Genomic DNA, 69,159 nt, shown 5'->3' with positions numbered 1-69,159 from the left:
AAATCCCCAGGACCAGATGGTTTCCATCCCAGGGTTTTAAAGGAAGTAGGTGAGCACATTGCAGATGCCCTAACTATAATCTTTCAAAGTTCTCTAGATTCAGGAACTGTCCCTCTAGATTGGAAAATTGCACATGTCACTCCACTTTTTAAGAAAGGAGAGAGAGGGAAACCAGGGATTTATAGACCAGTTAGCCTAACATCTGTTGTGGGGAAATTGCTGGAGTCTATAATTAAGGATAGGGTGACTGAACACCTCGAGAATTTTCAGATAACCAGGGAGAGCCAGCATGGATTTGTGAAAGGTAGGTCGTGCCTGACAAACCTGATTGAATTTTTTGAAGAGGTGACTAAAGTAGTGGTCAGTGGAATGTCAATGGATGTTATTTATATGGACTTCCAGAAGGCATTTGATAAGGTCCTACATAAGAGACTGTTAGCTAAGTTAGAAGCCCATGGAATTGAGGGAAAAGTACGGACTTGGTTAGGAAATTGGCTGAGCGAAAGGCGACAGAGAGTAGGGATAATGGGTAGGTACTCACATTGGCAGGATGTGACTAGTGGAGTCCCGCAGGGATCTGTCTTGAGGCCTCAATTATTCACAATATTTAGTAACGACTTAGGTGAAGTCATAGAAAGTCTCATATTTAAGTTTGCCGATGACACAAAGATTGGTGGCATTGTAAGCAGTGTAGATGAAAACATAAATTTACAAAGCGATATTGATAGATTAGGTGAATGGGCAAAACTGTGGCAAATGGAATTCAATGTAGGCAAATGTGAGGTCATCCACTTTGGATCAAAAAAGGATAGAACAGGGTACTTTCTAAATGGTAAAAAGTTAAAAACTGTGGATGTCCAAAGGGACTTAGGGGTTCAGGTACATAGATCATTGAAGTGTCATGAACAGGCGCAGAAAATGATCAAGAAGGCTAATGGAATGCTGACCTTTATATCCAGAGGACTAGAGTACAAGGGGGCAGAAATTATCCTGCAGCGATACAAAACCCTGGTTAGACCTCACCTGGAGTACTGTGAGCAGTTCTGGGCACCGCACATTCGGAAGGACATATTGGCCTTGGAGGGAGTGCAGCGTAGGTTTACTAGAATGATACCCGGATTTCAAAGGTTAAGTTACGAGGAGAGATTACACAAATTGGGGTTGTATTCTCTGGAGTTTCGAAGGTTAAGGGGTGATCTGATCGAAGTTTATAAGATATTAAGGGGAACAGGTAGGGTGGATAGAGAAACTATTTCCGCTGGTTGGGGATTCTAGGAGTAGGGGGCACAGTTTAAATATTAGAGCCAGACCTTTCAGGAGCGAGATTAGAAAACCTTTCTACACACAAAGGGTGGTAGTAGTTTGGAACTCTCTTCCGCAAACGGCAATTGATACTAGCTCAATTGCTAAATTTAAATGTGAGATAGATAGCTTTTTGGCAACCAAAGGTATTAAGGGATATGGGCCAAAGGCAGGTATAAGAACATAAGAACACAAGAAATAGGAGCAGGAGTAGGCCAATTGGCCCCTCAAGCCTGCTCCGCCATTCAATAAGATCATGGCTGATCTGATCCTAACCTCAAATCTAAATTCATGTCCAATTTTCTGCCCGCTCCCCGTAACCCCTAATTCCCTTTACTTCTAGGAAACTGTCTATTTCTGTTTTAAATTTATTTAATGATGTAGCTTCCACAGCTTCCTGGGGCAGCAAATTCCACAGACCTACTACCCTCTGAGTGAAGAAGTTTCTCCTCATCTCAGTTTTGAAAGAGCAGCCCCTTATTCTAAGATTATGCCCCCTAGTTCTAGTTTCACCCATCCTTGGGAACATCCTTACCGCATCCACCCGATCAAGCCCCTTCACAATCTTATATGTTTCAATAAGATCGCCTCTCATTCTTATAAACTCCAATGAGTAGAGTCCCAATTTACTCAACCTCTCCTCTTATGTCCACCCCCTCATCCCCGGGATTAACCGAGTGAAACTTCTTTGTACTGCCTCGAGAGCAAGTATGTCTTTTCTTAAGTATGGAGACCAAAACTGTATGCAGTATTCCAGGTGCGGTCTCACCAATACCCTATATAACTGCAGCAATACCTCCCTGTTTTTATATTCTATCCCCCGAGCAATAAAAGCCAATATTCCGTTGGCCTTCTTGATCACCTGCTGCACCTGCATACTAACTTTTTGATTTTCTTGCACTAGGGCCCCCAGATCCCTTTGTACTGCAGTACTTTCCAGTTTCTTGCCATTAAGATGATAACTTGCTCTCTGATTTTTCCTGCCAAAGTGTATAACCTCACATTTTCCAATATTGTATTGCATCTGCCAAATCTCCGCCTACTCACCCAGCCTGTCTATATCCCCTTGTAGGTTTTTTATGTCCTCCTCACTCTCTACTTTCCCTCCCATCTTTGTATCATCTGCAAACTTTGATATGTTACACTCAGTCACCTCCTCCAAATCGTTAATATAGATTGTAAAGTGTTGGGGACCCAGCACCGACCCCTGCGGAACACCACTGGCTACAGGTTGCCAGTCCGAGAATGAACCATTTATCCCAACTCTCTGCTTCCTGTTCGATAACCAATCCTCCACCCATGCCAGAATATTACCCCCAATCCAGTGATTCTTTATCTTGAGCAATAATCTATTATGTGGCACCTTGTCGAATGCCTTCTGGAAGTCTAAATACACTACGTCCACTGGTTCCCCTTTATCCACCCTGTACGTTATGTCCTCAAAGAACTCAAGCAAATTTGTCAGACATGACTTCCCCTTCATAAAGCCATGCTGACTTTGTCCTATTAAATTATGTTTATCCAAATGTTCCGCTACTGTCTCCTTAATAATAGACTTCAAAATTTTACCCACCACAGATGTTAGGCTAACTGGTCTATAATTTCCAGCCTTCTGCCTACTTCCCTTTTTAAATAAGGGTGTTACATTGGCAGTCTTCCAATCTGCCGGGACCTTTGCCGAGTCCAGAGAATTTTGGAAAATTATTACCAAAGCATCCACAATCCCTACTGCCACTTCCCTCAAGACCCTAGGATGTAAGCCATCAGGTCCAGGGGATTTATCCGCCTTGAGTCCCATTAATTGACTGAGTACCAATTCCTTAGTGATTTTAATCGTATTTAGCTCCTCCCCCCGTAGAGCCCCCTGTTTGTCCAGTGTTGGGATATTCTTAGTGTCCTCTACTGTAAAGACTGAAACAAAATATTTGTTCAGCATTTTTGCCATCTCCATGTTTCCCACCATTAATTTCCCGGTCTCATCCTCGAAGGGACCTACGTTTGCCTTAGCCACCCTTTTTCTTTTTATATAACTGTAGAAACTCTTGCTATCTGTTTTTATATTTTTTGCTAATTTATTTTCATAATCTATCTTCCCTTTCTTAATCAATCCTTTAGTTACTTTTTGCTGTCTTTTGAAGACTTCCCAATCTTCTAGCCTCCCACTAAGTTTGGCTACCTTATATATCCTTGTTTTTAGTCGGATATTATCCTTAATTTCTTTACTTAGCCACGGATGGCTGTCATTTCTTTTACACCCTTTTTTCCTCAGTGGAATATATTTTTTTGGAGAGTTGTAAAATAACTCCTTAAATGAACACCACTGCTCATGTACCGTCTTACCCTTTAATCTATTTTCCCAGTCCACTTTAATCAATTCCGCTCTCATACCATCATAGTCTCCTTTATTCAAGCTCAGTACGCTTGTTTGAGAACCAACCTTCTCACCCTCTGATTGGATATGGAATGTAACCATGTTGTGGTCGCTCGTTCCAAGGGGATCCTTAACTAGGACATTATTAATTAATCCTGGCTCATTACACAGGACCAGGTCCAAGGTTGCTTGCCCCCTTGTAGGATCAGTTACATACTGCTCAAGAAATCCATCCCTAATACACTCAGTAAACTCTTCCTCAAGGCTGCCCTGCCCAATTTGATTTGTCCAGTTAATATGATAGTTAAAATCCCCCATAATTATAGCTGTTCCCTTATTACATGCCCCGACTATTTCCTGATTAATACTTCTTCCAGCAGAGTTGCAACTATTAGGAGGCCTATATACTACGCCCACTAATGTTTTTTGCCCCTTATTATTCCTATCTCTACCCAAACTGTTTCATTATCCTGATCCTTTGTCCCAATATCATTTCTCTGTATTACAGGGATTCCTTCCCTTATTAACATAGCCACCCCACCTCCCCTTCCTTCCTGCCTGTCCTTCCTGATTGTTAAATACCCTGGCATATTTAATTCCCAGTCGTTTTCACCCTGCAGCCATGTTTCTGTAATGGCCACAAGATCATACCCATACGTAGTTATTTGTGCCGTTAACTCGTCCATTTTGTTACGAATGCTACGTGCATTCAGATAAAGAACTTTCAAATATGTTTTGTGACACTTAGTTCCTGCTTTTTCCTTTTTTAACACTTTACCTTTTACTCCATACCTTCTGTCCCTTCCTGACACGCTTTCCTCTGTCTCCCAGCTCAGGTTCCCAACCCCCTGCCACAGCTTTGATGCTGGGTTAATCGCCTTACGCCTTCTAGTTTTTATTTTATCTGTCGTGCCTAAAGTACACTTTCTTTCCGCTGCTCTACGCTTTTCCCTCTCACTTGTTCTTGAACAACTGTTTGTACTATTTGTATTGTAGATTTCCCCTGGGTCTTCCCCTCTCTTGCTGCTCTCAACTTTACTCCCTTCTGACTCCCCGCTCAGGTTCCCATCCCCCTGCCACTCTAGTTTAAACCTTCCCCAACAGCACTAGCAAACACCCCCGCGAGGACATTGGTCCCGGTCCTGCTCGGGTGTAACCCGTCACGCTTGTACAGGTCCCACCTTCCCCAGAACCAGTCCCAATATCCCAGGAATCTAAATCCCTCCCTCCTACACCATCCCTGCAGCCACGCATTCATCCTGTCTATTCTCCTGTTCCTATACTCACTAGCATGTGGCACTGGTAGTAATCCTGAGATCACTACCTTTGAAGTCCTGCTTTTTAATTTATCTCCTCACTCCTTAAATTCACCTTGCAGGACCTCATCCCTTTTTTTACCTGTGTCGTTGGTTCCAATATGGACCACGACTACTGGCTGTTCACCCTCCCTCTCCAGAATGCCCTGCAGCCGCTCCGTGACATCCTTGACCCGAGCACCAGGGAGGCAACATACCATCCTGGAGTCACGTTTGCGGCCGCAGAAACGCCTATCTGTTCCCCTTACAATTGAATCCCCTATCACTATAGCCCGGCCACTCTTCTTCCTCCCCTCCTGTGCAGCAGAGCCACCCGTGGTGCCCCGAACCTGGCTCTTGCTGCTTTCCCCTGATAAGCCATCTCCCCCAACAGTATCTGAAGCAGAATATCTGTTTGAGAGGGAGATGGCCCCAGGGGACTCCTGCTCTACCTGCCTGGTCCTTTTACTCTGCCTGGCGGTCACCCATTTCCTTTCTGCCTGCGTAATCTTTACCTGCGGTGTGACCACCTCACTGAACGTGCTATCCACGATAGTCTCAGCATCGCGGATGCTCCACAGTGAATCCACCCGCAGCTCCAGCTCCGAAAGACGGTTAGCCAGTAGCTGCATCTGGACACACTTCCTGCACACATGGTCACCAGGGACACTGGTCGTGTCCATGACTTCCCACATAGTGCAGGAGGAGCATATCACGGGTGCGAGCTGTGCTGCCATGACTTGCCTTAGACTCTCAGACTCTCCTCCCGCTCTCGGTCTCTCCTTTTATACTGTGCTCACCTCTCGGACTCTCCTGCCTCACCTGTGACGTCGCAAGTAGTTGTCTCTTGTTGCAGGTCTGCTGCTGCTTTTATTCCCCAATCTCAGTCTTCTACACTCAGGCCCACTGCCGCTCTGGGGAAAAAGTTAGGAAAAGCAAGGCAAAGCAGCACCTCCTTCCCCCACTTCACCAAACTCCCACACTTCCCAAACTCTCAGTTCACACTATGTTGTCCGCACACTGTGCTGTCGCACTGACAGGCCCCTGTATTTCTACAGTTTGTGACTCAGATGAGTCAGGCCTGCCCCACCTTCAGGTACCAGTTTAATCTTGCTAACCAATTAACTTACTACAGCAGCTCTCTCTGCTGATGCCTGACAGAAACTTAAAAATTTAAACTTTAAAATATGGAGTTGGATCACAGATCAGCCATGATCTTATCAAATGGCGGAGCAGGCATGAGGGGCTGAATGGCCTACTCCTATTCCTATGTTCCTGGTTACATCCTCAAAAAACTCTAATAAATTTGTCAAACACAATTTCACTTTCATAAAACTATGTTGACTCTGCCTAATCATATTATGATTTTCTAAGTGCCCTGTTACCACTTCCTTAATAATGGATTCCAGCATTTTCCCGACGACTGATGTCAGGCTAACCGGCCTGTAGTTCCCTGTTTTCTCTCTCCCTCCTTTCTTGAATAGCGGGGTTACATTTGCTACCTTCCAATCCACTGGGATCGTTCTAGAATCCAGGGAATTCTGGAAGATCACAACCAATGCATCCACTGTCTCTGCAGCCACCTCTTTTCGAACCCTCGGATGTCGGCCATCAGGTCCAGGGGATTTGTCGGCTTTTAGTCCCATTAATTTTTCCAGTATTATTTCTCTACTGGTATGAATCACTTTAAGTTCCTCACTCTCATTAGCCCCTTGGTTCCCCACTATTTCTGGTATGTTTTTTGTATCTTTGACTGTGAAGACAGATTCAAAGGGCTGAATTTTAACTGTGAAAAATGGGTGGTTTGGGGGTGATGGGGGCATTGAAAATTGTCACCATTTCAGACCCATTTCCGGTTTTCACTGGGGCAGGACGAGGGGCGGACGGCCAATCTGCTCCCAGGAGGCAGGTCGGGCCTTCAAACCTTTCCAGGAGGCTTCAGGCCTCCATTTTTATGGACTTCCCGATTTCAACCCGGGGTGGGGGGGCCGGGATTCCCGGGCCTTCTGTTTTACGCCTCGTGAAAGGAGGTGAGAAGGCCCGAGACTAACAGGTCGGTGCCTAGAAAGGCACAGCTTGTGGGCCCGGAGGAGCAGCAGTGCCTACGGCAGGCCCAACAAGCCGAGCTGCACCGACCCCCTGACAACAGCGGACCCCTGACCCCCGATCACGGACCCCCCTCCCAATCACTGAACCCCGATGCTTCCCCTGAACCCCGATCCTGATCCTCCCCCCCCCACTCCGATCCTCCGACCCCCGACCCCCGATCCTCCCCCTCAATGATCGCGGACCCATGCGATGATCCCCGATCCCGACACCCCTCCCACCGTAACTGATCCCCGATTCCTCCCCCATGACTCACAACCCACGTGCCAACCTATGCCCACCCCTGCCCTGTGCCCACCCATGCTCCCCGTGCCCACCCATGCTCCCCTGTACCCCCCCTCCCCCCAATCCATACGAACAAAGACTTACCTGCAGACATCCTCTCCCTGGCTGGTCTCCCGTCCGACTGAAACCAGTCTGTCGATAAGCCGGTCAGTCAGATGGGAAACAGATAAAAAAAAGACGTCCTTATGTCAAAATCATGAGGACGTCCGGGTAACCTGTCCTCAATTTGACCCCCCGCCCCCTTCCCGGCTCGGTTTTAAAATCAAGCCCAAAATATTTGTTTAATGCATCTGCCATTTCCTGATTCCCCATTATAATTTCTCCTGTCTCAGCCTCTAAGGGACCAATGTTTACTTTTGCTACTCTCTTCCTTTTTACATACTTGTAGAAGTTCTTACAATCTGTTTTTATATTTCTTGCTAGTTTACTATCATATTCTATTTTTGCTCTTTTTATCAATTTTTTGGCCATCCTTTGCTGGTTTTTAAAACTCTCCCAATCCTCAGGCTTATTACTCTTCTTGGCAACATTATAGGCCTCTTCTTTTAATCTAATACTCTCCTTAACTTCTTTAGTTAGCCACGGGTGGATCACATTTCCCGTGGAGTTTTTATTTCTCAATGGAATGTATATTTGTTGAGAATATTGAAATATTTCTTTAAATATTTGCCATTGCTTTTCCACTGTCAAACCCTTTAATTTAATTTCCCAATCTATCTTTGACAACTTGCCCCTCATACCTACGTAATTGGCTTTATTTAAGTTTAAGACTCTAGTTTCTGATTTAAGTACCTCACCCTCAAACTCAATGAGAAATTCTATCATATTATGATCACTCTTCCCCAGGGGATCGCTTACCGTGAGATTATTAATTAATCCTATCTCATTACATAATACAAGATCTAAAATAGTCTGTTCCCTGGTTGGTTCCATGATGTCGTGTTCTAGGAAACCGTCTCGAATACATTCCATGAACTCATCCTCCAAACTACCTTTGCCAATTTGATTTGCCCAGTCTATATGCAGATTAAAGTCCCCCATGATCACTGCATTTCATTTGTTAAAAGCTCCTATTATTTCATGGTTAATACTCTATCCAATGGTACAGCTACTATTAGGGGACCTATAAACTACTCCCACCAGTGTTTTCTGCCCCTTGTTATTTCTAATTTCCACAAGTCTCCTCCCTCCCTACTTCATCTAACTCTATCAGCAAATTTTTAAAAATTCGTTCATGGGATGTGGGTGTCACTGGCGAGGCCGGCATTTATTGCCCATCCCTAATTGCCCTTGAGAAGGTGGTGGTGAGCCGCCTTCTTGAACCGCTGCAGTCCGTGTGGTGAAGGTTCGCCCACAGTGCTGTTAGGAAGGGAGTTCCAGGATTTTGACCCAGCGACGATGAAGGAACGGCGATATATTTCCAAGTCGGGATGGTGTGTGACTTGGAGGGGAACGTGCAGGTGGTGTTGTTCCCATGTGCCTGCTGCCCTTGTTCTTCTAGGTGGTAGAGGTCGCGGGTTTGGGAGGTGCTGTAGAAGAAGCCTTGGCGAGTTGCTGCAGTGCATCCTGTGGATGGTACACACTGCAGCCACAGTGCGCCGGTGGTGAAGGGAGTGAATGTTTAGGGTGGTGGATGGGGTGCCAATCAAGCGGGCTGCTTTATCGTGGATGGTGTCGAGCTTCTTGAGTGCTGTTGGAGCTGCACTCATCCAGGCAAGTGGAGAGTATTCCATCACACTCCTGACTTGTGCCTTGTAGATGGTGGAAAGACTTTGGGGAGTCAGGAGGTGAGTCACTCGCCGCAGAATACCCAGCCTCTGACCTGCTCTTGTAGCCACAGTATTTATATGGCTGGTCCAGTTAAGTTTCTGGTCAATGGTGACCCCCAGGATGTTGATGGTGGGGGATTCGGCGATGGTAATGCCGTTGAATGTCAAGGGGAGGTGGTTAGACTCTCTCTTGTTGGAGATGGTCATTGCCTGGCACTTATCTGGCGCGAATGTTACTTGCCACTTATGAGCCCAAGCCTGGATGTTGTCCAGGTCTTGCTGCATGCGGGCTCGGACTGCTTCATTGTTTGAGGGGTTGCGAATGGAACTGAACACTGTGCAATCATCAGCGAACAGCCCCATTTCTGACCTTATAATGGAGGGAAGGTCATTGATGAAGCAGCTGAAGATGGTTGGGCCTAGGACACTGCCCTGAGGAACTCCTGCAGCAATGTCCTGGGGCTGAGATGATTGGCCTCCAACAACCACTACCATCTTCCTTTGTGCTTGGTATGATTCCAGCCACTGGAGAGTTTTCCCCCTGATTCCCATTGACTTCAATTTTACTCGGGCTCCTTGGTGCCACACTCGGTCAAATGCTGTCTTGATGTCAAGGGCAGTTACTCTCACCTCACCTCTGGAATTCAGCTCTTTTGTCCATGTTTGGACCAAGGCTGTAATGAGGTCTGGAGCCGAGTGGTCCTGGCGGAACCCAAACTGAGCATCGGTGAGCAGGTTATTGGTGAGTAAGTGCTGCTTGATAGCACTGTCGGCGACACCTTCCATCACTTTGCTGATGATTGAGAGTAGACTGATGGGGTGGTAATTGGCCGGATTGGATTTGTCCTGCTTTTTGTGGACAGGACATACCTGGGCAATTTTCCACATTGTCGGGTAGATGCCAGTGTTGTAGCTGTACGAGAACAGTTTGGCTAGAGGCGCAGCTAGTTCTGGAGCACAAGTCTTCAGTACTACAGCCAGGATGTTGTCGGGGCCCATAGCCTTTGCTGTATCCAGTGCACTCAGCCGTTTCTTGATATCATGTGGGGTGAATCGAATTGGCTGAATACTGGCTTCTGTGATGGTGGGGATATCGGGAGGAGGCCGAGATGGATCATCCACTCGGCACTTCTGGCTGAAGATGGTTGCAAACGCTTCAGCCTTGTCTTTTGTACTCACGTGCTGGACTCCGCCATCATTGAGGATGGGGATGTTTGCAGAGCCTCCTCCTCCCGTTAGTTGTTTAATTGTCCACCACCATTCACAACTGGATGTGGCAGGACTGCAAAGCTTTGATCTGATCCGTTGGTTGTGGAATCGCTTAGCTCTGTCTATAGCATGTTGCTTCCGCTGTTTAGCATGCATGTAGTCCTGAGTTGTAGCTTCACCAGGTTGGCACCTCATTTTTAGGTACACCTGGTGCTGCTCCTGGCATGCTCTTCTACACTCCTCATTGAACCAGGGTTGATCCCCTGGCTTGTTGGTAATGGTAGAGTGAGGAATATGCCGGGCCATGAGGTTACAGATTGTGCTGGAATACAATTCTGCTGCTGCTGATGGCCCACAGTGCCTCATGGATGCCCAGTTTTGAGCTGCTGGATCTGTTCTGAATCTATCCCATTTAGCACGGTGGTAGTGCCACACAACACGTTGGATGGTGTCCTCAGTGCGAAGACGGGACTTCATCTCCACGAGGACTGTGCGGTGGTCACTCCTACCAATACTGTCATGGACAGATGCATTTGCGACAGGTAGATTGGTGAGGATGAGGTCAAGTAAGTTTTTCCCTCGTTTTGGTTCGCTCACCACCTGCCGCAGGCCCAGTCTAACTACTATATCCTTCAGGACTCGGCCAGCTCGGTCAGTAGTGGTGCTGCCGAGCCACTCTTGGTGATGGACATTGAAGTCCCCCACCCCAGAGTACATTTTGTGCCCTTGCTACCCTCAGTGCTTCCTCCAAGTGGTGCTCAACATCTATCCTTCTATTCATTTCTCCCTCATAAGTTTACCTACCTTTCCCTTAAATGCATCTATATTATTTGCCTCAACTACTCCATGTGATAGCGAGTTCCACATTCTCACCACTCTCTGGGTAAAGAAGTTTCTCCTGAATTCCCTATTGGATTTATTAGCGACTATCTTATATTTATGACCTCTAGTTCTGGTCTCCCCCACAAGTGGAAACATTTTCTCTGCGTCTACCCTATCAAACCCTTTCATAATCTTAAAGGCCTCTATCAGGTCACCCCTCAGCCTTCTCTTTTCTAGAGAAAAGAGCCCTGGCCTGTTCAGTCTTTCCTGATGAGGATATCCTCTCAGTTCAGGTATCATCCTTGTGAATCTTTTTTGCACCGTCTCCAGTGCTTCTGTATCCTTTCTATAATCTGGAGACCAGAACTGTGCACAGTGCTCCAAGTGTGGTCTAACCAAGGTTCGATACATCTTTACTTGTTTTTTCTCTGTCTTTACTGGAGGGCTGTGCAGTTCTGGCACTCTGTTAGTGACACCGGGAGAACTCCCCTGCTTTTCTTTGATTGGTCCATGGGATCTTTTACTTGCACCTTTTCTTTTCATTGATGGGATGTGGGCGTCGCTGGCGAGGCCGGCATTTATTGCCCATCCCTAATTGCCCTTGAGAAGGTGGTGGTGAGCCGCCTTCTTGAACCGCTGGCAGTGGTTTGATACAACCGAGGGGTCACTTCAGAGGGGCAGTTAAGAGTCAACATGTTGGTGTGGGGACTGGAGTCACATATAGGCCCAGACCGGGTAAGGACGGCAGGTTTCCTTCCCTAAAGGACATCAGTGAACCAGATGGGTTTTTAATGACAATCCGACAGCTTCACGGTCACTTTTACTGGTTAAAAATTATTTTAAACAAATTCAAATTTTCAAACTGCTGTTGGGGGATTCAAACTCACTTATTACTAGTCCAGTCACACGACCACTACATTACCGTACCCCCACCTGACCACACAACGGAAAGCTCGCTTTATCGTCTTATCTTAAGGGCAGCCTCCCTCAGTACTGCACGGAGTGCATGGGCTCAGGTCTCTGGAGTGGGTCACGACCCTTGTCCCTCTGACGCAGAAGAGAGAGAGTGCAGCTCACTGAGCCACTGCTCACACTGATTCACAACTGTTTATGTTTATATATATAAGCAGATATGCATTATTATATATAAATTTATATATACACATGGGTTATTTTATATGCGTGTGTGAGTGTGAGTGTATATGTGTATGTGTATATGTATTTGTGTGTGTCTATGTGTATGTGTCTATGTGTGTGCTTCTATGTGTGTATTTGTGTGTATGCCTGTGTGTGTGTATTTGTGTGTATGTGTGCCTGTATGCGTGTGTGTCTTTGTCTGTGTGTGTGTATCTGTCTGTGTGTGTATCTGTGTGTGTGTGTATGTGTGCCTGTGTGTGTGTCTGTGTGTGTGTGCGTGTGTGTGTGTCTGTGTGTGTATCTGTGTGTGTGCGCCGGTCTGTCTCTGCGTGTGTCTGTGTGTGTGTGTGTCTGTGTATCTGTGTCTGTGTGTGTGTGTGCCTGTGCATGTGTGTGTGTCTGTGTGTGTGTGCCTGTGTGTGTGTCTGTGTCTGTGTGTGTGCGTGCCTGTGTATCTGTGTCTGTGTGTGTGTGTGCCTGTGCATGTGTGTGTGTGTGCCTGTGTGTGTGTCTGTGTGTGTATCTGTGTCTGTGTGTCTGTGTGTGTCTGTGTGTGTGTGTGTGTGTGTGTGCGCCTGTGTGTGTGTGTGTGTGTGTGTGTATGTGTGCCTGTGTGTGTGTCTGTGTGTGTGTGCGTGCCTGTGTGTGTGTGTGTGTGTGTGCCTGTGTGTATGTGTGCCTGTGCGTGTGCTTGTGTGTGTGTCTGTGTGTGTGTGTGTGTGTATGTGTGCCTGTGTGTGTGTCTGTGTGTGTGTGCGTGCCTGTGTGCGTGTGTGTGTGTGTGTGTGCCTGTGTGTGTGTCTGTGTAAGCTGCTAGGTATGACTGATTGATGATAGCAGTGGACACACTCAGTGTACGATGTGGGCTGTTTTTGTTTTATGAACCTCTGATTCAGATGTGAGACAGACAGCGACAAGCATCAAACCAGAGCTACACTTCCAGTTGCTGGACCACATTCTACAATTGTTTTTAAAATAACCACACAAAGTAATCAGAGAACATAAATCTTGTATCAGCAACTTTTGACTGATGTGCAGCTTTCTAAAGGCCACAGTTAAGAGAAGTGGGATTTTTCCTCATTCCTGAGCTCGGGTAACGAGTTGGTGAACATTCCTCTCATTTTGCCTGAAACCACAGCCCAGACCGACTGCTCAATGGCTCTCACTGAGGAAGGGTGGAATCAGCAGACGATCCTCTCCAATCAGTCAGCAGCCCGTGCTACTAGACTGAAACAAACTGGATCGACAACACAACGCAGGAAACTGGAGTTTCACAGCGATGGGCCGCAGAGCAGGAAGGTCCCAGGGTCAGACGGCTTTTAAACATGACTGAGATATGAGCTGTTACAGGACTGAGGATCGTTTGGGCAGTTTAAACATGGAGCAAGAACCAGGTAGGGAAATCTGGGAGCAACACAAGACTTCGCTGCCTTCACACTGTGCGGTACAGAGGGGACAGTCATAGTGAAGCCAGAAGGAGATCGGATATCAATATTGTACCTGTCAACCTTTATAAAACACTGGTTAGGCCTCAGCTGGAGTATTGTGTCCAGTTCTGGGCACCACACTTTAGGAAGGATGTCAAGGCCTTAGAGAGGGTGCAGAACAGATTTACTAGAATGGTACCAGGGATGAGGGACTTCAGTTATTGTGGAGAGACGGGAGAAGCTGGGATTGTTCTCCTGAGAGCAGAGAAGGTTAAGGGGAGATTTAATCGAGGTGTTCAAAATCATGAAGGGTTTTGATAGAGTAAATAAGGAGAAGCTGTTTCCAGTGGCAGGAGGGTCGGTAACCAGAGGACACAGATTTAAGGTAACTGGAAAAAGAACCAATAGGGGAGAAGAGGAGAATTATTTTACGCAGTGAGTTGTTCTGATCTGGAATGCGCTGCCTGAAAGGGCGGTGGAAGCAGATTCAATAATAACTTTCAAAAGGGAATTGGATAAATACTTGAAGGAGAAATTGACAGACCAATGGGGAAAGAGCAGGGGAATGGGACTAATTGGATCGCTCTTTCAAAGAGCTGGCACAGGCACGATGGGCCGAATGGCCTCCTTCTGTGCTGTAAGATTTTGTGATAATTGATATAAGAACATAAGAAATAGGAGCAGGAGTAGGCCAATCGGCCCCTCAAGCCTGCTCCGCCATTCAATAAGATCATGGCTGATCTGATCCTAACCTCAAATCTAAATTCATGTCCAATTTCCTGCCCGCTCCCCGTAACCCCTAATTCCCTTTACTTCTAGGAAACTGTCGATTTCTGTTTTAAATTTATTTAATGATGTAGCTTCCACAGCTTCCTGGGGCAGCAAATTCCACAGACCTACTACCCTCTGAGTGAAGAAGTTTCTCCTCATCTCAGTTTTGAAAGAGCAGCCCCTTATTCTAAGATTATGCCCCCTCGTTCTAGTTTCACCCATCCTTGGGAACATCCTTACCGCATCCACCCGATCAAGCCCCTTCACAATCTTATATGTTTCAATAAGATCGCCTCTCATTCTTCTGAACTCCAATGAGTAGAGTCCCAATCTACTCAACCTCTCCTCGTATGTCCACCCCCTCATCCCCGGGATTAACAGAGTGAACCTTCTTTGTACTGCCTCGAGAGCAAGTATGTCTTTTCTTAAGTATGGACACCAAAACTGTATGCAGTATTCCAGGTGCGGTCTCACCAATACCTTATATAACTGCAGCAATACCTCCCTGTTTTTATATTCTATCCCCCTAGCAATAAAAGCCAACATTCCGTTGGCCTTCTTGATCACCTGCTGCACCTGCATACTAACCTTTTGATTTTCTTGCACTCGGACCCCCAGATCCCTTTGTACTGCAGTACTTTCCCGTTTCTTGCCATTAAGATAATAACTTGCTCTCTGATTTTTCCTGAATTGGTTCAGGATCCATTCCTCTTGTCAAGGGGATAACTCATCTCAGTGATGATTGAGCATGAAGTGTTTAACATTCTCTTCGCATTGACAGGAACAATTAGCCAGCAGCAGAAAGTGGAAAAGTCGGATCAAGATGGCGAGAGACCCCGATTTGGCGCAGTGCGAGTGCCTGGAACCAATAGCAGCCCTCGCTGCATGGTCTTCACTTACTTCAAAGGGGACATCAATAGTGTGGTGGATGAGCACTTCTCGAGAGCGTTGAGAGGAACAAGTAGTCCCATCGAGATTTGTTCGAAAAGAAAAACCAAGAGCAGCCAACCAGAGAAAGGTAAGAGGTTGAGTCCGTGTGTAGGCTGTGGTTTAGTGTCAGGGGTCGAGTCCGTGTGTAGGCTGTGGTTTAGTGTCAGGGGTCGCGTCCGTGTGTAGGCTGTGGTTTAGTGTCAGGGGTCGAGTCCGTGTGCAGGCTGTGGTTTCGGGTCAGGGGTCGCGTCCGTGTGTAGGCTGTGGTTTAGTGTCAGGGGTCGAGTCCGTGTGTAGGCTGTGGTTTAGGGTCAGGGGTCGCGTCCGTGTGTAGGCTGTGGTTTAGTGTCAGGGGTCGAGTCCGTGTGAAGGCTGTGGTTTAGGGTCAGAGGTCGAGTCCGTGTGTAGGCTGTGGTTTAGGGTCAGAGGTCGAGTCCGTGTGTAGGCTGTGGTTTAGGGTCAGAGGTCGAGTCCGTGTGAAGGCTGTGGTTTAGGGTCAGAGTTTGAGTCTGTGTGTAGGCTGTGGTTTAGGGTCAGGGGTCGAGTCCGAGAGGTCGAGTCCATGTGTAGGCGGTGATTTAATGTCAGAGGTCGAATCCGGTTGGTCATAAATTGAAACCTTCCTTGTAAAAGCTTCTTATTATGGCCGTCGTTTGGACTGTATTCATGGTAACTGTCTAATGGCATCAGTGCCAAAGCAGCACGGTTACTTTGCGATGCTGGAACATGGTGAGTGTCTGGTGTCTGATTCTCCAGTGAGAGTCCTTCCCACAGATAGTGCAGGGCTGGAGGATGCACTGTTAACTCTTGGAGTCTGATTGTCTCTCCTCTTTCCTCTCTCCTCTCTCTTCTGCATAGGAACAGGAGGAGGCCATTCAGCCCCTCAAGCCTGTTCCACCATTCAATTAGATCATGGCTGATCTGTATCTTAACTCCATTTACCCACCATGGTTCCATATCCCTTAATCCCCCTCACCCAACAAAAATCTATCAATCTCAGTTTTGAAATTTGCAATTGACCCCCAGCCTCAACAGCTTTTTGGGGGTAGAGAGTTCCAGATTTCCACTCCCCTTTGTGTGAAGAAGTGCTTCCCGACATCACCCCTGAACGGCCTGGCTCTAATTTTAAGGTTCTGCCCCCTTTGTTCTGGACTCCCCCCACCAGAGGAAATAGTTTCTCTCTATCTATCCTATCAACTCCTTTAATCATCTTAAACACCTCAATTAGATCACCCCTTAATCTTCGATTCTCGAGGGAATCCAAGCCTAGTCTGTGCAACTTATCCTCATAATTTAACCCTTCAATCCCCGGTATCATTCTGGTGACTCTGCGCTGCCCCCCCTCCAAGGCCAATCTATCCTTCCTGAGGGGCGGGGCCCAGAACTGAACCCAGTCTCCAGATGGGGTCTGACCAGAGCTTTATATAAACTGGAATATAACTTCCTCCCCTTTCTACTCCAGCCCTCTTGAGATAAAGGCCAACATTCCATTAGCCTTTTAAATTATTTTTTGTACCTGTCCACTGGCTTTTAGTGATTTCTGTACTTGGACCCCTAAATCTCTCGGCTCCTCCACAGTTCTGAGCTTCTCACCATTTAGAAAATACTCTGATTTATCTTTCTTAGGTCCGAAGTAGATGACCTCACACTTTCCCACGTGGAACTCCATCTGCCCCGGTTTTGCCCACTCACTGAATCTCTCAATGTCCCTTTGCATTTTCCTGCTCCCATCTACACTATTTACTGTGCCACCTAACTTAGAGTCCTCGGCAAACTTGGATATATGGCTCTCTATTCCTTTATAAACATAAAATATAGTGAAAAGATGAGGCCTCAGTACAGATGCCTGGGGGACACCACTAGTCACATCCTGCCAATTTGAGTACCTGTCCATGATCCCTACTCTGTCTCCCACATCCTAACAATTCCCTGTCCAAGCCAATGGCTGTCCCAATTCCATGCACTCTCATTTTTGTTAACAGTCTCTTATGTGGAACTTTATTGAATGCCTTCTGGAAGTCCATATAAATAACATTCAGTGACACTCCCTTATCTACCAGGTTAGTTACCCTCCTCAAAAAATTCAACTAAGTTCATTAAACGTCCCTTCCTCTTTATAAATCTATGCTGGCTCTCTCTGATCAGCCCATGTTTGTTATCACTAATGTCCTTTAGGGAAGGAAACCTGCCGTCCTTACCCGGATTTGGCCTATATATGAATCCAGTCCCACACCACTGTGGTTGACTTTTAACTGCCCTCTGAAGTAGCCCAGCAATCACTCAGTTTTATCAAACCGCGACCAGTGGTTCAAGCAGAAGGCTGACCACCACCACCTTCTCAGGGCAACTCGGGATGGGCAATAAATGCCGGCCTTGCCAGTGACGCCCACATCCCGAGAATGAATGAAAAAAAACGTCAGTTTCCCCAGGTCACATGTGTCACACTCCCACTGTGGAGAATTCCTGACCAAGAATAATCTGGTTTATAATGATCAGTTTTTAGAGGCTTCACTGTAATTACAATCGACCTTATGCAAACTCCATTTCACCTGTAACAGCAGTCTGTTTGGGAAACAACTTCCCAAGTTGTTCTTGTGAAGGGTGAATTATTGATTGGATGGATGGCCTTACAAGGATTTCCAAGTGGCTCATTTTCGCCCCGAGTTTATGGAAAGTCCGATCTGTCACTATTTTGGTAAAGTGGTTAATTCTCATCAGAGTTGGATGAGGATAAATGACTGATTTGCGGGGGTTGTTGTATCTGCGAACACTCAGTTATCGGCTGAGGTCATTGCTACAAACCTACAGCCACTTCAGTAACTGAACAAGTGACAGTTCACCATTTAGAGGCTGAAATCTCCAATCAATATTGATATTATATCTTTGTCCCAAACTTAGTTAAAAATCAAACGGGATTGCCATTTGTTTTGAGCAGATTGTAGGGCTGTTTCATGATGTATGTCACATTCCTGTCCACTCACCCACAGCTGGAACTCATTCCACACTAATCTCAAGTTGCCGAGCTAGGTTGAACAGCGATAAGCAGAGTTCAGCAGACTTAGTTCTGTGCTCCCTGATGCTCAAATCCCTCACGGTCGATCTGGAGGAAAGTATTTATTGTAATATTATCTATAAAATTCACAAAGCCTGGTACCAATATAAGGCAGATAAACAAAGTTCAAAGGGATAATTGGGACCAATTAAACAAAATGGGTTAAGGAATGGTGGAGTTTAATTTGGATAAATATATATTGGAACAGGAAATGGGAGATGTGTACTTGATGAAATGGATTGTGTCACAAAGGTGCGAAAGGACATGATTTGGGTGTAATTATTGATCATTCACTGAAAGTTTTCAACCAATGTACGAAAATAGCCTCAATGCTCTTTGACTGAAAGAAATAAGAAACTTGCATTTATATAGCGCCTCTCACATCTTCAGGATGTCCCAAAGTGCGTGACAACCAATTAAGTATTTCTGAAGTGTAGTCACTGTTGTCATTTGGCAAATTTGGTGGCCAATTTGTGCACAGCAAGATTCCACAAACAACAATGAGATAAATGACCAGTTAATGTTTTAGTAATGTTGGTTGAGGGATAAATATTGGCCCCAGGACATCTGGAGAACTCTCCTGTTCCTCTTTGAATAGTGCCCTAGGATCTATTATATCCACCTTGACCAGGCAGAGAGGGCCTCTGAGTTTAACATCTCATCTGAAGGCCGGCACTCCCTCAGCACAGCACCGAATGTCAGGCTACCTGACATGCCCAACTCTCTGGAGTGGGGCTTGGACCCATCACCTTCTGTGTCAGGAAGTGAACGTTATCCACTGACACTGTAAGAGATACACTGGTGAGTCCCTTCTTGGAATATTGGTGAAATGTTGAGCACCAAAGGACATTTCTGCCGGAGAGGATTCAGAAGAGAGTAACGAGGAAGAGTCAAAGTCCTCGGGCTCCAAAGTCACAAAGAGATTTCACAAAACCTGACGGACTTCCAGTGGAGGAAGAAGATTCACGGGAACATGATCCCGATCCGTAAAACACTGAAGCCCACAGACGTTGCAGATGTGAGCAGGTTATTTAACTTGGGATACGAGTACAGAACTAAATTGCACAGGTTTAAATTCATAGGAACAGGAGTAGGCCATTCAGCCCCTCGTGCCTGCTCCGCCATTTGATACGATCATGGCTGATCTGTGATCTAACTCCATGTACCTGCCTTTGGCCCATATCCCTTAATACCTTTGGTTGCCAAAAAGCTATCTATCTCAGATTTAAATTTAGCAATTGAGCTAGTATCAATTGCCGTTTGCGGAAGAGAGTTCCAAACTTCTACCACCCTTCGTGTGTAGAAATGTTTTCTAATCTCGCTCCTGAAAGGTCTGGCTCTAATTTTTAGACTGTGCCCCCTACTCCTAGAATCCCCAACCAGCGGAAATAGTTTCTCTCTATCCACCCTATCCGTTCCCCTTAATATCTTATAAACTTTGATCAGATCACCCCTTAACCTTCGAAACTCCAGAGAATACAACCCCAATTTGTGTAATCTCTCCTCGTAACTTAACCCTTGAAGTCCGGGTATCATTCTAGTAAACCTACGCTGCACTCCCTCCAAGGCCAATATGTCCTTCCGAAGGTGCGGTGCCCAGAACTGCTCACAGTACTCCAGGTGCGGTCTAACCAGGGTTTTGTATAGCTGCAGCATAACTTCTGCCCCCTTGTACTCTCGTCCTCTAGATATAAAGGCCAGCATTCCATTAGCCTTCTTGATTATTTTCTGCACCTGTTCATGACACTTCAATGATCTATGTGCCTGAACTCCTAAGTCCCTTTGGACATCCACTGTTTTTAACTTTTTACCATTTAGAAAGTACCCTGTTCTATCCTTTTTTGATCCAAAGTGGATGACCTCACATTTGTCTACATTGAATTCCATTTGCCACAGTTTTGCCCATTCACCTAATCTATCAATATCGCTTTGTAATTTTATGTTTTCATCTACGCTGCTTACAATGCCACCAATCTTTGTGTCATCGGCAAACTTAGATATGAGACTTTCTATGCCTTCATCTAAGTCGTTAATAAATATTGTGAATAATTGAGGCCCCAAGACAGATCCCTGCGGGACTCCACTAGTCACCTCCTGCCAATGTGAGTACCTACCCATTATCCCTACTCTCTGTCGCCTTTCGCTCAGCCGACTTCCTAACCAAGTCCGTACTTTTCCTTCGATTCCATGGGCTTCTAATTCAACAAAGATCAAGTGAGATGAAGATAAGAAGGAATCTTTCCCAGCACAGAGCAGCGTGTACCTGGCGCTCCCAACAGCAGCTGATACCTGATTGATATCCTGAAACTGGACAAACATCTGTGTAGGAACAGAGGTGATCAGGATCGGAGAGACTGAGATGATCAAATACTCCACAATGGGTAATGTGTTGCTGGGCAGATGGAGTCTGGACCAAGGGCTGTTTTCTGATGGAAGGCAACAGTGAAGGGTGGAGATGGGGAAACATTCTGGAATTTGGATTGGCTGCTTTTGAGAATTAGTGAGTTTTTATGTATCCTTCAGGAGATTAAGTGAGTGGGTTAGGGTCCCCTGTGGAGCAGATTGCACAAGACCTGTGGATGGAGTCAGAAATATTCTGGTTTTGAACTTCTTTCAGGGTCTTTTCTAATTTGATGAAATGGAATAAAACAACATAACATGAATTAACAGCGCAGATAGATATTAACGGTTATGATATAGTTGCGAATACTGAGACATGGCTGCAGGGTGACCAAGGATGGGAACTAAACATCCAGGGATATTCAATATTTGGCAAGGACAAGCAAAAAGGTGGGGTAGCTTTGTTAGTAAAGGAGGAAATCAATGCAATAGTGAGGAAGGATATTGCCTCGGAAAATCATGATGTGGAATCTGTCTGGGTGGAGCTAAGAAACACCAAGGGGCAGAAAACGTTGGTGGGGGTTGTCTATAGGCCCCCAAACAGTAGTGGAGATGTAGGGGAGGGCATTAAACAGGAAATTAGAGACGCATGCAAGAAGGGTACAACTATAATCATGGGTGACTTTAATCTACATATAGAATGGTCAAACCAAATTAGCAATAATACGGTGGGGGAGGAATTCCTGGAGTGTGTACGTGATGGTTTTCTAGACCAATACGTTGAGGAACCAACTAGAGAACAGGCGATCCTTGACTGGGTATTGTGAAATGAGAAAGGATTAATTAACAATCTTGTTGTGCGGGGTCCCTTAGGGAAGAGCGACCATAACATGATAGAATTCCTCATTAAGATGGAGAGTGAAGTAGTTGAATCCGAAACTAGGGTCCTGAATCTAAATAAAGGAAATTATGAAAGTATGAGGTGTGAGTTGGCTATGATAGATTGGGGAACTTTACTAAAAGGGATGATGGTGGATAGGCAATGGCTAATATTTAAAGAACGTGTGCAGGAATTACAACAATTATTCATTCCTGTCTGGCGCAAAAATAAAACAGGAAAGGTGGCTCAACCGTGGCTTACAAAAGAAATTAGGGATAGTTTTACATCCAAAGAGGAGACAAATAAAATTGCAAGAAAAAGCGGCAAGCCTGAGGATTGGGAGCAGTTTAGAATTCAGCAAAGGAGGACAAAGAGATTGATTAAGAGGGGAAAAATAGAGTATGAGAGTAAACTAGCAGGGAACATAAAAACTGACTGTAAAAGCTTCTATAAAAACGTCAAGAGAAAAAGATTAGTGAAGACAAATGTCGGTCCCTTACAGTCAGAAATGGGGGAAATTATAATGAGGAACAAAGAAATGGCAGAACAATTAAACACATACTTTGGTTCTGTCTTCACAAAGGAGGACACAAATAACCTGCCAGAAATGTTAGGGAACCAAGGGTCTGGTAAGAGGGAGGAACTGAAGGAAACCAGTGTTAGTAAAAAAAATAGTGCCAGGGAAATTAATGGGGCTAAAGGCTGACAAATCCCCAGGGCCTGATAATCTACATCCCAGAGTACTAAAGGAAGTGGCCCTGGAAATAGTGGATGCATTGGTGATCATCGTCCAAAATTCTATAGACTCTGGAACAGTTCCTACAGATTGGAGGGTGGCAAATGTAACCCCACTATTTAAAAAAGGAGGGAGAGAAAAAACAGGGAATTACAGACCAGTTAGCCTAACATCAGTAGTGGGAAAATGCTCGAGTCCATTATAAAAGATGTGATAACAGAACACATGGGACATCATTTTAACACCCGCGTTCCTGGCGGGGGGGCTCCGAAAATCGGAGAATCCCGGAGCGGGATCGGAGCCCGGCTCCAACCCGCCCACTTCCAGGTTCCCCACTGACGCGCCGGCGTGCGCGCGCAGCCCCCGCTGGTGGGAATCCCGCTGGCTTTAATTGCCACTTGAAAGTATTTATTTTGCTTGTTCAGGTCATTAACTGACCTGATTAAGGGATTATATGAGGAGGGGTGGGATTTTATAGAAAACTGGGACTGTTTCCCGTACTGGGGGAAACACTCCCAGTTCAAATGGACGTGTTGTAGCCATCAGCCTGTGGCAGCTGCAAAGGTCCATTTGACAGGTGGTGGGGGAGACCCTCACCCATTGCAGGAGGCCACTCTGTCACTTTGGACAAAGTTTGGCCTCCACCACCCTCCTCCTGACAATAAAATTCACCAACTTGCACACTTACCCCGGGGTCCAGAGACATGTACCTACCTTGCGGACCCCCTCAGATGTACACCTTCCGGTTGGGGGCCGCCGTAGCTGCAGTCATGACCTCCTCGGAGGGCGAACAGCATCACCAGCCTCACCAGCCTCGCCATCCACCCCGTCCACCTCTGACACGTGGAGCTCCACAACACAGTGCTGTGACACATCCACCTGCACAGCAGGAGCGAGGGCAACCACAGAGAGAGATGCGTCGCAGAGGGCACTACCCTCGCCACAGGATCCACAGACCGATGCTCAGCCTCCTGGACCTCTCTGAGCAGCAGTGCACACGGAGGCTCAGAGTCACTCGACATGTAGTCGTGGACATCTGCAGCCTCCTTCATGCCGAGCTGCTCCCGGCTGGCCCGAGCACCATCTTCTTACCTGTCGCTGTCAAAGTCACCACTGCCCTCAACAACCTCTCCTCCGCATCCTTCCAGGGTGCCACCGGGGACATCGCCGACGTCTCTCAGTCGTCTGCACAAAAGAGCCCTGCAAATACACCTACACCCACTCTGCAGTGACACAATGGGTGGCATCAGTTGTGGGTCTTCATCGTGATCCTCAGGAAAGGGCATTATTGCACAAACCAGACAAGATTCGCAAAGACGTGGCAGTAGTGGTGCCAATATAATATGTAATGTGAGTTGGTCAGAAATTCAATATAAGTAACACCCATGACAAACCCTCAAACACCCTTGTGCATCCCCTTCATGCTCACGACACGTTTGCCTTACGCTGCCTACTGCACATATGTGATGCATGCCCTGTGGCTGCAGCACAGGTAGTGGCAGGTTGAGTGAGGCTGGCCGTGAGAGAGATGCACGAGAGGGTGAGTATGAGATAGAGCCATGAGATTGTATGAGGATTGGGTTGAGTGGTAGTGGCGGGATGAGTACTGGCGAGGTGAGTAGGTGGAGGTAAGATGAGGATGAGGTTTGAGTGGGTGTGAGGGGTGATGTGACAGAGTAGTGTTGGCAGTGCTGAAGGAGATGTGGGGTGGGGGCGGTGATGTGGCAGACGGAGTGTTGGGGAATGAGTAAGTGTGCTCACTGTGGCTGACCTACTGAGGTCATTGGAGCGCCTCCTGCACTGTATGCAGGTGGGCGATATGTTGGTGGTGCTGGTGACCTCCTCTGCCACCTCGAGCCAGGCCTTCCTGGTGGCAGAGGCAGGCCGCCTCCTCCCGCCCGCCGGGGGGAAGATCTCTGTCCTCCCCCTCCTCCTCACCCCGTGTATTGATACCTGGAGTGAGGCATCATTAAACCTGGGAGCAGCCTTCCCCCTGGGCTGCTCCATGCTGTAATTTTTTCTATTTGTTGCAGCATCAGTCAGTGGAGGACTGCCCCTTTAAATAGAGCTCCTCCAGCTGACAGACCTTACTGCGCATGCGCAGCCCGCCCGACGCGCAGATCAGCAGTGGGGAACCCGGAACAAGACGTAAGTGGATCCAATTAGCCTGCGATCGTGTGGGTGGCTGACTAATTTCACCGGGCGCGTTACCCACGCGCCCGATAGCCCCCCCGCCACGAACCCGCAGCCCTGGTAACATCGAGCCCATTGTTTCTGTAGATTAGTTTTGAATTGACCCCCTTCAAGCACAGGCCGTGTCCTCTGGTTCCATCGTTCTGGACAAGGTGAAACAGCTTGTCATGTTCGACATTATCTGGTCCCTTTAGAATCCTAAAAACAGCGATCACATCACCTCTCAAACTTCTCATTTCCAGTGAGAACACGGTCAATTTACACAATCGCTCCTCATCCCATTTTAATCCCATCCTTCCCTAATCCCAACCCTACTGTCTCCCCATTACACCATCCAAATGTTTCTTAAATGAGTCCAGCATTGTGGCCTCAATCTCTCGCCCTGGTAATCCCTTCCAGCTGTTGATCACCCACTGTGTAAAGAAATACTTCCTGGTGTCTGCCCTAAACCTGCCGTTCACACCCTGACTGTGTGCCTCTTGTCCTGCTGTGTCAGAAAGTGTTTTCCCAGGTCTACTTTCTCTATTCCTCTCTGAGTCATCTCCTTTTCGACATTGATGAGCTCTGGTTTATTCAGTTGTTTCTCACAGCTGTTTCCCCTGATACCCCTGCCCCGTCTCCAGTACCTAAACGGCCCTCTTGTGTCACAGTAACCAGGACTCCACCCAATCTTCCTGGTGGAGCCTGACCAGCTTCAGTATGGTGACTGGGGCTTTGAACAGAGCTGATTTGGCAATATAACCTGGTGTCCTGTTTGTGTTGTTTATTGGAGCCCAACTGTTTAGACACGGTAAGCCACAAGTGAACTAATGCCCCTTAGGTCGCTCAGCTTTCCCCCTTGGTGAGTTCTATCCCACTCATGGAGCATGAGTAGCTCCTGGGTTTATTCCCAAAATGCAGTATCTTGAATTTGTCTGCGCTGAACTATATTTGCCAATGATCTGCCCAGGTCAAACCCATATCAAGCTCTCTGTAAGCTGCCTCCTCGAAGTTTGTTCCTCTCCCCTCAGCTTTGTGTCATTTGAGAGTGTAAGTAACTTCATTTTTAACAGATGATACAAGTGCAGTGGAAGACTTGTGTTTACATAACACTTTTCACAACCTCAGGACGTCCCAAAGAGTTTTACAGCCAATGAAGTATTTTTGAAGTGTAGTCACTGTTGTAATGTGGGAAAGGCGGCAGCCAATTTGCGCACAGCAAGATCCCACAAACAGCAATGAGATAATGACCAGATCATCTGATTTTTTTTAGTAATGTTGTTTGAGGGATAAATATTGGCCAGGACACCGGGGAGAACTCCCCTGCTCTCCTTCAAAATAGTGGGATCTTTTATGTCCACCTGAGAGGGCAGACCGTGTCTTGGTTTAATGTTTCATGTGAACGACGACAGTGCAGCACTCCCTCAGTATTGCACTGAACTGTCAATCTGAATTATGTGCTCAAGTCTCTGGAGTGGGACTTGTTCCCACGGCCTCCTGCCTCAAGAGGTGAGAGTGTTTCCCACTGAGCCACGGAAAGACAGAAACCGAGAGGATAATTCATGAATGAACAGGGGCCAGTCTGAATCTCACTGAGGATCTGCTCCTTAATGGTTTTACTATTAATAATTTGCATTGTTTAATGCGTGCAAATAATATTGGAGATTACAGCAGATACTGGACTAGTGCAAATGACTGTTTAGTGTGCACATTTACAGAGTGGAATTTCATTGTTTATCTGGAGCTTAATTAAAGCAGAGATTGCTGGATCTCAGGCCTACTGCATTCTACATTTCATATCCTGATTCCCTTACAATTAATTCGGAGGGCAATTGGCACGTGACAGGAATTCTGCCGCCATTAGTGTTGCCTGTAAGTTTGGCGTCACTGAAGGTTGAATCATTAACAACTAAATAAGACATAAACCAATACCTCTGGTTAGGCCTGTGACAAAATGGCACTTTTTAATTATTTCATAAAAATCAATGTAAGTCTGATATTTTCTGATCCTCATTTGGTACCAGTAACCCAGGCCCTTCGTGGTAATGTGTAATCAGCCTCCTCTGTTATGTCCAGTTGTACATTTTTAATGATCTGGCGCATTGCATATAACTTCATTAATCTAACGGTGTGTTAACGACGCACGCTGTTATTAATGTGCAAATCGGCCGGCAAGTTCAGGGGATGAAGAGAAACGCCGTGAGTTGTGAACCTCCAGAATTTTCTGGTCGATTTACGTTGCTCCCACAAACGGCATCTCGCCCTCAAACCTTCCCGTTATCTTCAAGAACTTGCTGGATTTGCACATTAATTGCCCATTAAACTCGCCGCAGGAAGTCAGGCTGGAATTTAACAGTGTTAAGTACCTTTTAACAATGTGATAATGGCTAATGCCAATTAACCTCTCTAGCCCAGACAGGGAACAATTTAACCTGTTCAATCTCATTCCTGCAGCTAGTAAATTGTTCCGAGAGATTTTTCAAATTTAAAATTTTAAAAAATGTTCTTACTTTTCCTTTGTCTCTTTTTTTCTCTCTCTCTTAATCCAATCTTTCTTCCTCTCTCTTTATTTCTCTTTCTGTTCCTGATTTGACTCTAATTCACCCGATTTCCTTCTCTGTCGTTCCTCTGTTTCTTTCTCAATCCTTAAATCTCACTGGTTAAGGAGATAGACTATTGGTCCCGCTGTTCACTGAGGTCCAGGATGCCCCATTGCCCTTGTTATCAGCTTGCACTTCCAGCAGAAATTATATTCCCAGCTGAAGGCTGCAGGAAAAGTCTAACTAGTGAGGCACGCTGTGAGATTTGGCCCTTTGTTGTTTAATAGTTTTCATTTGTTTCTCGTGCTGTTTTTTGTTTGTTATTTTGAGGTGGCGAGAGGGTGGTTTTAATGGTTTATCTGCATTTATATCAAATTCCACTCCTGGATCATCTTGGGATGTTTCACTATATTGAAGGTGTCATACAGGTTGTAACATAGAGGAGGGGAGGTGAATGGACAGAGCAGATGTAACTACTTCACACAGAGAGTGGGATAAGTTTGGAATGGACTGTCCAGGTCGATAACATCAAGCTTTTTAAGATCAAGGTGGATAGACGCTCGATGGAAAATCGATTGAGGGATTTAGGACGTGAGCTGTGTATTTTGGTTTTGTTCTCTGGAGCCGGACAGTTGGACCGAGATAGACCTTTTTGTTCTCTGGAGCCGGACAGGTGGACCGAGATGGACCTTTTTGATCTTGTACATTCCTGAGTTTGCCTGACGCCTGATGGTAAAACAGGGCAAGGGATTGGTCAACAGTTCATGTACCTCCAATTATGGTGCTGTCATGATGATATAGGAACAGGACGAGGCCATTCAGCCCCTCAAGCCTGTCCCGCTATTGCATCAGAACATGGCTGATCTGTACCTCAGCTCCATTGACCTGCCTTTGCTCCATATCCCTCGATATCTTTAATTAATAAAAATCTATCGATCTCAGTCTTGAAAATTTCAATTGACCCCCAGCCTCAACAACCTCTTGGGGTAGAGAGTTCCAGATTTCCACTACCCTTTGTGTGAAAATGTGATTCCTGATCTCCCTCCTAAATGGCCTGGCTCTAATTTTAAGATTGTGCCCCTTTGTTCTGGATTGTCCCATCAGAGGAAATAGTTTCTCTGTTGCTGAGATAATTAAATATTTGTAAATGAGTTTCTTTTGCATTTGTTTTTTCCCAGTAGTAAAGTTGGGAGAGGGACCTCTGGGGAAAAAGAATTCCCACCTGGACATCTCGGGAGAACAACTCTGAAATGTTCCTTGTACAAAATGTAGGGAGATTTTCAGTGACACTTTTATGATCGTCCTTTACGGCCTTTCACTACACGGCTACCTCAATATCGTGTCATTTAGTTTCCATAATCTGCAGGCTGTGATCAGTTACATCCAATCAGCAACATTGGAACTTTGGAACAGAAGAAGGTCGAGTTTACGCAACTAACCTCATCATTTAACCCTTTAAGCTTGGTATCATTCTGGTAAATCTGCGCTGTAAAGAAAAGATATACATTTATATCGCACCTTTCATAACCTCAGGACATCCCAAAGCACTTTACAGCCAATGAAGTACTCTTGAAGTGTAGTCACTGTTGCAATGTGGGAAACACGGCAGCCAATTTGTGCACAGCAAGATCCCACAAACAGCAATGAAATATCATCTGTTTTAGGTGTTGGGGGATAAATATCGGCCAGGACACTGGGGAAAACCCCCCAGCCTGCATTATGTGCTCAAGCCCCTGGAGTGAGGCTTGAACCCATGACCTTCTGCCTCAGAGGGGAGACTGCTACCCACGAAGCCACGGCCGACACCGACGGAGACAAGTAGCTGCTGCTAAAGCTTCACATCTCCATCTGGTAGAACCACCATTCGATGAGGCACGGCGGTTGGCACTGCCCATGGTGCGGTTGGCAGGTGGGAGGTGCTGAACTGGGGATCACTCCTTCTCACTTGACTCCAGTATCCAGACGAATAGGGTGGTCCTGACTGGACAATCAGCGGGAAGCTTACCAGCATTCTATTCTGGTGGTTGCATGGTTTAGATGGTCAAACTCCAGCAATTCCCTTGTGCACACTTTGGGGGTCCCTAATCCTCGGCTCCGCCAACTTCCGCACAAGCCCTTGGGACTTAGGCAAGCGGAGTGAGTCCCTACAACAACAACAACTTGCATTCATAAAGCACCTTTAATGTAGTAAAATGTCCCAAGGCACTTTGTAGAGGGGCAATCAGACAAATATGGACTCCAAGCCACAGCAGGAGATATTATGGGGTTGGGGGGGGGGGGAACCAAAAGCTTGGTCAATGAGGTGGGTTTTAAGGAGGGTATTGAAGGAGGAGAGGGAGGGGGAGGGGTTTAGGGAAGAAATTCCAGAGCTTGGGGTCGAGGCAGCTGAAGACACGGCCGCCAATGGTGGGATGAAAATCGGGGCTGCACAAAAGGCCAGAATTGGAGGAGCGCAGAGATCTCGGGGGGTTGTAGGGCTGGAGGAGGTTACAGAGATAGGGAGGGGAGAGGCCGCGGAGGGATTTGAACACAATGATGAGAATTTTCAAATCGCGGTATTGCTGGACCGGGAGCCGATGTAGGTCAGCGAGCTCGGGGGGGTGATGGGTGAACGAGACTTGATGTGGGATAGGATAGGTGCAGCAGGATTATGCATGAGCTGATGCTTATGGAGGGTGGGAGATGGGAGGCCGGCCAGGAGAGCATTGGAATAGTCCAGTCTGGAGGTGACAAATCCAAGAAAGATAAATTGGAGTATTTTCTAAATGGTGAGAAACTAGGGAGTGTGGAGGAGCAGAGAGAGTTCGGATTCCAAGCACACACAGCTCTAAAAGCGAGTATCCAGGTACAAAAAAGTAATCAAAAAGGCAAATGGAATGTTGGCCTTTATCTGAAGGGGGCCAGAATACAAAGCGAAGGAAGCTATACCTCAGTTATACAGAGCCTTGGTCAGACGCCATCTGGAGACCGCGTTCAGTTCTGGGCCCCGCCCCTCAGGAAGGATCGATTGGTCTCGGAGGGGGGGCAGCCCAGATTCACCAGAATGATAAGGGGGCTTAAAGGGTTAAATCATGAGGCCAGGTTGCATAGACTAGCCTTATATTCCCTTGAATATAGAAGATCAAGGGGTGATCTAATTGAGGTGTTTAAGATGATTAAAACAGCAAACCTACCAAGGTATTTAGTATTAAAACCAGATGTAATATAATTTTTTGAGATTCTGCCTCCAAAGTCGTTGTATTATAATTGAATCATCCTTTACATTATTAGCTGGTCACGGCAATGCCAGTTTTCCCGTGGCAGCCACTTTCGCAGTTCGCAGACCGTGAAGGTGAAATGGTCAGAAGGTCAGGGTTCAAGCACTATCTCAAGATTTGTGCACATGATCCAGGCTGAAACGGAGGGAATGCTGCAGTGTCAGAGGAGCCTCCCTTTGGATGGACTGTTTACCGGAGATATCTCCTGTTCCAACGGATATTAAAGATCCCACATCATTGTTCAAAGAGCAGCAATTTGTAATCTTCCTTCAACCAGCAATAACAAAAAATAGATTAATCGCTCACTCGTGCCACCGCTGTTTGTGGGATCCTGGAATCGGATTGCCTCATTCGTCTGCACCTTAAAGTCATTTATTGCATGTGAAATGCTTTGGAATGTCCCAAAGACATGAGAAACCTCGATGGAAATGCACGTCTTATTTATTTATTTTCACAGCAAAAAATATCAATGTCAGGAATACCTTTCACTTCTGCTCACACTTTCCTCCATTTTTCTTTCCCATTTTCTCCTCTCCCCGTTTTTCCTCCCAGTAACTACTCCCGGATCACCCACAATCCCAGTACCTACTCCCGGATCACCCACAATCCCAGTACCTACGCCCGGAACACACACAATCCCAGTACCTACGCCCGGAACACCCACAATCCCAGTACCTACTCCCGGAACACCCACAATCCCAGTACCTACGCCCGGAACACCCACAATCCCAGTACCTACTCCCGGAACACCCACAATCCCAGTACCTACGCCCGGAACACCCACAATCCCAGTACCTACTCCCGGAACACCCACAATCCCAGTACCTACGCCCGGAACACCCACAATCCCAGTACCTACTCCCGGATCACCCACAATCCCAGTAACTACACCCGTAACACCCACAATCCCAGTACCTACGCCCGGAACACACACAATCCCAGTACCTACGCCCGGAACACCCACAATCCCAGTACCTACTCCCGGATCACCCACAATCCCAGTACCTACGCCCGGAACACACACAATCCCAGTACCTACGCCCGGAACACCCACAATCCCAGTACCTACTCCCGGATCACCCACAATCCCAGTACCTACGCCCGGAACACACACAATCCCAGTACCTACTCCCGGATCACCCACAATCCCAGTAACTACACCCGTAACACCCACAATCCCAGTACCTATGCCTGGAACACCCACAATCCCAGTACCTATGCCTGGAACACCCACAATCCCAGTACCTACTCCCAGATCACCCACAATCCCAGTAACTACTTCCGGATCACCCACAATCCCAGTACCTACTCCCAGATCACCCACAATCCCAGTACCTACTCCCAGATCACCCACAATCCCAGTAACTACTCCCGGAACACCCACAATCCCAGTAACTACTCCCGGAACACCCACAATCCCAGTACCTAATCCCGGAACACCCACAATCCCAGTACCTACGCCCGGAACACCCACAATCCCAGTAGCTACTCCCGGATCACCCACAATCCCAGTAACTACTCCCGGAACACCCACAATCCCAGTACCTACTCCCGGAACACCCACAATCCCAGTACCTACTCCCGGAACACCCACAATCCCAGTACCTACTCCCGGAACACCCACAATCCCAGTACCTACTCCCGGAACACCCACAATCCCAGTACCTACTCCCGGAACACCCACAATCCCAGTACCTACTCCCGGAACACCCATAATCCCAGTACCTACTCCCGGAACACCCACAATCCCAGTACCTACGCCCGTAACACCCACAATCCCAGTACCTACTCCCGGAACACCCACAATCCCAGTACCTACGCCCGTAACACCCACAATCCCAGTACCTACGCCCGTAACACCCACAATCCCAGTACCTACTCCCGGATCACCCACAATCCCAGTACCTACGCCCGTAACACCCACAATCCCAGTACCTACTCCTGGAACACCCACAATCCCAGTACCTACGCCCGTAACACCCACAATCCCAGTACCTACGCCCGGAACACCCACAATCCCAGTACCTACGCCCGGAACACCCACAATCCCAGTACCTACGCCCGGAACACCCACAATCCCAGTAACTACTCCCGGATCACCCACAATCCCAGTACCTACGCCCGGAACACCCACAATCCCAGTACCTACTCCCGGAACACCCACAATCCCAGTACCTACTCCCGGAACACCCACAATCCCAGTACCTACTCCCGGAACACCCACAATCCCAGTACCTACTCCCGGAACACCCACAATCCCAGTACCTACTCCCGGAACACCCACAATCCCAGTACCTACTCCCGGAACACCCACAATCCCAGTACCTACTCCCGTAACACCCACAATCCCAGTACCTACTCCCGGAACACCCACAATCCCAGTACCTACTCCCGGAACACCCACAATCCCAGTACCTACTCCCGGAACACCCACAATCCCAGTACCTACTCCCGGATCACCCACAATCCCAGTACCTACTCCCATAACACCCACAATCCAGCTCAATGCAGAGGTTGAAAAATGTTGGCCTCTGATTGGATGAAGATTCTCACTGAAGGTTGTTGTTTTCAGCCAATGGAAGCAAAGAACACAGATTGTCACTCAGCCAATGATATGATGAGGTCAACTTCAAATCTTCCCTTTTTCAGCATCAAGTTCGGGAAGATGGTGAAGGAAAGGAGGGTAAAGGGACATAGGAAGATGAGATTAGGATACTGCTCATGTGGAGGATAAACACCAACACCGACTGGATGGGCAGAATGGCCTGATTCCGTGCTGTAATTTCTATGTAATTCTACGCTCACCCATGGCTTTGACCATGTCACTTTGTTGATGTGACTCACGGGGGTGAAGGGAGGGTTGTCTTTATAAAAAGGCCTTTGAAAGAATGTGACCAACTCCTGGCTGAGCGCCTTCTCCACTCTGGATGCTAGTGATCAGTTTTCAGTCTCTGCACAGGTTCATTGTACCAGGCTCTGATGTGTCCCTTCCCATCACATCCCATCACGACCCCTGCCCTCCTCTCCCATCCCCTCCCCTCCCGTCATGTCCCCCCCACCGTCACATCCCCTCCTGTCACTGAGACTCATTATTTGCAGCCTTCGCATTTTGAATAAATCACATTTTGATTGCAGCTGTCAAAAAAAGTCTTTGGTGAGACTTTGACCTTTTCTTTAATAACACCTTTTGTGCTTTGTTCATTTTTGAAGGATGAGTCGGTGGCGAGGCCGGCATTTATTGCCCATCCCTAGTTGCCTTGAGAAGGTGGTGGTGGTGGGCTGCCTTCTTGATCCACTGGTAGCGGGTTTGATGCAAACTGAGGGGCTCATGAGGTCATTAGAGGGCAGTTAAGAGTCAACCACATTGGTGTGGGGCTGGAGTCACATATAGGCCCAGGCCGGGTAAGGACGGCAGGTTTCCTTCCCTAAAGGACATTAGTGAACCAGTTGGGGTTTTATGTCAATCCGACAGCTTCATGGTCACTTTTACTGAGACCAGATTATTATTTCAAGATTTGTTTAAACTGAATTCAAATTCTCAAGCTGCTATGGTGGAGATTTGAACTCACGTTCTCTGGATTATTAGTCGAGTAACAGAACCAATACACCACCGTACTGATTGCATTTAAATGAATCCTATTTACATCTGAAATATTGTCTGATTTTGATCTATTGATTCAAAACTATTTCCTCCTTTTTTCAGATGAGAAACAGTCCACAGACGGATGGAATGCTCGGGCTCCGCTCTGGTCCAGGCCGTACCAAGGACCTCTCTCTGCTGCGTCCAGAGACGCCCTGACTCGACCCATGGCTACGGCTCACTACAGGTCAGAGACCCCCCACAATCTCCGCCCGCAGCCTCAGGACCCGTGGCTCTTACCGGCCGTGAGCAGCCAGGGTTTAAGCGGCACCGTCTACGGCCAGCACATACCCGAACTCCACCGAATGATGCCGGCCAACAGACAGTATAGCTCCCTTCTCTTGCCATTGCAAGGTGCGAGACCACCTACTGGACCCAGCCAGCGACAGACGGTACCAAAAACAGAACTCACACCCATCTGGGCAGCAGCTCCACCTGGACTGGCTGAAATGGGCCAAAGTAGGAACCCTGAGAGAGGTACGAGGGGTGATTTATGGAGGAACAAAGGAGGTAAAAAATGTATCACTCTGAATGGGAATTTGAATATAAATTTCTTCACTCTGGGTCATATTCCCAAAGCAACTTTATTTTCGTAGCGAAAGATAATTAACATCCATAAATAATAAAAAATCAATTAATATATAATTTAAATGACCAAAATCAAAGTCAGTGATATTATCGACAAACGCTAGAAATTGCTATTTTTCGGGTGTGAAATGGGTGCAAAGCTGACAAATTTAGCAGTGGTTTGTCCGTGTCTGAACTGCACTTGCATTCGGGCCACTGCTCAATTAATCAGGCCCATTTCTTAGGCTTCCTGGGCAGCCACTTAAAGCAGGCGTCAGGCCCCTTACACTGAGCAGCCTCACTCCTGTTTAATGACCCCTCCGGGAACTCTGTTTCTGATGAGCAGGGACAGGGGCTGGGTCCGGGCCTGGTCTGCTCAGGAGTCCTCAGCGACTCCTGCGGCCTAGGCAGCCACCGCCAACTAAAGGCAAGATTTAATTTCTTTAAATGCACAAAGTGTTCCTGTGGAGCCAGGAGGGGGGAGGAGGGGGGGGAGGAGGAGAGGAAGGAGGGGGGGGAGGAGGAGGGGGAGGGGGAGGGGGAGGAGGAGGGGGGAGGGGGAGGGGAGGGGGGGAGGAGGAGGAGGGGGAGGGGGAGGGGGAAGAGGGGGAGGGGGAGGGGGAGGAGGGGGGAAGGAGGAGGGGGAGGGGGGGAGGGGGGAGGGGGAGGGGGAGGGGGGGAGGGGGAGGGGGAGGGGGGAGGAGGAGGGGGAGGGGGAGGGGGAGGAGGAGGGGGGAGGGGGGGGAGGAGGAGGGGGAGGAGGTTGTGGGTTCGAGCCCCTTCAAGGTGTTTGAGTTCATAATCCATCACCATAACCCAACACTCCAGAGCCAAACTAAGGTCCCATCTGCCTGCTCAGGTGGACGTTAAAGATCCCAGGGTCCCATTCGAGGAAGAGTTCTCCCGGTGTCCTGAACAACATTCCCCCCACAACCAATCCCAAAGACAGAATGTCTTGCCGTTCATCTCATTGCCCTGTGGAGAATGACGGCTTTGTCTCCTTTGTATTAGAGGAATCACTTCACTGCAGGGGTCCAGGTCTTCGGTTATGTGGAGAGCGTGGAGAGACTGGGATTGTTCTCCTTAGAGCAGAGAAGGTTAAGGGGAGATTTAATCGAGGTGTTCAAAATCATGAAGGGTTTTTGATGGAGTAAATAAGGAGAAACTGTTTCCAGTGGCGGGAGGGTCGGTAACCAGAATTTAAAATAATCAGATTGAAAATAATTGGCAAAAAAACCAGAGGGAAGATGAGGAGAATTTCTTTACACATCGAGTTGTTATGATCTGGAATGCACTGCCTGAAAGGGCGGTGTAAACACGTTCAGTGTTTCCTGATAGTTAAAACCTCTCAGTTCTGGTATCATCCTAGTAAATCTTTTTTGCACCTTCTCGAGTGCCTCTATATCCATTTTATAATCTGGAGACCAGAACTGTTCACAGTGCTCCAAGCGTGGTCTAACCGAGGTTCGATACAAGTTTAACAAAACTTCTCTGCTTTTCAATTCTATCCCTCTAGAAATGAACCCCAGTGCTTTGTTTGCATTTTTTTTTGGCCTTCTTAGCCTGCGTCGCTACTTTTTGTGATTTGTGTATCTGTACAGGTGATAGTTTTCAGGGGTGTTGAGGGAGGAAAGCTGTCCAGGACAGCAGGGAACTCCCCTCTCTTCTTCCAATCATGTCATGGGATCTTTCATACGTTAAAAAACCATATAAACCAACAGGGAGAGATCTCGGGGCTGAACATATGCGATTCGCAGTTCTCACCTCTATAGATTCTGTCTCCTTTAAACCCCCGGCTGGATCTGATTATTGAGGTGAGATGATTTGTCACCGATATTGTTTGTTAGCTGCCATCTCGACGATCGTCTTGAATAATATTCATTTTGTTTTAGAGAAGCTGTAAAAGGTTAAATCAGCTCGACTGACAGAGCGCGGTGGTATTGAGGGGACCTCCCCCTCCCAGAGCAACAGCCCCCCAAAAATTTAGATGAGCAAAGTGAGCCTGTGTGTTTTTAATGTTATTATTTACTTTATCCAATTTTACATTTCTTCTGTAGGTTTCCAACATCAGGAGAAAAGGAAGGATATATATTGGTATTAGGATGACCTCTGTCCTGTTCAACCTGATTCCGAATACAATGGTGATCCTTCTCACCCAGAGCCACCACTGGACCATTGCGTGAAAATTAAAGTCTCTTTTATACTGGTGTTTGCTTAGTTTGGATTCCAGGACACGGCGACTGCAAGCTGCTCCCGATGTTTACGCTCCAAATCCAGCTCCTAGTGTACAGGCTCTGAGACCCAGTCTTTACTGGATTGTTGAGTCCACTGTGAGGATAAGGGAGCTAGATTTAGTACGTGTAAATCCCGGGAGCTTGATCATCGACGATCAGACTCCTGCAACCGATAGAAGCTTGTAGCACAGAAAGGGGGCCATTCGGCCCATCATGTCTGTGCCCAATCTTTGCTGAGCAATCGGAACAGAACAAGCACCTGTATAAAAGCGGCAAAACTCTCAATCAGACCTTTGACCTTGCGTGGCCTTAAACCACAATATTCTTGCCAAATAAACCCCAGTGCAGTTTGCTGCCCACTCACTGAGGAACTTTGCTGGGAATCTTCAGATATTTACAACCCAAGAAGGCAGATTTTATGTGTTTTCTCAAATTATAAGTTGGTTCTTCCAAACACACAACTCGGGGTTAAAGAAAACATGGATTATTTATAAACTTTTATTTATCGAGCACTTTTAGAGTAGTGAAACGTCCCAAGGCGCTTCCCAGAGCGTAATCAGACAATAACCGACACCGAACCAAAGAAGGAGACATTAGGACAGATGACCCAAAGCTTGGTCAAAGAGGTAGGTTTTAAGGAGTGACTTAAAAGGAGGCGAGAGAGGCGGAGAGGTTTAGGGAGGGAATTCCAGAACTAAGAGCCAAGATGGCGGCCGTGCCTTCAGCCGACGGTGGAGCAAAGAAAATCGGGGATGTACAAGAGGCCAGAATTGGAGAAGCACAGAGATCTCGGAGGGTTGTAGGGCTAGAGGAGGTTACAGAGATAGGGAGGGGTGAGGCCATGGAGGGATTTGAGGATAGGAACAAATCAAGATGGTAAGGAATCTCTCCATGACAGAGGTGTTACCCATTTACTCACAAGACAGGTCTACTTGACGATAATTAAATACTCGCCGCTAAAGTCTCGTCACATTGTATTGAAAACTACGCTAAACTGCTCGTGCTCAACAGTAACGTTCTCAGTAAAATATTGATGGTCCCTTAGCTCCATCTACTGACTGACCGTCACCTCACTCTCCTGTGCAGACTGGGAAGATGGGCTGCAGGCAGGCTGCAAACTCTCCGGCATTGTCCTGGAGTCTCCGGGAATTGTAGATTAATCTCCTGCTGCAGGCAACCTGGGAGAAAAATCACTGGGGCATTAAAATAAACTGTCAGGTTTTTTATCATTTTGTTTTTTAATTATAGAAATATCAGAGAGGGGGGGAAAAGGGCTGATTGACTGACGGTCAAGAATCATCCAATCGGGTAAGGAAGAGCCTGTTCACTTTCCAATTGGCTGTGGGAAGGCGGGTCACCTGATGATGGCCGAGTTGGGTGACCAATGGTGGGAGCGTGGGGGGCGGATCACCTGATGATGGCCGTGTTGGGTGACCAATGGTGGGAGCGTGGGGGGCAGGTCACCTGATGATGGCCGTGTTGGGTGACCAATGGTGGGAGCGTGGGGGGCGGGTCACCTGATGATGGCCGTGTTGGGTGACCAATGATGGGCACGTGGGGGGCGGGTCACCTGATGATGGCCGTGTTGGGTGACCAATGGTGGGAGCGTGGGGGGCGGGTCACCTGATGATGGCCGAGTTGGGTGACCAATGGTGGGAGCGTGGGAGGCGGGTCACCTGATGATGGCCGTGTTGGGTGACCAATAGTGGGAGCGTGGGGGGCGGGTCACCTGATGATGGCCGTGTTAGGCGACCAATGATGGGAGCGTGGGGGGCGGGTCACCTGATGATGGCCGTGTTAGGCGACCAATGGCGAGAGCGTGGGGATGGGGTGGTTGGAGGCCATGTGATGAGACCTCCGGAAATATGTCCAATCAGAGTTGGCACTCTGGCTGCCCCCACCATTAGCGCCCCCTGAGGGGTGGTCGGGGGCTGTGCAGGTCTGAATGTTCCCTCTTTACTCTGATTGGACGTATTCCCTCTTTGCTCCCAGACTCCGAACCAGTGCAACACACCAGTTGGCGGAGTTCAAATATCATCAGAGGCTGGGATTTGAAACTTAAATAGCGAGCAGGCTCCTGACTCCAATTAATCTACGGCATTTTAAATGAACAATGCTTTAGAAAGTTACCAGAGCTGATTAACATTTTTTATATTTCGGGGCTATGATTTCTCAGAGTCGGACAGTGGGGGAGGGGATTGTCTCTTCATTGTCTCAACAATAAAACACAACTTGATTGTTAGTTTCAGTGCTCTTGGAACACAGTGGGGCTATTTGTTCTGGTAAGGCATCACATCCTAGGCTGATGCTGTCCTCAGTCACCAACAAGGATCACTGATCAACGATTGGGTGCAGGGGACCCACAGTCTCTTCCCTAACTCGGGCACGAGGCCAGTAGCAACATTGGGAGGGTCTGGGTTAGGATTCCGGAGATATGGCGATTATTAGCTCTGTGTATTGTGGGAGAGCCAGGCTGACAGTTACCGCTGGGTTTCTGGAGAATCCACTATCGACCCCACAGCTCTCGCTCAATCCGTCCTTAATTCTGATTGGCAAAGTTCACGCCCAAGTGTGATACAGACTGTTACGTCACCACTCTGCACACTATCGTTCACCAAGTTTAAAACTCGGTAAGTTCCTACGTGAACTTTGCTGATTGGAAATACAGCCCTAAATATTGGCAAGTACTAAAGTCTTGATTTTAACCGAATCCGTCTGATTTTATTGTCCATTGAAGTCAATGGGAGGGTAAAATCAGGTGGGTGTAAATCGGACACCTGATTCGAACCCATCCTGTTCCTGCCAGGTGGGTTAGGGTCAGGGTCAGGGTTAGGGTCAGGGTCAGGGTTAGGGTCAGGGTCAGGGTCAGGGTTAGGGTCAGGGTCAGATCGAGGCTTCAGGATCTGTTGAATGTTAAGAATATGAAGTTAGCAAAAGTTAGAACACAAGATTCTTTTTAAAAGACATTTAAAGAGCAGTTAGTTACACATTCAAATAAAGATATAAACAAGGAATTGTAATATAAATATCGTTAATCAAGAACCCAACAAGGGGCTTAATTGTTTGAAATTTTTGTGATTGCCTCAATATTGATACTAAATGAAGAATATACTTTTTTAATACTGTGTATAAATTGATTTTCCAATCATACAATGTCATGCCCTGGTCAGGAGATAGATATTACTGGCGATCGGGGCACACTGTGCTCACTACAGCTGCCTTGTCCTTTCCTTGTATATTCCTTGCCCTTTTCCTATCCTCTAGCACATCGTGATCGGGATTGTGATTAATCCGAGTTTTTACTTTGTGTCCCGAGCACTTTTGCCTGAAATTGCAAAGCTGATAATTTATATGGTTGTGGTCCCAGTAAAATAATATATTGATTCCTGCTTTGTTGCTTTATAAATAAATTATTGAAAGGAAAACTGATTCTTGTGATAATTAAACACTACCTGCAGGATTGTTCTGTGCAGTAATTGCACCATTAGCCAGTGTGAGAAAGGCAGCAAATGGATGTTGTATTTACCATAGAATTTACAGCACAGAAACAGGCCATTCGGCCCAACTGGTCTATGCCGGTGTTTATGCTCCACACGAGCCTCCTCCCTCCCTACTTCATCTCACCCTCTCACCATATCCTTCTATTCCGTTCTCCCTCATGTGTTTATCCAGCTTCCATTTAAATTCACCTCCACTATTCACCTCAACTACTCCTTGTGGGAGTGAGTTCCACATTCTCACCACTCTCTGGGTAAAGAAGTTTCTCCTGAATTCCCCATTGGATTTATTAGTGACGATCTTGTATTTATGGCCCCCTAGTTTTGGTCTCCCCCACAAGTGGAAACATCTTCTCTCCGTCTACCCTATCAAATCCCTTGATAATTTTGAAGACTTCTATCAGGTCACCTCTCAGTCTGTTCAGTCTTTCCTGATCATTGTACCTACCCAGTCCTGGTAACATCCTAGTAAATCTTTTTTTGCTCTTTCTCCAGTGCCTCTATAGCCTTTCTATAATATGGAGACAAGAACTGTGCACAATGCTCCAAGTGTGGTCTAACCAGTTTAACACAATTTCTCTGCTTTTGAATTCTATTCAAGGAAGTCATGATGAACCTTTATAAAACATCCAGTTCTGGGGACCGCACTTTAGGAAAGATGTGAAGGCCTTAGAGAAGAGATTTACTAGAATGATTCCAGGGATGAGGGACTTTAGTTTCGTGGATAGACTGGAGAAGCTGGGGTTGTTCTCCTTGGAACAGAGATGGTTGCAGGGAGATTTGATCGAGGTATTCAAAATCATGAAGGGTCTCGACAGAGTAGATAGAGAGAAACTGTTCCCATTGGCGGAAGGGTCAAGAACCAGAGGATATAGATTTAAGGTGATTGGCAAAAGAACCAAAGGTGACATGAGGAAATTTTTTTTTACACAGCGAGTGGTTAGGATCTGGAATGCACTGCCCAAGGGGGTGGTGGAGGCAGATTCAATCATGGCCTTCAAAAGGGAAAAATTGCAGGGCTACGGGGATAGGGCGGGGGAGTGGGACTAGCTGGATTGCTGTTGCATAGAGCCAGCATGGACCCGATGGGCCGAATGGCCTCCTTCCGTGCGGTAACCTTTCTATGATTCTATGATTCCTCCAGAAATGAACCCCAATGCTTTGTTTGCAGTTTTAATGGCTTTATTAACCTGCATTGTTACTTTAAATGATTTCTGTATCTGTACCCGAGATCCCTCTGCTCCTCTATCCCATTTAGACTCTTATTATCCAATCAGTATGAGGCCTTCTTATTCCTCCTACAAAAATGCTCCACCTCACACTTTTTTATATTGAAATTCATTTGCCGATTACACGCCCATTCTGCAAGTTTGTTAACATTGTCGCAGTCCCCCTCTGTATTAATTATACACCTCTCCCCCTCCCAATTTGGTGTCATTCGCAAATTTTGAAATTGTATTTCCGATTCCCGAGTCCAAATCGTTTATATAAACAGTGAACAACAGTGGTCCCACCACCGATTCTTGTGGAACACCAATTCCCACCTTCTCCCATCTCTCGATACATAAATCACTGGTTAGGCCCCAGCCAGAGTATTGTGGCCTATTCTGGGCACCACACTTTAGGAAGGATGTCAAGGCCTTAGAGAGCGTGCAGAGGAGATTTACTAGAATGGTACCAGGGATGAGGGACTTCAGTTATGTGGAGAGACTGGAGAAGCTGGGGTTGTTCTCCTTAGAACAGAGAAGGTTAAAGGGAGATTTAGAACATAAGAAATAGGAGCAGGAGTAGGCTACATGGCCCATTGAGCCTGCTCCGCCATTCAATCAGATCATGGCTGATCTTCGACCTCAACTCCACTTTCCCACCCGATCCCCATATCCCTTGATTCCCCTAGAGTCGATCTCAGCCTTGAATATACTCAATGACTCAGCATCCACAGCCCTCTGGGGTAGAGAATTCTAAAGATTCACAACCCTCTGAGTGAAGAAATTCCTCCTCATCTCGGTCCTAAATGGCCAACCCCGTATCCTGAGACTATGCCCCCTAGTTCTAGACACTCCAGCCAGGGGAAACAATCTCTCAGCATCTACCCTGTCAAGCCCCCTCAGAATCTCATATGCTTCAATGAGATCACCTCTCATTCTTCTAAACTCCAGAGAGTATAGGCCCATTCTACTCAATCTCTCCTCATAGGACAACCCTCTCATCCCAGGAATTAATCCAGTGACCCTTTGTTGCACCGCCTCTAAGGCAAGTATATCCTTCCTTAGATAAGGAGACCAAAACTGTACGCAGTACTCCAGGTGAGGTCTCACCAGAGCCCTGTACAATTGCAGTAAGACTCCCTTACTTTCCTAATTGCCTGCTGTACCTGAGCACTAACTTTTTGTGTTTCTTGTACGAGGACACCCAAGTCTCTCTGGACACCAACATTTAATAGTTTCTCACCATTTAAAATATATTCTGTTTTTCTATTCTTCCTACCAAAGTGAATAACCTCACATTTCCCCACATTATACTCCATCTGCCACCTTCTTGCCCACTCACTTAACCTGTCTACATCCCTTTGCAGACTCTTTGGGCTCAATTTTAAAACAGAGCCAGGAAGGGGCGCGGGGGTCACGTTGAACCCATTAGTACCGGTTTCCCGGACGTCCTTACGATTTTGATGTAAGGACGTCTTTTTTTGTCAGTTTCCCGTCCAAATGACTGTCTGATTGAGTCCTTGATTGTATGGATGGGGGGGACATAGGGGGGGCTTGGGGGCATGGGAGGCACGGGTGGGCAAAGGCATGGGTGGGCCTAGGTTGACACGGGGGTCATGAGTCATGGGGGATGGGATCAGTCACGGGGGGGAGTTGGGATCGGGGGGGGGGTCATCGCAGGGGTCTGCGATCATTGAGGGGGAGGGTCTCGGAGTTGGGGGTGGGAGGATCGGAGTGGGGATGAGGATCGGGGTTGGGGGATTGGGGTCGGGGGTCGGGGGAGGATCGGGATCAGGGGTTGAGGTCCGTGACTGGAAGGGGGTCCGTGATCGGTGGAGGGGGGGGAACTGCAATCGTTGGGGGGGGGATCAGTGCAGCTCGGCTTGTTGGGCCTGCCGTAAGCACTGCTGCTCCTCCGGGCCCACAAGCTGTGCCTTTCTAGGCACCGACCTGTTAGTCTCGGGCCTTCTCACCTCCTTTCACGAGGCGTAAAACAGAAGGCCCGGGGATCCCGGCCCCCCCGGGTTGAAATCGGGAATTGGAGAAAAATGGAGGCCCAAAGCCTCCTGGAAAGGTTTTAAGGCCCGACCCGCCAATTTTCAATGACCTCCGCCCCCAACCCACCTGTTTTTTACTTTGAAAATTGAGCCCTTTGTGTCCTCCTCACAGCTTACTCTCCCACCGGGCTTTGTATCGTCAGTAAACTTGGATACATTACACTCGGTCCCTTCATCTAAGTCATTAATATAGATTGTAAATAGCTGAGGCCCAAGCACTGATCCTTGCGGCACCCCACTAGTTACAGCCTGCCAACCTGAGAATGACCCGTTTATCCCTACTCTCTGTTTTCTGTCCGTTAACCAATTCTCTATCCATGCTAATATATTACCCCCAACCCCATGAGCCCTTACCTTGTGTAACAACCTTTTATGTGGCACCTTATTGAATGCCTTTTGAAAATCCAAATATACGACATCCACTGGTTCCCTTTATCTACCCTGCTAGTTACATCCTCAAAAAACTAATAAATTTGTCAAACACGATTTCCCTTTCATAAAACCATGTTGACTCTGCCTAATCATATTATGATTTTCTAAGTGCCCTGTTACCACTTCCTTAATAATGGATTCCAGTATTTTCCCGACGACTGATGTCAGGCTAACCGGCCTGTAGTTCCCTGTTTTCTCTCTTCCTCCTTTCTTGAATAGCGGGGTTACATTTGTTACCTTCCAATCCACTGGGACCGTTCTAGAATCCAGGGAATTCTGGAAGATCACAACCAATGCATCCACTATCTCTGCAGCCACCTCTTTTAGAACCCTAGGATGTCGGCCATCAGGTCCTGGGGATTTGTTAGCTTTTAGTCCCATTAATTTTTCCAGTCCTTTTTCTCTACTGGTATGAATCACTTTAAGTTCCTCACTCTCAATAGACCCTTGGTTCCCCACTGTTTCTGATACGTTTTTTGTGCCTTAATAGAGGTCTTCAAAATGCTGAGGGATTTTGATAGAATACATAGTGGAAACTGTTTCCAGTGGCAGGAGGGTCGGTAACCAGAGGACACAGATTTAAGATAATTGGCAAAAGAACCAGAGGTGAGGTGAGGAGAATTTTTTTACGCAGCGAGTTGTGATGATCTGGAATGCGCTGCCTGAAAGGGCGGTGGAAGCAGATTCAATAATAACTTTCAAAAGGTCATTGGATAAATACTTGAAGGGGAACATTTGCAGGGCTATGGGGAAAGAGCAGGGGAGTGGGACTAATTGGATAGCTCTTTCAAAGAGCCGGCACAGGCACGATGGGCTGAATGGCCTCCTTCTGAGCTGTATGATTCTATAAATGATCTGGACTTAGTTATAAAGGATTGGATGTCGAAGCTTTCTGATAACACCAAGCTGGAGAGGTTGGGAGGGAGAAGGAGAGAGAGGGGAGAATGTGGTAGTAAGCCTCACTGACCAATTTTCCCACATTTTCCACCTGCCCAATTCAGCGTGGGACAAGGGAGGAGAGTAGAGGCTGGAATCTGGATGTCTATATTGAGCTTTGCAGCTTTTCCAAACCTATTTTGTGGATTGAACTCTTAAACATTGAAGCTTAAACCCACCATGAAATTGTGCCGTTATTTAGTGTTCAGACAGCTCTCTCCTCGAGTGGTAACCCTGCTCACAGTTATTGAAGTAGTCCGTTATTCACATTGGCCACAGACAAACTGGAAGTCGGAAATCTCCTCAGGGTCTGCGGCGAAGCCGTAACTTCAGCAGAAACCCCGTTTTACGACCTCCGGCAAAGCAGCTCCGAGGAAATTCACCATTGTTTTGTTCCAGAGCATCGGGCGTCCCATTACTGCAATAAAGCAGAGAAACTAAAATGACTTAAGTTGCCTGTGTCCAGTGTGTTGGTTCCAATTAGAGAATCAAGAAATAAAAACAGAAAATGCAGGAAATACTCAGCAGGTCAGGCAGCTTCTGTGGAGAAAGAAACAGAGTTAACGTTTCAGGTCGAAGGCCTCTCCTCAGATCTGGAAGATGTTAAAGAGTTAAGAGAGAAGCTCATGAGAGAACCATGAGCTTCTCCCCTCGTCACTTGTGTCATTCAAACTCTATGGCTTTAATTGGGGCAGTTTTGTCACTTCTTAGTCAAGTTGTTGAGTGATTCACTTAATCTCAAAGGGAAGGTGAAGCTGACAGCTCAAGTCCAACTCCAAATGATCACACTGCTATCAATTGCTTGTTCTCCTTGGAACAGAGAAGGTTGAGAGGAGATTTGATCGAGGTATTCAAAATCATGAAGGGTCTAGACAGAGTAGATAGAGAGAAACTGTTCCCATTGGCAGAAGGGTCAAGAACCAGAGGACACAGATTTAAGGTGATTGGCAAAAGAACCAAAGGTGATGTGAAGAAAAACTTTTTTACACAGCGAGTAATTAGGATCTGGAATGCACGGCCCGAGGGGGTGGTGGAGGCAGATTCAATCATGGCCTTCAAAAGGGAACTGGAAACAAAAAAATGTGCAGGGCTACGGGGAAAGGGCGGGGGAGTGGGGCTAGCTGGATTTTTTTTTTATTCGTTCATGGGATGTGGGCGTCGCTGGCAAGGCCGGCATTTATTGCCCATCCCTAATTGCCCTTGAGAAGGTGGTGGTGAGCCGCTTTCTTGAACCGCTGCAGTCCGTGTGGTGAAGGTTCTCCCACAGTGCTGTTAGGAAGGGAATTCCAGGATTTTGACCCAGCGACGATGAAGGAACGGCGATATATTTCCAAGTCCGGATGGTGTGTGACTCGGAGGGGAACGTGCAGGTGGTGTTCCCATGTGCCTGCTGCTCTTGTCCTTCTAGGTGGTAGAGGTCGCGGGTTTGGGAGGTGCTGTCGAAGAAGCCTTGGCGAGTTGCTGCAGTGCATCCTGTGGATGGTACACACTGCAGCCACGGTGCGCCGGTGGTGAAGGGAGTGAATGTTTAGGGTGGTGGATGGGGTGCCAATCAAGCGGGCTGCTTTGTCCTGGATGGTGTCGAGCTTCTTGAGTGTTGTTGGAGCTGCACTCATCCAGGCAAGTGGAGAGTATTCCATCACACTCCTGACTTGTGCCTTGTAGATGGTGGAAAGGCTTTGGGGAGTCAGGAGGTGAGTCACTCGCCGCAGAATACCCAGCCTCTGACCTGCTCTTGTAGCCACAGTATTTATATGGCTGGTCCAGTTAAGTTTCTGGTCAATGGTGACCCCCAGGATGTTGATGGTGGGGGATTCGGCAATGGTAATGCCGTTGAATGTCAAGTGGAGGTGGTTAGACTCTCTCTTGTTGGAGATGGTCATTGCCTGGCACTTGTCTGGTGCGAATGTTACTTGCCACATATCAGCCCAAGCCTGGATGTCGTCCAGGTCTTGCTGCATGCAGGCTCGGACTGCTTCATTATCTGAGGGGTTGCGAATGGAACTGAACACTGTGTAATCATCAGTGAACATCCCCATTTCTGACCTTATGATGGAGGGAAGGTCATTGATGAAGCAGCTGAAGATGGCTGGGCCGAGGACACTGCCCTGAGGAACTCCTGCAGCAATGTCCTGGGGCTGAGATGATTGGCCTCCAACAACCACTACCATCTTCCTTTGTGCTAGGTATGACTCCAGCCACTGGAGAGTTTCCCCCCCCGTTTCCCATTGACTTCAATTTTACTCGGGCTCCTTGGTGCCACACTCGGTCAAATGCTGTCTTGATGTCAAGGGCAATCACTCTCACCTCACCTCTGGAATTCAGCTCTTTTGTCCATGTTTGGACCAAGGCTGTAATGAGGTCTGGAGCCGAGTGGTCCTGGCAGAGCCCAAACTGAGCATCGGTGAGCAGGTTATTGGTGAGTAAGTGCCGCTTGATAGCACTGTCGACGACACCTTCCATCACTTTGCTGATGATTGAGAGTAGACTGATGGGGCGTTAATGGCTGGATTGGATTTGTCCTGCTTTTTGTGGACAGGACATACCTGGGCAATTTTCCACATTGTCGGGTAGATGCCAGTGTTGTAGCTGTACTGGAACAGCTTGGCTAGAGGCGCAACTAGTTCTGGAGCACAAGTCTTCAGCACTACAGCCGGGATGTTGTCGGGACCCATCGCCTTTGCTGTATCCAGTGCACTCAGCCGTTTCTTGATATCACGTGGAGTGAATCGAATTGGCTGAAGACTGGCTTCTGTGATGGTGGGGATATCGGGAGGAGGCCGAGATGGATCATCCACTTGGCACTTCTGGCTGAAGATGGTTGCAAACGCTTCAGCCTTGTCTTTTGCACTCACGTGCTGGACTCTGCCATCATTGAGGATGGGGATGTTTACAGAGCCTCCTCCTCCCGTTAGTTGTTTAATTGTCCACCACCATTCACAACTGGATGTGGCAGGACTGCAGAGCTTTGATCTGATCCGTTGGTTGTGGAATCGCTTAGCTCTGTCTATAGCATGTTGCTTCCGCTGTTTAGCATGCATGTAGTCCTGAGTTGTAGCTTCACCATGTTGGCACCTCATTTTTAGGTACGCCTGGTGCTGCTCCTGGCATGCTCTTCTACACTCCTCATTGAACCAGGGTTGATCCCCTGGCTTGTGGTAATGGTAGAGTGAGGAATATGCCGGGCTTGTGGGAGAGACTAGAACTAGGGGCCACAGTTTAGAATTAAGGGGTCTCCCATTTAAGACGGAGATGAGGAGAAATTTTCTCTCAGAGGGCCGTGAGTCTGTGGAACTCCCTTCCCCAGAGAGCGGTGGAGGCAGGGTCACTGAATATTTTTAAGGCTGAGTTCAATAGATTCCTGATTAACAAAGGTTATAGTAGGTAGACTGGAAAGTAGGGTTGAGGTCGCAATCAGATCAGCCATGATCTTATCAAATGGCAGAGCAGGCTAGAGGGGCCGAATGGCCTGCTCCTGCTCTTAATTCGTGTGTTGGTATGTTTTTATGCAAAGTTAAACACGGAAATCGGAAAGTTGCTGTCCGAGATGTTCTGCTCCTCCAAAGGCTGTGCAAAAACAGCATCTCACTGCCTGACTCACCAAATGTATTTAACGGTGTGAAGTTCCTGCATTTACCTCATGGATATGGACTAAACTCGCCAAAGAAGTTAGGGTTTTCCATTCCAGTCTGAGTACCCTTTTAACAGCGTCTTAATTACTGTCAAACAACCTCTCTGACACTGAAAATTAACCATTACAAGTGTGGGGTCTCATTCCTTCAGCTTTTAATTACTGTTGGAGATTTTAAAAAAATGTAAATAATTTTTTTCAGTTTTTCTTTCTGTCTCTTTTTTTTCTCTCTCTCTTCATCCAATCTTTCTTTCCCTCTCTTTATTTCACTTTCTGTACCTGATTTGACATTGAATTCATTATTCGAACTTACACTTCCTGGTTCAGACTGCGCTGCTCATTAACAATCTTTCAATCTGATTGTTTAAGGAGATACCCAGTTGCTTGCCCTGTTCACACAGCTCCCAGATGCCCTGTAGAGAGGGCCGCACCGTTTGGATCTCCTGCTGACAGGAACACGCTGAGCAAAACCCCATGGAAAGTTTAACTAACGGGGGGTGACGTTGACAGCAGAATCCGGCCCAAGGTCTCCGTTAACATAAGAGAGAGGGAAGTTGGGTGACTGTTGAGTACTCGGTTGCTGGGGTCCCATGTGTAACTGCATGGCTTATACAATGGAGGGGGATGGTAGGTCATATGGAGGAGGGAGAGGTAAAGGACATCAGTGAACCAGTTGGGTTTTTACGACAATCCGACAGCTTCACGGTCACTTTTACTGAGACCAGCCTTTTATTTCCAAACTCTTTTAACTGAATTCAAATTCTCAAACTGCCCTGGTGGGATTTGAACTCTGTTCTGTGGGTTAGTGCCCGGGCCTCCGATTACTCCATATTATGCTGCTATCCTCAGTTTTCATTCTATGTTTCAAAAGGGCTGGTGATTTTTTTTTAATCAGTCATTTACAATGTGAGATCACTTCGCACAGGGACTGAGCTGGGAGTCTGGACTAATAGGAAAGACCGATTGGTTCACACGCTCGCTGATTACATCATGTTCAGTTACTGGATTCAGCGCAATTGTAGATGTTACAAATTGAAAATAGAACTAAAGCCTTTTATGTTTTACTATTCTTTCATAACAGACAATATAATACCTGGAATATAGCCCAACAATCTGATCCACACTTCATTCTGTAACAGACTGGTTGGAGTTTGAGGTAAAAGGAATTTTAATCGGGATATTGTAATAATAAGATTAAACGCTGGGACAGGTTTTGCTGCAGGAGGGTGTCTAACTGCGTCTGCCATTAGTTAAACTTGCCCCTGCACCCTTCAGCTCAAAACGTTTTTTGCGCACAATGTTGGTGAAAGTGCGGAGCTGATAAGGTCAGAGGGAGGGAAAGAGGGCATCTGGGAGCTGTGTGAACAGGGCAAGCAACTGGGTATCTCCTTAAACAATCAGATTGAAGGATTGGGAAATTAACAGGCATGGACTGGGAAGGAGTGTAAATTAGAGTCAAATCAGGTCGAGAAAGAGAAATAAAGAAGGAAAGAACGATTGGATTAAGGGAGAGAGAGAAAAGAGACAGAAAGGAAAAGTAAAAATAAAAAATTTAAAATTTAAAATTTGACATTTTTAAAATCTCCAACAGTAATTAAAAGCTGAAGGACTGAGACTCCACACCTGTAATGGTCAATTTTCGGTGCCAGAGAGGTTGATTGGCAGTAATTAACACTTATGTTGTTAAAGGCTTTGTGGACTGGAGATGAGGAGACCTAACTTTCTGTGGCGAGTTTAGTCCGTATCTACCGCATAAAGACAGCAACTTCACACCGTTCAATGAATGTCAGTGGTGAGGCAGACAGTGAGATGCTGGTTTCGCGAAGCTAATAGCAGAGAGGTGCATCTCGGACAGCAACTTTTGGATTTCCGTGTTTAACCGGGCATCTGCCCCTCGCCTGAAGTTGCTGCACCATTTACTCATAAATAACGGTTAGTGCGATTAGCCTCGCTGTTATTTTGACAGCAATATCTGGCCCATTAGCATGAAAGTAACTGTTGGCATTTTCATATTGGTTCTAAATGTCAAACTCTGAGAAGCTAGCAGATCACCAGCTATGATAGGCACGTCCATGCACATTAATGGTCGCTGGAGACCCGAACATTTCTTGGACTGCCTGCGGCTGCATCGTGGGTCATTTACCCAATCTACACGTGTAAACGAGATTTCCGACGCACTTCCGGCAAAGTTACGGCACGTGGCAGCAGAGTCACCTTTCCAGATTTTTATTTAAATCACAGCTTCAAAACACAAAGAGAAATCTCTTTTATGGGTTAATAACTTACAGCAAGTTTTATGCACCCTCTGAATGTGTCAAGGACAATGGACTGGGAGCTAATTTTGTGTCAGTTTGAACATTGGCTTAAAAAGGCTGAAAAAGCTTTTGAACGTAAAAAGGACATTTAGCAAAGGCTAGACACTAGAACCTGCCTTCAAACAGTGACAGGATACTTGGGAATGAGGAAGGCCATTTGGCCCATCTTAGTACAACCATCCAGAAAGATCCTGAAGTTTCTCCATTGATGTATCCAATTGTTCCTTAAATGATTGCAAGATTTTCACCTCCACTACACTCCCTGGGAGTCCACTTTCTGTGTTAATCACTCACTGCTTTTACATTAGCCTTAAATGAGTGCTTGTAGTATTGGTTCCTGCTGAAGAAGTCACATGCATTTTTTTTTAAAGAAAAAGGCTTCTGGGTGCAGTGTTTGTCATGAATGATGGAGGCATTTGGCGTTGCTGCTATCGATGGCTACTGTAATGACCATGGTGGAGGACCTAGGTCAGAGCCGGAGGGAGCTGAGGGCTCGTCAGAGAGGGATTCAATCTTAAGGTCTTACTCTAATGGAAATAAAAATGGGGAGAGATGTAAAACGGGCTGCCAATTCGCTTTCACCCGTTTTACACTATTGCACAAAGTGAAAATCCACCCACAAGGTGTTTTGGAATCTGAGACAGCCCAGCAAAGGTGTCCAAGTGAGTGGCGATTTGCTGTTTGCAATCGCAAGACATGCGGGATACCAATGAGCAATGGCCTTCAGAAGGTTAAGCAGGACAATGAATTTCAATATAGAAAAGTGTGAGGTGGAGCATTTTGGTCAGAGGAATAAGGAGGCCTCATGCTGCTTGGATAATAAGAATTGAAATGGGGAAGAGGAGCAGAGGGATCTGGGGATACAGATACACAAATCACTAAAAGTAGTGACGCAGGTTAATAAGGCCATGAAAAGGCAGATCAAGCACCAGGATTCATTTCTAGAGGAATAGAATTCAAAAGCAGTGAAGTTATGTTAAATTTATATAGAACCTCGGTTAGACCACACTTGGAGCACTGTGCACAGTTCTGGTCTCCATATTATAAAAAGGATATAGAGGCACTGGAGAAGGTGCAAAAAAAAATTCACAAGGATGATACCAGAACTGAAAGGTTATCAGGAAAGACTGAACAGGCTGGGGCTCTTTTCTCTAGCAAAGAGAAGGCTGAGAGGTGACCTGATAGAGGTCTTTTAGATTATGAAAGGGTTTGATAGGGTAGATGTTGAGAAGATGTTTCCACTTGTGGGGAGTCTAAAACTAGAGGCCATAAATATAAGATAGTCGCTAATAAATCCAACAGGGAATTCAGGAGAAACTTCTTTATCCAGAGAGTGGTGAGAATGTGGAACTCGCTCCCACATGGAGTAGCTGAGGTGAATAGCATAGATGCATTTAAGGGGAAGCTCAATAAACACATGAGGGAGAAAGGAATAGAAGGATATGGTGATAGGGTAAGATGAAGTAGGGAGGGAGGAGGCTCATGTGGAGCATAAACATCAGTATAGGCCAGTTGGGTTGAATGGCCTGTTTCTGTGCTGTAAATTCTATGTAATTCTGTGTAAGAGGGTCTCAAGGGCATGGCTACTGTGGACAAGGGGCTGCAACTGGGCAGCTACAGCTTCAGCAGCTCGTTATCACATTGTTCAGCTGAGCTCCAAGTCAAGGCACCTTCTGCAGGATGGCAGTGACCTCACTGCATGTTGGTTGTTGGTGAGAGGTTAATCACTCTGTGGTCAAAACGTGTCTGTAAACAACGCGCTAACTACGGTGATGGTGGAGGACGTCCAGGTGCGTTTGGGAGGACCAGAAAGTGCACAAGGTGAGCCAGTAAACCAGAGGGCATAAATGCAAGATCATCACCCAGAGAACGGAGGGAGAGGTTAGGAGGTATGTTCTTTTACGCAGAGTGTTGTTAGTAGATGGAATTATTGGCCAGAAACAGTGGGGGAGGCAGAATCTATAATAGCTTTTCAAAGGGAAATGGATAAAAACTTGAAATGAAGAATTGCCTCAGTACTGCACTGGATTATCAGCCTGGATTATCAGCCTGGATTATCAGCCTGGATTATCAGCCTGGGTTATCAGCCCGGGTTATCAGCCTGGATTATCAGCCTGGATTATCAGCCTGGGTTATCAGCCTGGATTATCAGCCTGGGTTATCAGCCTGGGTTATCAGCCTGGATTATCAGCCTGGATTATCAGCCTGGGTTATCAGCCTGGATTATCAGCCTGGATTATCAGCCTGGGTTATCAGCCTGGGTTATCAGCCTGGGTTATCCGCCTGGATTATCTACTCAAATCCCTGGAGTACGATTTGAACCCATGACCACCTGACATCAGGGATGAGAGTGCGAGCCACTGAGCCGTGGCTGACACCAAAAGAGCATTTGAAGAAATTTAGAATACTTAAGAACATTCAGAGAGGGTTTAAGAACGCAAAACTAGAAGGCTTGAGAAAGGTTAAGTTGATTAAATTCAAAGTAAAAACTGTAAAGGATATTGCTTAAGCTTCCAAGTTCAGAAGGTCAAGGGTAACAGTTCAGAGAATCACAGTCCATGCAAGGTGAAATGAAGAGGAGGCGAGGGCAATGGCCATGGCTAACAGCTCACTTCAGCTATCCCGAAAGGTGGAAGGAGAGACATCGCAGAGAAAAGCAGAGCTCGCAAACACCACAGCAGCCAGTTCACTGCTCAGGAGCAGCATGGAGGGAAAGGATGAAGGGCCATCATTTCTCTGTGTCGCACCCATTTGGGAGCAGGCCGAGGAGATTCAGCTCTTTTATTTGCATTTCCACATTATGGAAACAGACATTTCAATTCCGCGGGACGACAGAGTCCTCCACAGAAAGGGAAAATATTAGTGGGGTGACAGACAGTTATATTTAAACGGTTTAAAGAGATAATTACCCCATTCACTACCATTGTGCCCCACAGAGGGCAGTATAATCCATAAAACCACATTTCCTTTTCTGCACAGCTTGGCTCGGTTGGTAGAACTCTCTCTCTCTCTCTCTCTCCCTCTCTCTCGCCTCTGAGTCAGAAGGTCATAGATTCAAAGTCCCACTCCAGAGACTTGAGCACAAAATCCAGGCTAACACTCCCGGTGCAGTACTGAGGGAGTGCTGCACTGTCAGAGGGTCAGTACTGAGGGAGTGCTCCACTGTCAGAGGGTCAGTACTGAGGGAGTGCTCCACTGTCAGAGGGTCAGTACTGAGGGAGTGCTCCACTGTCAGAGGGTCAGTACTGAGGGAGTGCTCCACTGTCAGAGGGTCAGTACTGAGGGAGTGCTCCACTGTCAGAGGGGCAGTACTGAGGGAGGGCTCCACTGTCAGAGGGGCAGTACTGAGGGAGTGCTGCACTGTCGGAGGGTCAGTACTGAGGGAGTGCTGCACTGTTGGAGGGTCAGTACTGAGGGAGTGCTCCACTGTCAGAGGGTCAGTACTGAGGGAGTGCTCCACTGTCAGAGGGTCAGTACTGAGGGAGTGCTTCACTGTCAGAGGGTCAGTACTGAGGGAGTGCTGCACTGTCGGAGGGGCAGTACTGAGGGAGTGCTCCACTGTCAGAGGGTCAGTACTGAGGGAGTGCTCCACTGTCAGAGGGTCAGTACTGAGGGAGTGCTCCACTGTCAGAGGGGCAGTACTGAGGGAGGGCTCCACTGTCAGAGGGGCAGTACTGAGGGAGTGCTGCACTGTCGGAGGGTCAGTACTGAGGGAGCACTGCACTGTTGGAGGGTCAGTACTGAGGGAGTGCTGCACTGTCGGAGGGTCAGTACTGAGGGAGTGCTGCACTGTCGGAGGGGCAGTACTGAGGGAGCGCTGCACTGTCGGAGGGTCAGTACTGAGGGAGTGCTGCACTGTCGGAGGGTCAATACTGAGGGAGTGCTGCACTGTCGGAGGGTCAGTACTGAGGGAGTGCTGCACTGTCGGAGGGTCAGTACTGAGGGAGTGCTGCACTGTCGGAGGGTCAGTACTGAGGAAGCGCTGCCCTGTTGGAGGGTCAGTAATGAGGGAGTGCTGCACTGTCGGAGGGTCAGTACTGAGGAAGCGCTGCCCTGTTGGAGGGTCAGTACTGAGGAAGCGCTGCCCTGTTGGAGGGTCAGTAATGAGGGAGTGCTGCACTGTCGGAGGTGCCGTCTTTTAGATGAGACATTAAACCGAGGCCCTGTCTGCCCTCTCAGGTGGACGTAAAAGATCCCATGACACTATTTCGAAGAAGAAAAGGGGAGTTCTCCCTGGTGTCCTGGCCAATATTTATCCCTCAACCAACATCACTAAAACAGATTATTTGGTTATTTATTTAATTGGTTTTTGTGGGACCTGCTGCGCACAAATTGGCCGCCATTCCTACATTATAACAGTGGCTACACTTCAAAATACTCCATTGGCTGTAAAGCGCTTTGGGACGTCCTGAGGTTGTGAAACACAAATCTGTTTGTTCTTTTTTTGAACTCTGATAATTCCAGATCATGCAATGGTTTTCCAACAGATGTTTTTCTCCAAACTGTCGGCAATTCAGAGAATTTCCATTGAAGAAACACTGACTGGAATTTTATGGAAATAATCTTCAGAACATTGACCTGGGTATCAGTATACCCTCCGTATACTAACACTGATATCAATATACCCTCCGTATACTAACACTGATATCAGTATACCCTCCGTATACTAACACTGATATCAATATACCCTCCGTATACTAACACTGATATCAGTATACCCTCCGTATGCTAACACTGATATCAGTATACCCTCTGTATATTAACACTGATATCAGTATACCCTCCGTATACTAACACTGATATCAGTATACCCTCCGTATACTAACACTGATATCAATATACCCTCCGTATACTAACACTGATATCAGTATACCCTCCGTATATTAACACTGATATCAATATACCCTCCGTATACTAACACTGATATCAGTATACCCTCCGTATACTAACACTGATATCAGTATACCCTCCGTATACTAACACTGATATCAGTATACCCTCTGTATACTAACACTGATATCAGTATACCCTCCGTATACTAACACTGATATCAGTATACCCTCTGTATATTAACACTGGTACCAATATACCCTCCATACATTAACACCCCCGTGAGGGCCCCTCCAAAGACTTGTTATGACCATCCAGCTCAACCTGCTCCTTTCTGAACTATGGCTGTCAAAGGACCGATGTGCTGCTACTGCCTCCGATCCTCGCTCACCCCCCAAAAAAGGAGCAGGTGCTTCCCCTTTCCCCCCCATACCCCCCTGCCCCCCCCCCCCCGCAACCCAGAACATCGCGAGGAATGCACTGGGAGCAATATTTAAACATCCATCCAGGAGGCCTTGAGTTCTCGTGTGAGCTCAGCTCATTTGAGCACCTGAGGAGCAGCAGTTCCCGTCTCCACCACACTGGGACCCCATGATCCTCCCCAGAAGACCATCAGAAAGCACGGAGCAGTAGAACACTATTCAACCACAATATCAACAACTATTTGCATTTATATAGCGCCTTTACCGTAGTAAAACATCCCAAGGTGCTTCACAGGAGCGATTATCAAACAAAATTTGACACCGAGCCACATAAGGAGATGTTAGGATGGGTGATCAAAAGCTTGGTCAAAGAGGTAGGTTTTAAGGAGCATCTTAAAGGAGGAGAGGGAGGTGGAGAGGCGGAGAGGTTTAGGGAGGGAATTCCAGAGCTTAGGGGCCAGGCAGCTGAAGGCACTGCCGCCAATGGTGGAGCGATGGAAATCGGGGATGCGCAAGAGGCCAGAATTGGAGGAGCGCAGAGATCTCGGAGGGTTGTTGGGCTGGAGGAGGTTACAGAGATAGGGAGGGGCGAGGCCACGGAGGGATTTGAAAACAAGAATGAGAATTTTAAATTCAAGGCATTGGCAGACCGGGAGCCATATGAACATAAGAAATAGGAGCAGGAGTCGGCCATACGGCCCCTCGAGCCTGCTCCACCATTCAATCAGATCATGGCTGATCTTCGACCTCAACTCCACTTTCCCACCCGATCCCCACATCCCTCGATTTCCCTAGAGTCAGAAAATCTATTAATCTCAGTCTTGAATATATTCAGGAATATATCCACAGCCCTCTGGGGTAGAGAATTCCAAAGATTCACAACCCTCTGAGTGAACAGATTTTTCCTCAGCTCGGTCCTAAATGGCCGACCCCTTATCTTGAGTCTATGACCTCTAGTTCTAGACTCTCAGTCATGGGAAACAGTCTCTCAGCATCTACCCTGTCAAGTCCTCTAAGAATTTTATATATTTCAATGTTTCAATGTGATCACCTCTCATTCTTCTGAACTCCAGAGAGTATAGGCCCATTCTACTCAACGGCTCCTCATAGGACAACCCTCTCAATCCAGGAATCAATCTAATGAACCTTCGTTGCACCCTCTCTAAGGCAATGTTTTGTCAGGGAGCACAGGGTGATGGGTGAACGGGACTTGGTGTGAGTTAGGATACGGGCAGCAGAGTTTTGGATGAGCTGAAGTTTATGGAGGGTGGACAATGGGAGGCCGGCCAGGAGATCTTCCTTTGGCATCCTTTGGTATTAAGGGATATGGGCCAAAGGCAGGTATATGGAGTTAGATCACAGATCAGCCATGATCTTATCAAATGGCAGAGCAGGCACGAGGGGCTGAATGGCCTACTCCCGTTCCTATGTTCCTATCTGCAGTTCGCCTGCCAAATTCAAATGCCAAATTTCTCTTCCAAAAGACAGCACCTCCGACAGTGCAGCATTCCCTCAGTACTGACACTCCGACAGTGCGGCGCTCCCTCAGTACTGACCCTCCGACAGTGCAGCGCTCCCTCAGTACTAACCCTCCGACAGTGCAGCGCTCCCTCAGTACTGACCCTCCGACAGTGCAGCGCTCCCTCAGTACTGACCCTCCGACAGTGCAGCGCTCCCTCAGTACTGACCCTCCGACAGTGCAGCGCTCCCTCAGTACTGACCCTCCGACAGTGCAGCGCTCCCTCAGTACTGACCCTCCGACAGTGCAGCGCTCCCTCAGTACTGACCCTCCGACAGTGCAGCGCTCCCTCAGTACTGACCCCCCGACAGTGCAGCGCTCCCTCAGTACTGACCCTCCGACAGTGCAGCGCTCCCTCAGTACTGACCCTCCGACAGTGCAGCGCTCCCTCAGTACTGACCCTCCGACAGTGCAGCGCTCCCTCAGTACTGACCCTCCGACAGTGCAGCGCTCCCTCAGCACTGACCCCCCGACAGTGCAGCGCTCCCTCAGTACTGACCCTCTGACAGTGCAGCGCTCCCTCAGTACTGCCCCTCCGACAGTGCAGCGCTCCCTCAGTACCGACCCTCCGACAGTGCAGCGCTCCCTCAGTACTGCCCCTCCGACAGTGCAGCACTCCCTCAGTACTGCCCCTCCGACAGTGCAGCGCTCCCTCAGTAATGACCCTCCGACAGTGCAGCGCTCCCTCAGTACTGACCCTCCGACAGTGCAGTGCTCCCTCAGTACTGACCCTCCGACAGTGCAGCACTCCCTCAGTACTGACCCTCCGACAGTGCAGCGCTCCCTCAGTACTGACCCTCCGACAGTGCAGTGCTCCCTCAGTACTGACCCTCCGACAGTGCAGCGCTCCCTCAGTACTGACCCTCCGACAGTGCTCAAGTCACTGGAGTGAGATTTGAACCCATGACCTTCTGACTCAGAACTGAGGCAGGATGACACATTCGGACTGTAAATAAAATTTAATTTCATCTCCTTTACAGTTCTCTTGTAGCCTCTCTTGTTAACATAATTATCAGGTGCCTCAATGTTACCAATTTAGGAAAGGAAACAGTGGAGAGCAGGCCCAGTTGCTTTGTTTCTTGTACGGTATCTGAGCACCAATACTGGCACTACTGTCGTCTACGTATTAACACTGGCATTTATATAGCACCTTTCACATCCTCAGGATGTCCTAAAGTGCTTCACGGCCACTTTTGAAGTGTAGTCACTGTTGCAATGTATGGAAAAACAGCAGCAATTTGCGCACAGCAAGATCCCACAAACCGGAAATTAAATGAAGGAGCAGAAAATCTGTGTTTTCGGTTGAGCAAAGGACACTGGAAGAACTCCCTACTCTTGTTCAAATGGTGCCATTGGATCTTTCACATCTGGATCACAGACTTAACATCTGGTTTAACGTCTCATCAGAAAGGAGACAATGGAGTACTCCCTCAGTAATGCTACTCAGTAAGTATCGGTGGAGATTATGCGAACTCCACTATCTAGAAGGACGTGAGCAGCAGGCACATGGGAACAACACCACCTGCACGTTCCCCTCCAAGTCACACACCATCCCGACTTGGAAATATATCGCCGTTCCTTTATCGTCTCTGGGTCAAAATCCTGGAACTCCCTTCCTAACAGCACGCAAGTCCCAGAGTGGGCTTTGAACCCACATAATGATGACTCAGAACCAAAAGTGCAGCCCACTGAGTCAAGCTGTGCAGATTCAAACAACTTTGCAAGTAAAGAACAATCAAATGAAAGGACTGAAAGATGCTCAATAAAATGATCCGAAAATCAGGTTTGCAAATTGCTAACTGTGTTATTTAGAAACTTAAGCCAACAACTAAAGAAAAGAAAGAACGTGCATTTCTACAGCGTCTTTCACAACCTCAGGATGTCCCAGAGTGCTTTACAGCCAATGAAGTACTTTTGAAGTGTAGTCACTGTTGTAATGCAGGAAACACGGCAGCCAATTTGCGCACAGCAAGATCCCACAAACAGCAATGAGATAATGACCAGATAATCTGTTTTAGAATCTGTTGATTAAGGGATAAATATTGGCCAGGTCGCTGGGGAGAACTCCCCTGCTTTTCTTCGAAATAGTGCCGTGCAATCTTTTGCATCCACGGAGCCTCGGTTTAACGTCCCATCTGAAAGTCGGCGCCTCCGACAGTGCAACACTCCTTCAGTGCTGACCCTCCGACAGTGCAGCATTCCCTCAGTACTGACCCTCGGACAGTGCAGCATTCCCTCAGTACGGACCCTCCGACAGTCCAGCATTCCCTCAGTACTGACCCTCGGACAGTGCAGCATTCCCTCAGTACGGACCCTCCGACAGTCCAGCATTCCCTCAGTACTGACCCTCGGACAGTGCAGCATTCCCTCAGTACGGACCCTCCGACAGTCCAGCATTCCTTCAGTACTGACCCTCCGACAGTGCAGCATTCCCTCAGTACTGACCCTCCGACAGTGCAGCATTCCCTCAGTACTGACCCTCCGACAGTGCAGTGCTCCCTCAGTCCTGCACTGGAGAGTCAGCTTCGATGGTATGAAAATGGGGAGAGATGTATTACGGGCAGCTGATCCGATATCATCCATTTTACATCATTGCCCAAAGTCAAAATTAATCTTGTTTCTTTTTTATTCGTTCATGGGATGTGGGCGTTGCTGTCGAGGCCGGCATTTATTGCCCATCCCTAATTGCCCTTGAGAAGGTGGTGGTGAGCCGCCTTCTTGAACCGCTGCAGTCCGTGTGGTGAAGGTTCTCCCACAGTGCTGTTAGGAAGGGAGATCCAGGATTTTGACCCAACGACGATGAAGGAACGGCCGATATATTTCCAAGTCGGGATGGTGTGTGACTTGGAGGGGAACGTGCAGGTGGTGTTGTTCCCACAAGCCTGCTGCTCTTGTCCTTCTAGGAACATAGGAACAGGAGTAGGCCATTCAGCCCCTCGTGCCTGCTCCGCCATTTGATAAGATCTTGGCTGATCTGTGATCTAACTCCATATACCCGCCTTTGGCCCATATCCCTTAATACCTTTCGTTGCCAAAAAGCTATCAATCTCAGATTTAAATTTAGCAATTGAGCTAGTATCAATTGCCCTTTGCGGAAGAGAGTTCCAAACTTCTACCACCCTTTGTGTGTAGAAATGTTTTCTAATCTCGCTCCTGAAAGGTCTGGCTCTAATTTTTAGACTGTGCCCCCTACTCCTAAAATCCCCAACCAGCGGAAATAGTTTCTCTCTATCCACCCTATCTGTTCCCCTTATTATCTTATAAACTTCGATCAGATCACCCCTTAACCTTCGAAACTCCAGAGAATACAACCCCAATTTGTGTAATCTCTCCTCGTAACTTAACCCTTGAAGTCCGGGTATCATTCTAGTAAACCTACGCTGCTCTCCCTCCAAGGCCAATATGTCCTTCCGAAGGTGCGGTGCCCAGAACTGCTCACAGTACTCCAGGTGCGGTCTAACCAGGGTTTTGTATAGCTGCAGCATAACTTCTGCCCCCTTGTACTCTCGTCCTCTAGATATAAAGGCCAGCATTCCATTAGCCTTCTTGATTATTTTCTGCACCTGTTCATGACACTTCAATGATCGATGTACCTGAACCCCTAAGTCCCTTTGGACATCCACAGTTTTTAACTGTTTACCATTTAGAAAGTACCCTGTTCTATCCTTTTTTGATCCAAAGTGGAATTCAATGTAGGCAAATGATCACATTTGCCTACATTGAATTCCATTTGCCACAGTTTTGCCCATTCACCTAATCGATCAATATCGCTTTGTAATTTTATGTTCTCATCTACACTGCTTACAATGCCACCAATCTTTGTGTCATCGGCAAACTTAGATATGAGACTTTCTTTTTTTTTCATGGGATGTGGGCGTCGCTGGCGAGGCCGGCATTTATTGCTCATCCCTAATTGCCCTTGAGAAGGTGGTGGTGAGCCGCCTTCTTGAACCGCTGCAGTCCGTGTGGTGACGGTTCTCCCACTGTGCTGTTAGGAAGGGAGTTCCAGGATTTTGACCCAGCAACGATGAAGGAACGGCGATATATTTCCAAGTCGGGATGGTGTGTGACTTGGAGGGGAACGTGCAGGTGGTGTTGTTCCCATGTGCCTGCTGCCCTTGTCCTTCTAGGTGGTAGAGGTCGCAGGTTTGGGAGGTGCTGTCAAAGAAGCCTTGGCGAGTTGCTGCAGTGCATCCTGTGGATGGTACACACTGCAGCCACAGTGCGCCGGTGGTGAAGGGAGTGAATGTTTAGGGTGTTGGATGGGGTGCCAATCAAGCGGGCTGCTTTATCTTGGATGGTGTCGAGCTTCTTGAGTGTTGTTGGAGCTGCACTCATCCAGGCAAGTGGAGAGTATTCCATCACACTCCTGACTTGTGCCTTGTAGATGGTGGAAAGGCTTTGTGGAGTCAGGAGGTGAGTCACTCGCCGCAGAATACCCAGCCTCTGACCTGCTCTTGTAGCCACAGTATTTATATGGCTGGTCCAGTTAAGTTTCTGGTCAATGGTGACCCCCAGGATGTTGATGGTGGGGGATTCGGCGATGGTAATGCCGTTGAATGTGAAGGGGAGGTGGTTAGACTCTCTCTTGTTGGAGATGATCATTGCCTGGCACTTGTTTGGTGCGAATGTTACTTGCCATTTATCAGCCCTAGCCTGGATGTTGCCCAGGTCTTGCTGCATGCGGGCTCAGACTGCTTCATTAATTGAGGGGTTGCGAATGGAACTGAACACTGTGCAATCATCAGCGAACATCCCCATTTCTGACCTTATGATGGAGGGAAGGTCATTGATGAAGCAGCTGAAGATGGTTGGGCCTAGGACACTGCCCTGAGGAACTCCCGCAGCAATGTCCTGGGGCTGAGATGATTGGCCTCCAACAACCACTACCATCTTCCTTTGTGCTAGGTATGACTCCAGCCACTGGAGAGTTTTCCCCCTGATTCCCATTGACTTCAATTTTACTAGGGCTCCTTAGTGCCACACTCGGTCAAATGCTGCCTTGATGTCAAGGGCAGTCACTCTCACCTCAGCTCTGGAATTCAGCTCTTTTGTCCATGTTTGGACCAAGGCTGTAATGAGGTCTGGAGCCGAGTGGTCCTGGCGGAACCCAAACTGAGCATCGGTGAGCATGTTATTGGTGAGTAAGTGCCGCTTGATAGCACTGTCGACGACACCTTCCATCACTTTGCTGATGATTGAGAGTAGACTGATGGGGCGGTAATTGGCCAGATCGGATTTGTCCTGCTTTTTGTGGACAGTACATAGCTGGGCAATTTTCCACATTGTCGGGTAGATGCCAGTGTTGTAGCTGTACTGGAACAGCTTGGCTAGAGGTGCGGCTAGTTCTGGAGCACAAGTCTTCAGCACTACAGCTGGGATGTTGTCGGGGCCCATAGCCTTTGCTGTATCCAGTGCACTCAGCCGTTTCTTGATATCACGTGGAGTGAATCGAATTGGCTGAAGACTGGCTTCTGTGATGGTGGGGATATCGGGAGGAGGCTGAGATGGATCATCCACTCGGCACTTCTTTTGCATCGTTGATGAAGATCGATCGCTCTGATTGGTCAACAATCCATTATCATTGAATCATGTGATTACCGGGATGGTAGAAGGCGAATGAAATGGACCTCAGTCTTTTTTTATTTCTTGCAATTCCTTTGTCCCTAACGTCCAGCCAAACGATGTAAGCAGGAACCTGAATTGCAGCCCCTGGGGCGACTCTCGGGTGGCCGAGCGGGTGCGTGGAGGGCGGGGCCTCCTAAAATGTCGGAATCCCGGAGCGGGTTCAGAGCTCGGCTCCAACCCGCTGACTTCCGGGTTCCCCAGTGACGTGTTCGGGTGCGCGCACAGCTCCCGAATGTGTGACTCCCACCGGCAATTAAAGCTGGCGGGATGCTGCTTTCGATAGTTAGGTAGATACGTGAGGTACTTGAGACACCTCATTGAGTGGAGATTTTGGCAATTTTGAAGGATCCTCAGCGTGTTCCCCGTGCTGTGGGAAACACTCCCTGTTGGAGCAGACGTGTTTCACCAGCAGCCAGTGGGAGAGGCAAAGGATTATTTGACAGTTGAGGGGAAAACCTCATTTATTGCAGCAGGGCACTCTGTCACTTCAGACAAAGTTCTGGCTGCAACACCTATATCTTTCCACTCAAAATTATTAATTTATACCCTAAACTCTGCTGTGCAAACACATTTACCTGCTTTGCGGACCCCCTCAAACTCACACCGTCAAGATGGAGGGGCACCATAGCTGCATTCATCACTTCATCCGAGGATGAGCAACATCACCAGCCTCGCCAGGCACGATGTCCACCTCCGCCACGTGGAGCTCCACAACACAGTGCTGCACCACAGGCACCTGCACAAAATAGTCCCGCAACTACACATACACCCACTGGAGGGTGACCCAATGGGTGGCATCAAATGTGGGTGCTCATGGTGAACCTCATGAAAGGGACTGATTACACAAGCCAGTCAAGAATGGCCAAGACGTGGCAATAGTGACGACAATAATAATATTTAATGTGCTATGAACAAAAATCAAATATAAATAAAAAACATGACAAACCGTCAAACCCCCTTGTGCATCCCCTTTGTGCTCACAAAACCTTTGCCTTACGCTTCCTACTACTCATATGTGGTGCCTCCCCTGTGGCTGCAGCAGAGGTAGTGGCAGGTTACTCTTGGTCATGCCCTGACCCATTAGATGCTTTGGGCCGATGCCCTCTGGGTTTCAGTGCCCGTGAGGGCCCCTCCAAAGACTGCTCCACCTGCACCTGTGCAGGGCCAGACTCGGCCACCTGAAGAGGAGGCACCATTGCGGGTACTGGTTGAGAGGGGGGGCAACGGGTGAGACTTGGGAGCGCTTTGAGTGGCATCCCCACTTCCATGTTTCCTTTCGCCATCATCCCTCTCCTGGGCCAGGCCCACATCACTCCTACCACCCTGCTGGATGACAGTTTGGAGGACATGTGAGAAGCCTTGTAAGGCCAGTGCCAGAGTATCTGTCTGCCTGTTTAAGGCGGCAGAAAGTTGCTCACCCTGAGTCCGAAGGGCCGTTGTCAGGGCCTCAATGGACTCATTGGTGAGCCGTGCTTGAAGCTCCATGGAGGCTAACCTTCCCTTCATCGCAGACATTCCCGCACTTACCCGTGACACTATCTCAGAGATGCCCTCATGTTCCTGAGACAGTATCTCAGAGATTCCCTCCTGTACCTGTGCCACCATTCCACTCATGCAGGAGTTGGACTCCTCCATCCTCTGCGCGATTGTGGAGAGTGCGCGTGGCACCTGTTCCAGCACCTCGCAAATGTGCTGCTGCCCCTCGATCATTCTCCTTTTAAAGGATGGCCCCCAGGGTTCAGCATCTGCGTCCAGCTGAGCAGAGCCTGGAGAGGAGTGCTCCCACCAACGCGGACACTCCACAGCTGCCCCTGCCACCAGTGTCTGCTCGTGCTCACATGTGTGGTGACTCACCATGTGAGGCCCCAACTAACCGAGGATGGGAACCCACTGAGGTGTGAGTATCTGCGGTGGTGGATGGCTCGCTCAGATGTGACGGTGCCCCCTCAGAGGCCAGCAGGTCCTCTGAGGAATCACCCTCCGCCGTCACGGAAGTTGCTGAAGGCCCTGTAAGAGAACAGAAGGCAATATTAAGCATGATGATAGCTGTTGAGGTGCTGAAGATGGCAAGGCATGTTAACATCATTTTCTATTGTGAGTGCTGAATGTTAAAGTTCTGTCACCAGCCGTTTGTCGGGTGGCAGTCTCGGCGTCCCCGACGGACAGGCACTCGAGGGTACGGCTCAGTTCAAGAGCCTCCTGCTCCGCGTCTGTGAGGACGACCTGATGTTACAGCCCCTCTCCGGTCTTCGCCCTCTCCCTGCATTCTGGGCTCTCTTCTCCTATAAGGGGAGAAAGTAGAGAGGCGTGAGTGAGGGATGGTGACGCAGCCAACCGCTGAATGCATTGGTTTGGGTGAGGTTGACCGTGAAAGAGATGCATCAGAGGGTGAGTATGAGACAGAGCCATGAGATTGTATGAGGATTGGGTTGAGTGGTAGTGGTGGGATGAGTACTGGGGAGGTGAGGAAGTGCAGGTAAGTTGAGGATGAGGTTTGAGTGGGTGTGAGGAGTGATGTGATAGAGTAGTGTTGGCAGTGCAGGAGGAGTTGTGGGGTGGGGGCGGTGATGTGGAAGACGGAGTGTAGGGGAATGAGTAAGTTACTCACTTTGACTGACCTAGTTAGGTCATTGAAGTGCTTCCTGCACTGGATCCATGTGCGGGAGATGTTGCTGCTGCTGGTGACCTCCTCCGCCACCTTGAGCCAGGCCTTCTCGGTGGCAGAGGCAGGCCACTTCCTCCCGCCCGCCGGGGAGAAAGTATCCCTCCTCCTCCTCACCCCATCCAGTAAGACCTGAAGTGAGGCATCGGTAAATCTGGGAGCAGCCTTTCCCCTGGGCTGCTCCATTCTGCTCTTTTGGTTGCTGCAGGAACAGCATTGGAGGACTGCCCCTTTAAATAGGGCTCCTCCAGCTGACAGCCTGTGATGCGGGTGCGCAGTCCGCCCGCTGCGCAGGTTGATGACGGGAAACCCGGAAGCCGCGGTAAGTGGCTTCAATTTACCCGCGATCGTGTGAGGAATGGACGGATTTCACTGGGCGCCCAGTCGCGCCCCCCACTGCCAACCCGCCTCCCTGGTAATATCGGGGCCCTGGTCTCAGACCCACAGCTGCAGTGTAACTGCACCCTAAATATCAGCTGAACACCGATATAATGATGGGGTCAATGGCCTGTGATGGAGATATGTGAGGAATCCCACCATCAGACAGTGGACAAGGTGATGTCGATCTGCAGATTCCAAGTCGGCCAGTGTCTGGGTTAGAATTGCTGGGATACAATTATGATCGCCAACTCTGGTGGGACGTATTCCTGGAGGTTTCATCACATGACCTCCCATCTCCAATATTTTTAGAACTAAATAAATGAAAGTGCTCAAAGAAAATGGGAAAAATGCACAATATTTTTTTAACGCCTCTGTGATTTTTCTCCCCCGGGTGTTGCTCGCAGCAGCGGCCAGGAAATTAACCTTCACTTCCTGGGGACTCCAGGACAATCCTGGAGGGTTGGCAACCACTGGATACAATGATTGAATATTACCTGCAGAAAATGGACAAGAATTGCAAAGGACAGAGTTGCAGGCTTTATCTGGTTAAAGGATTGGCGATCCCAGGCAGCGGAGGCACTCAGGTCAAGGCCTCCCTGTACATGGATGACGTCGCCGTCTTCTGCTCGGATCAGCTCGGTCCGCAGATTGATGAGCATCTGCGACCAGTTCGAACTGGCCTCGGGGGCCAGGGTAAATCGTAGCAAGAGCGAGGCCATGTTCTTTGGGAACTGGACCGACCGATCCTTTGTCCCCTTCACCGTCAGGTCAGATTACCTGAAGGTGCTGGGGATCTGGTTCGGGGGGGCCGGGGCGTGCACCAAAAACTGGGAGGAGCGTATTTCCAAGGTTAAGCAGAAACTGGGACTGTGGGATCGACGATCCCTCTCGATCGTGGGCAAGAACCTGGTCATCAGGTGCGAGGTGCTCTCGGTGTTGCTGTACGTGGCGCAGGTCTGGCCCATACCTCGCTCCTGCGCCGCGACAGTCACCCGAGCCATCTTCCGCTTTGTCTGGAGATCAAAAATGGACCGGGTCCGCAGGGACACGATGTACAAATCTCCAGAGAAAGGGGGGAAAGGCGTGCCCAACGTGGCCCTCATCCTGATGGCCACCTTTGTGTGCGGCTGCATCAAGCTGTGCGTAGACCCTCGGTACACAAACACAAAGTGTCACTACGTGCTGAGGTTCTACCTGTCCCCGGTGTTGAGAAGGATGGGCCTGGCCACGCTGCCACCGAACGCTCCGTCCAGTTGGACCGTTCCGCCCCACCTGTCCTTTGTGGAAAAGTTTATGCAGGAAAACACCTTTGACCACAAGGCGATCAGCAAGTGGTCCGCACGTAACGTCCTCGAGACCCTGCGGGAAAAGGAGATGGTGGATCCTGTCGGTTGGTTCCCCGAGCAGACTGTCAATGTCATTTGGCAGAACGCCTCATCGCCAGAGCTTTCAAACAAGCACCAAGACCGAGCTTGGCTGGTGGTGAGAAGGGCCCTTCCCGTCAGATCCTTCATGTACTCCCGGACTCTCAGCGCCACCGCGCGCTGTCCCAGAGGAGGCTGCGGTGGAGACGAGACCGTCACCCATCTCCTTCTGGAATGTTCCTTTGCAAAGAAGGTCTGGAGAGAGATGCAGTGGTATCTGTCCAGGTTCGTCCCGAGCAGTTCCGTAACACAGGATTCTGTGCTCTACGGGCTGTTCCCGGGGACGCACACTGAGACAGACATCAACTGCTGCTGGAAGACCATCAACTCGGTGAAAGGCGCCCTTTGGTCTGCCCGAAACTTGCTGGTCTTCCAGTGCACGGAGCTGTCCTCGACCGAGTGTTGCAGACTGGCACATTCCAAGGTCCAGGACTACGTGCTCAGGGACGCACTGAGGATGGGTGCGGCCGCCGCAAAGGCTCTGTGGGGAAAGGCAACCATTTAAAGCCTTCCCGCCATTGTAAACCGAGGGGCTGCAATCAGGAAAACCCCCCTCGGGCAGAATGTAAAATTCAAATTGCTGTAATGTACCTGTAATGAATCTGAAATGGACCAGAAATGAATCTGTAAGCAATAATCTGTGTTGAGTATGATGCAATGAGACACCCTAGAGTGTCATGAACTGTAATTATGTCCAATGTGTTCATTGAACTGTACTTGACGTAACCTGCAAATTGTATAATCTGTATTGTGTACGTTTGGAATGTGACATGACAACTGTATTGTAAGTACTGCTGCAAATTTTATGAATAAAGTATATTTTTTGGAAAAAAAAATCTGGTTAAAGGATTGATCCCATACATTGTCACCCTGTGTCAAAGCCAACAACTTGTGTAGAACTGCGTTCTGTGTGTTATCAACAGACCGTGTCTGAGCACACATTGAACATTGCTGGGTCATTGTCTGTCTCGATGGAAGTGAGTGGAACTGGCAAAAGTATAAACTGTCTTGAATATCGAGTGGGGCTGCTCACATTTATCAGCATCGATGAAATAAACAGAATATAGAGTTTGGAAGCTTTGATTACCAACTAATTCAGTGTATATTCCATTGACACAAATACTTAGATCTTCATTGCTTATCAATGATGCAATCAAGTCAGTCGTTGTGGGTTTCAATATCTGCTCGCTACAAATCCTCTCGATCAGCACCATCACTAGAGTCAGTGGGGAAAATACCTGAGAGCATTCTGAGATAGAGGGCCCTGTATCCTGCTTCCTGCCAATTCTTAGATGCTTATGTACTTTCTGGGCTGCACAATGGGGAGATTTGGTTGCCGGCCATCTTGATCACAGTTGGATCTTTTCATTTGGCG

General features: G+C 47.9%; 1 protein-coding gene across 1 annotated transcript; it reads left to right on the top strand.

Annotated features, from left to right (window-relative positions):
* The first annotated feature begins 13,501 nt into the window (after window positions 1-13,501).
* Window positions 13,502-38,282, top strand: LOC137332782 (transcription cofactor vestigial-like protein 3). The gene is made up of 4 exons (XM_067996718.1): window positions 13,502-13,690; window positions 15,276-15,512; window positions 34,105-34,518; window positions 36,666-38,282. The coding sequence occupies exons 1-4, from the start codon at window positions 13,633-13,635 to the stop codon at window positions 36,707-36,709; spliced, it is 753 nt and encodes a 250-aa protein (XP_067852819.1). The 5' UTR covers window positions 13,502-13,632; the 3' UTR covers window positions 36,710-38,282.
* Window positions 38,283-69,159: the final 30,877 nt, after the last annotated feature.

Source organism: Heptranchias perlo, chromosome 15 (genome assembly GCF_035084215.1).
Source record: "Heptranchias perlo isolate sHepPer1 chromosome 15, sHepPer1.hap1, whole genome shotgun sequence".
NCBI classification, from domain to species: Eukaryota; Metazoa; Chordata; class Chondrichthyes; order Hexanchiformes; family Hexanchidae; genus Heptranchias; species Heptranchias perlo.
The sequence above is the reverse complement of the archived record's forward strand: the minus strand, read 5'-3'. Positions and strand labels throughout refer to the sequence as shown.

Coding starts and splice junctions, on each gene's coding strand:
- LOC137332782 (XM_067996718.1), top strand. CDS start 13,633: ATGAGCTGTTACAGGACTGAGGATCGTTTGGGCAGTTTAAACATGGAG. Junction 13,691..15,275: donor AAACATGGAGCAAGAACCAG/GTAGGGAAATCT, acceptor TCGCATTGACAG/GAACAATTAGCCAGCAGCAG. Junction 34,519..36,665: donor AAGTAGGAACCCTGAGAGAG/GTACGAGGGGTG, acceptor TTTCTTCTGTAG/GTTTCCAACATCAGGAGAAA.